We start from the raw sequence: 69,357 nt of genomic DNA, 5'->3' as shown, positions 1-69,357 counted from the left end.
GAGGTCGCCCTCGCCGCCGGTGGCGCCCGTCGCGGCGTTGCCGTCCGGGAGCACGCCGGCGCCCACGGAGACGGGCTCCACGGCGCGCAGCACCCGCCACTCGTCCGCGCCGCACTCCCGGCGCACGGCGTACCCGCACTTGCGGCCGTTGCAGTAGGCGCGCCACGTCGCCTCCTCCACCAGCGCCGGCGCCGGCGCCCGCCGCGGCCGCCTCTGGTGGTCACCTGAAATGTGATTATTACTACCTGGTGTCTGCTGGTGGTGCGGAGACGGCGGCGGCGGCTGCTTCTCGCACTCGAGCGCGAGGCGGACGAGGCCGGACTCCATCTCCCTGACGAGCGCGCCGGTGGAGTAGGCGGCGAGCTCGACGAGGAGCGCGGGCGGGGCGCGCGGGTCGGCCTGCAGCGCTAGGTGCACGCGCCCGCGGCGGCGGCCGAAGATGGTGCCGGTGACGGAGGAGCCCGCCATCGCCGCCCGCCGGCGCCCGCCGCGGCGCGCGCGCGCCAGCACGGCCAGGATCGCGGAGCGGAGCCGCGACAGCGCCTCGCCACCGCCGACGCGGCGCCTCGCCCCGCCCGGCGGCTCTGCGTGGTCCCCGCTGGCCGCGACGTACGGCGTGGCGCCGGCGAACATGGAGGCGCACTCGTCGTCGTCGTCCCGCTGCTGCTGCGTCTCGAAGGGCAGGCCGTGGCGCACCCGGTTGGCGCGCTTCCTGAGCAGCCACTGCAGGTTAGCGAGCCCGCCGCCCGTGGCGTTCTTACTGGACGGCAGCGGCGAGGCCGGCACGGAGGCCGGCGCCGGCGACGCGGCGTGGAAGGCCCCCCTTGCTGCCATGGCGCAGCACATGCGAGTGCAAGGTGCCCAGCGGAACGCTGGCAATATATGAAGTAGAGAAGCAGAGAGCTGGTGTGGCAGTGGCCTGCAGAGAGTGGCAGCTTTAGACGTGCAGCGTGACAGAAGAATCCGTTAGCTTTGGACAGAGCAGAAGAAGGGCACAGCCGGGCAGGGGTTGCAGGCTACCGCCGCGAGCGGAAGCCTTCATAAATACAACCGGACCACACGCGCAGGGGAGGGGGAGAGAGAGAGATGGTTAGGTAACAAATGACAAAGCGCCGGTATGGATTTAACTGTTTCGCTTTCGCTTTCATGGCGACGAGCGAGCTCGCGAGGGGAGGAAGGAGGCAGCGATCGAGACAGCAAGGCATCGTGAGGCGCAACGCAACGCAACGCAACGCAACGCAACCCAACGCAAGCGACACTGACACTGACACGCGACGATGGATGGATGCTGCTTACGTGTGCCCGGAATTCCCCTTCGTGTAGCTCTCTTTCCCCTCCACTACTATAAAACAGGCCTTTGATCCAGGCCATTTGTCCCGGCAGCCTTTGGGCCCGGGACAATAGGTGGCTTTTGTCCCGGGTCCAACGGCTAGCCGGGCCAGCGGGGGGACAGGGGCCATTTGTCCCGATTGGAGACACCAACCGGGACAAAATGGGGGCCTTTTGTCCCGGTTGGTGGTTCCAACCGGGACAAAAGGCCGGCGTAACCTTTTGTCCCGGTTGGAACCACCAACCGGGACAAAAGGTGCCTCCAACCGGGACAAAAGGCCTTGGGCCCCTTATCTCCTTCCCTCTCCCCCCGCCCGAGTCATTCAGCTCACTTGTTTTCTTGCTGTTCTTGGCTCGGGATAGAGGAGTTCTTGCTCATTTCTTCACCACAATGCTGACCGACGTTCGAAAGAATTCATTGATGGCCTGCATTATTTTTTGTCTGTGGCTGAGGCAAACAAGAAGAATGGTTTTATGTGCTGCCCGTGTGTTCATTGCAACAATAACAAGGATTACTCATCTTCAAGAATCATACACAGCCACATTTTCGCAAATGGTTTCATGGAGAAGTATGTTTGTTGGACGAAGCACGGAGAACAAGGAGTTATCATGGAAGACAATGAAGAAGAAGATTTTGACGACCACTTTCCCGGGAATGCTGGAATCGGTGCGGTGCATTCGAGGACGATATTCCCATGGAAGAGCCCGAAATAGATGTAGCAGAAAATGATCCCAGCGACGATCTGGGGCAGGCATTGCACAATGTGCAGGCAGACTGTGAGAGTGAAACGGAGAGGTTGAAGTTCCAGAAGTTGTTAGAGGACCACCATAAGTTGTTGTACCCAAATTGTCAAAATGAATTGAAGAAACTTGACACCACCTTGGAGTTGCTGCAATGGAAGGCGACAAATGGTGTATCCGACAAGGGATTTGGTGAATTACTCAAACTTGTTAAAAAAATGCTTCCTAAGGACAACGAATTGCCTGCCACAACGTATGAAGCTAAAAAACTTGTTTGCCCTTTAGGACTGGAAGTGCAAAAGATACATGCATGCCCCAACGACTGCATCCTCTACCGAGGCGAGTACGAGAATTTGGATGCATGTTCCGTATGCAGTGCATTGCGTTACCATGTTTGAAGCGTCTGTTTAGAAATAAAGATAATGCTAAGTTGATGCGATGGCACAAAGAGGAACGCAAGAAAGACTCGATGTTGAGACACCCCGCTGATGGGTCGCAGTTGAGAAAAATAGATAGAACGTAACATGAATTTGATTTGGATGCGAGAAACATAAGGTTCGGTTTGAGTACGGATGGCATGAATCCTTTTGGTGAGATGGGCAGTGGTCATAGCACTTGGCCTGTGACTCTTTGTCTGTACAATCTTCCATCATGGCTCTGCATGAAACGAAAGTTCATCATGATGCCAGTGCTTATCCAGGGTCCAAAGCAGCCCGGAAATAACATTAATGTGTACCTAAGACCATTGGTCGGAGAACTCTTATTGCTCTGGGGCGATGAAGGTGTACGGATGTGGGATGAATACAAATAGGAAAACTTCAACCTACGAGCATTGCTGTTCGTAACGATCAATGACTGGCCTGCTCTTAGTAACTTGTCAGGACATTCGAACAAGGGATATAAAGCATGCACACACTGTTTAGATGATACCGATAATATATGGTTGACTCACTGTAAGAAAGTTGTATACATGGGTCATCGTCGGTTTCTTCCCATCAGGCATGCGGTACGAAAGAAGGGCAAGCATTTCAAAGGCCAAGCGGACCACCGAACAAAACCGATGCACCGTAGTGGTAAAGACGTCTTCAACATGGTAAAAGATCTAGAAGTTATTTTTGGAAAGGGATCTGGTAGCCAACCTGTTCCGAACGAAAACGGAATGGCGCCCATGTGGAAGAAGAAATCTATATTTTGGGAGCTACCATATTGGGAAGTCTTAGATGTTCGTCATGCAATTGATGTGATGCACCTCACGAAGAATTTTTGCGTCAACCTGATAGCATTCTTGGGAGTGTACGGAAAGACAAAAGATACAATAGAAGCACATCAAGAATTGCAACGTATGGAAGAACGAGATGCCTTACATCCACAACAGCGAGATAATGGACGACAATACTTAAGTCCTGCCAGCTATACTCTTAGCAAGGAAGAGAAAGAAACCATGTTTGACTGCTTGAGCAGTATAAAGGTTCCATCTGGATACTCATCCAATATAAAAGGAATCTTAAATTTGGCAGAGAAGAAATTCACAAATCTCAAGTCCCATGACTGCCATGTGCTTATGACCGAACTTCTTCCGGTTGTGCTGCGGGGGATTCTGCCTGATAATGTCCGGTTAACCATCGTGAAGATATGTGCCTTCCTCAACGCAGTTTCTCAGAAGATAATTGACCCGGAGAATTTGATAAAGCTGCAAAACGATGTGGTGCAATGTCTTGTTGGCTTTGAGCTGATATTTCCACCATCTTTCTTCAACATCATGACACATCTTCTAGTGCACCTTGTAAAAGAGATTGATATCCTCGGACCAGTATTTCTACACAATATGTTCCCATTCGAAAGGTTCATGGGGGTACTCAAGAAATGTGTTCGTAATAGAGCTCGTCCAGAAGGAAGCATCGCCAGTGCCTACGGAACTGAGGAGGTCATTGACTTTTGTGTTGACTTTATTGATGACCTTAAACCGATTGGAGTCCCTGAATCGCGATATGAGGGGAGACTAACTGAAAAGGGTACATTAGGAAAGAAATCTTATGTCTGCACAGATGATTTCTCATTCAAGAAAACACATTATACGGTTCTTCAACAATCATCCTTGATTGACCCATATATCGAGGAACACAAGAAACTTTTGCTCTCCAATTTCCCGAAAAAGTCTGAGGCATGGATTACACGTGAGCACATGAACACTTTCTGCAGCTGGTTGCGGAAGCATCTAATGCATAACATGGATATAAGTGAACAACTGTTCTTATTGGCTAGGGGACCATCTTGGAATATCTTAACATACCAAGGGTATGAGATAAATGGAAACACATTTTATACGATAACCCAAGATAACAAGAGTATCAACCAAAACAGCGGTGTTCATATGGATGCCACGGACAATAATGGAAAAAAGACACATATTACGGCTACATTGAAGAGATATGGGAGCTGGATTACGGTCCCAATTTCAAGGTGCCTCTATTTCGTTGCCAATGGGTTAAGCTATCTGGAGGAGGGGTAACAAAAGATGAGTATGGGATGACAATAGTTGATCTCAACAATCTTGGGTATAGAGACGAGCCATTTTTCCTAGCCCAGGATGTCGCTCAGGTTTTCTACATTAAGGACATGTCCAGCAAGCCAAAGAAGGGGATAAACAAGCAAAAGGATGAGCCTAGGCGACACATAGTTCTATCAGGAAAGAGAAACATCGTTGGAGTGGAGGACAAGACAGACTTGTCAGAAGAATATAATAATTTTGTTGTCATTCCACCTTTCGAAGTAAATGCTGATCCATGCATCTTGCTAGCCAATGATGATGCTCCATACTTGCGCCGTGATCATAATCAAGGGACATTTGTGAAGAGAAAGTCTGTTACCGCTAATCCTTCATGTACTTGAATCATTTTATATTATTGTATAAAAACATAATCGTAATTCGAATATTTTTATTATATATGTACTGTACAATTATACTTTATGTGTTATATATATTATTTCATATATTTTTCACTTAATTACCAGACTCAATTATAATTTTCATTCAATAATGGATTACTCAACTAATTTTATTTATTTCATGAAATTACATTCACATTAACACACTATACTCTCTCACTAACACACACAATCTCACTAACACAAACTATCTCTCTAACTCACACACTACTCATTAATATCATGAAATTGCTTAATTTTATCTAAAATTCACTTTTTAAACGTTAATATCGTGATAGAATCCACTTTCTGTCGAAAAGTAACAGTTTGAAAAAATTTGTTCACCAAATATATTTTTGCATTGTCAAAATAACAAATATGATTTCAAAAAAGTTAGATATTTCATTGACCCAATCACTTGAATGAAAATGAATTATTTTTGTTGCGTGTATCAAGTTTATATAGAGATAAGAAATTTTGTTCCATAATTTTTGGAATCATAATTTTATCAACTGAATTAACAAATGAAAGCCAATTTTAAAAGAGAAGTAAAAAAGAAACAAAAACAAACATAAGATTAGGCGGGAATCGAGGGAAAACGGGCCCCTTTTGTCCCGGGTGGTAGATCCACCCGGGACTAAAGGTGGGACGCGGGCTGGGAATTTTCCCGGCCCGCCCAAAAACCCTTTTTTTTCCCGGGTGAAGCCACGACCCGGGACAAAAGGGCCTTTTGTCCAGGGTGGTGGCTTCACCCGTGACAAAAGGGGGGCCTCCTATATATTCGCTCAACCTCCCGCCTTCCTCCAACACGCATTTTCTTTATCTGCGCCGCGCCGCCGTCGTCTCACCCATCGCGCCTCCTGCTCCGCCGCCGTCCCTGAGCGCCGCCCGAGCTCCACCGCCTCCACGCCCCGGCCGCCTTGGACGACGACCCCGCCAGGCCACTCACCGGTGCGCCGCCGTCCCCAGCCCCGTGCCACCTCGTCTTCGCCGCCTCCGGCCATCCCCGCCCCCCCGCCGCACGAATTGACCGCCGCTCCATCTAAATTAGAGCACCGGTAAGCCGCCGCCGGCCGAGCTGTTCGCCGCCGCCGCACGCTGCGCGTCCTGCTCGCGCCTCCCCCCCCCCCCCCCCCCCGCCACGCTAGCGCGAGCACCGGAGCCGCACGCCCGTACTGTTGCTCGCACTGCTTCGCGCCGCCTGGCCCCACCGCAGCCGGGACAGCCGCGCCGCGCCTCCCTTGCTTTGCGCCGCCGCTAGGGCACGCCATCGCCGTCGACCCCGCCGCCTCGGCGCGCGCGGGCCGCGCGGACCGCCGCTGGCCAGCCGCCGCCGCGGGTCCCTTCTCCCCTGCGCCTGGCGCGCCACCGCCGCTGCGGTGTGCGTGGCTGGGCGGGGAAGACGCCCCTCCCACCGACCAGCAGGGCCCGCTGGTCAGTGGAGGGAGTAGGGGGGATTTTTCTTTATTTGTTGATTGATTTCGGCTGAAACTTGTAAAATCCGTATAAAATCAAAGGAAAATGGGAAAATATGAAATAAATTTTGTTAGAGTTGTTAGAGTAAGATCTATGGAGGAAAAATATCCATGATGGCGAAATGACCTCTTTACCCCTGCAAAAATTTAGATTGTGTTTAGTCTTGATCTATTAGTTTCTATAGATCTGTTAATCTAAAAATTATGAAATTTTTGCAGTAGCTTACTTTAAGTATGAGTGGTTCACTGTAAAATTTTCATGATCATAATACATAGTTTAGTACATGTTTATAAAATGTACCTAGCTAGTATATTGCATAGGGGTAAATAATATCTTTATATATAAGATTCTTTAGAAATCATGAGAAGTAATTTAATAAATGTCTTTGCAAGTCATGTTCTGTTGATATTAAGTGGTACTCTAGTTTGATACTTAGGTAGATTAGTTGTTTCTAGCACTAGGGTTTCGATCATAATTTCTGTGCTAGGAAAAATTCCTTATTTTTACCGGAGCCTATAAACAACTAGTTATGACACATAGAAAAATATGAACACTTGAAGTGCAGTATAGCTGTTTTTAAAAATCAGTTATGTTTTATGCCTTAATAACTTGTGTTATTTTTCATACCCTATAAAGTTACCCATTAAATCTGAAAAATTTGCAGAGAACTCCTAACGTCCGCCATCCCGGCCCGGACCCCGCCGCGCGAGCCCAACATCCTTATTTAGAGTGAAATCATAATTTGTTGTTTAGAGTGAAATCATAATTTGTTGTGTAAATAAAGGTATATTTACAAATTCTCGAAATGTATGTATGTATGTATGTATGTGTAAAGTGCGTTTAAATTTCTTTTAAATATTTCATGTATATTTCTTGAATTAGTTAGAGAATATTTCTTGACTTCATCCATCGATCGTTACTTAGTGAAAAAACCGTCTAGAATATTTCATATATAGATGATTTCAAGTTTATTTCTTGAATTACTTAGAGAATATTACTTGACCTCGTCCATCGATCGGTACTTAGTGAAAAAACCATCTAGAATATTTCACAGTCGATACTTAGTGAAATTATAGATAGAATATTTCGTGTATATTTTTTGAATTACTTAGAGAATATTTCTCGACCTCATCCATCGATCGGTACTTAGTGAAATTATCGATAGAATATTTCAAGTTTATTTCTTGAATTACTTAGAGAATATTACTCGACCTCATCCATCGATCGGTACTTAGTCAAATGCTCGCAAATATGTGGATTATTTAGAGAATTTTTTAAGGGTTTTATTTGTATTCATATTTTAGTTACGATGGACCCGCGACACACAGACGCGGAAGACGAACAGTTCCTGTTGAATATGATTGGCGAAGGTCAAGGAGATGTCCCTGAACAAGCTGATGATGGCAGCAATACCGACATATATTTGAATATGTCCGGTGATGGAATTGAGGCACCATCTATTCAGGATGACGCTGCTGCTGAACAAAGTGCTAATGTATATATCACAACTATACTTATTTGTAGTGACAATCATATTTTCATCTGAATCTATATGAATACTATGAATGTTTTTTTATAGCCGTCTGGATCATCGTCGCAGCAGAAAAAGACAAAGCGAGGCCCAACAAAAAACTAGAAGGGCGGTTCATTATAACGGAAGTTGGTCCAGATGGCGAACCGATCGCTCCAGAAGCTGCCGCCAAAAAATTCATAAGACAATCCGGATGTATTGTCAGGGACCACATCCCGATCAGCTTCAGACTCTGGAAAGCTTACAATCCAAGCGAGGAACGGGATGCGGTACCCGAAAGAGAAAAAGAATGGTGCTGGCGGGAGCTTAAGAAAAACTTCACGGTTCCAGCTGAATCCGAAGAGATATGCAAGCGCTGGACCCTGAGTAAGATGGCCGAACAGCTACAATCATTCAAGAAAATTTTGACGAAGAAATATATCAAGACCAGGACCACACCCGTATTTACCGGTGAGCTCGAAAAGCTCAGGGGTCACTGGGATGCATTTGTGGAATATAAGTCTTCAGAGCTTGGGCTTCAGAAGGTGCAGAAGGCCAAAGACAACGCCTAGAAGAAAGTGTACCATCACACTCTAGGCCAAGGAGGCTACAAGCTTGCAATACCCAAATGGGAGAAGATGGAGCAGGATCTACTTGACAGAGGCATCCAACCTGCGACCTTGAACTGGCCTGAAAGGTCAAGGACCTGGTTTTATGGTCACAGGGGAAGCTTGGACCCATTGACTGGTGACTGCATCTATGGGCCAAACATCCAGCGAGCAGCCCAGAGACTACAGGAGGCCATGCAAGCAGCGGCCGAGGGAACATTCCAGCCGGATAGAGAGAGGGATGAGCTGACTTACGCCCTTGGGAATCCAGAGCATCCGGGCCGCACAAGAGGCAAAGGCGTGGTTCCGTGGAAGTATGGGTTCAGGGATTACATTGAATCATATAGAAGCCGGCAAAGAAGAAAGAATGATGAGCGGGAGCACATGCGAAGGCTAGAGGAATGGCTCATGTCACACGATCAAAGACTGGAGGAAGAGGTTCAACGCCAAGTGGCCATAGCAATGAGCCAGCAACAACAAGCGCAAACGGTGCCTCCAGAGCCTAATGTCGCAGCCGATCACCTGTCTCAGCGGAAAAGCAGCTGCGCTTCCACAGACGTCGCCGTCGCCGAGCCAACGGGGATCCAGGCTGCAGTTGAAGCGTCGGCCCCGCAGCGATTTCCAGTGGATGAGATCACCCAGCGGACACCTTGTGACCTGCAGACTGCCGTTAAGAACTTAATGTTCACTGTTGCGTACGGTACCGCCATGCCAACCCAACCAGGCGACGTGTACCACGGGCAGCAAATTCCGCCTGGATACACACGAGTTGGCGTGGAGCAGGTGTGCCAGGGTTGGGAGACGCTCGAGCTTGATATTCCTGGAGGCGATAGGGAGAGGACACTAGTAGAAACCATTCATGGCTACATCTTATGGGATAAGCGCTACATTATCCTAAAGTCGGATGATCAAACACCAAGATCGGCATCTCAGCATGCCTCTCCAAGGCCGGCATCTCCGTAAAACTCCCCAAGGGCAGCACTGTCTCGGCAAGGATCACCGGCACATTCTCCATCACCATCATCTCATGCGCCGATGAACACTCAAGCGTCACCGTCACCTCCATGGTCACCCCCTTCGCCGCCAGCAAAGAAGCAGAAACGGCCGCCGGCAAAGAAGGTAGCTGTAAGGATCACCGGGGTGTCCGACCCTAGAGGGGGAGGGGGTGAATAGGGTCGCTAATCGCTTTTCTATCCTAGGGCTCAATCTAATTGCATAAGATAAACCTAACACGTCCTACACATGCTAGTTATGACTAAGGTTTATCTATGCTACCCTCTACTTACCCCAAAAGACTTGCAACCTATAGCCAATCCTAATCAAACTAACTAGGAAAGTAAAGGTAAGCAAGAAAGAGTAAATGCGGAAACGTAATGCGGTAAGTAAAGCGGTAAGGGAGAGGATATGCAAACTCCCGTGAAGACACCAAGACACACGATTTAACGAGGTTCGGTTAGGACACCAAAGTCCCTCCCTACGTCCACGGCCACTTGCTCACAAAGAACAAGTGGGATGCCGAGTCTCTTCGCTTGATCACCGTCTTGCCACGCCTCCAAGGCTCCCGACAAGCAAAGGCTAAGTGACGCCAAGTCACAAAGACGAGGTCACCGCCACCGTTTATCTCGAAGCGTCACCACGGCACCGTCTTCACTATCTTGGAGCTTTAACACCAAGTAGGGGCCTCCTTCCCCGCACAAAGTGTCGTTGCCACTCCACACCAAGTCGGAGGGTCACACGACGAGTACACAAGTTGCTTGCCGCAGCAAGACCTTCTCTCAAGCTAGTTCTCTCAAGAACTAAGCCTAAACAAGCACTAAGCACTCTCACAAGTGTGCTTAAGCCTATATGATGTACAATGAAGCTCTATGGTGGTTGGAGATGATCTTTGGGAAAATTCGATTCATGCCACCACAACTCCGTGAAATTGGGTGTCATGTTGAAAATCATGCCACTCAATGGCATGATTTTCAACATGAGATCCAATTTCAAGAAATTGGAGTGGCATGGATCCAACTGACCCAAATAATTTAGCTCTTGTATATTTCCTTGAACTCCAGCACTCTCAAATGACCCGGCCTTGGGGGTATATATAGGCAGCACAAGCAAATATAGCCGTTGGAGAAAAGCTGCCAGAAAACTGCGTAACGCCGGTTAATCCGACGTACCCCAAAAGCCATCATCGGTTTAACCGGTGTATGTAAACTGCTACGTGAAAAACTAGCCGTTAGCAATTAACCGGTGTATCGCCGGTTTAACCGATGCAATCAACCGGTGTATGTAAAATTAGCGTCGGTTTAACCGGTGATTGTAACTTCTTCACGTTCCTCCAAAAACCACCTCTCTGGACAACTGAACCGATGCAATTGACCGATGCATCGTCGGTTCAACCGGTGTATGTATTTTCATCGGTCTTCGTTTGGCAATGCACCGACGTATGCATTTTCTTCAACGTCGGTTAATCCGGTGAGTGTATCTTCAGTTTCCAGCTTCTGGACAATTACACCGGCGTGTGTCTTTTCCTTAACGTAGGGGTGGCCCTTCGGGCCTTGCTACGCCTCTCTTCTCTTTGTCATCACTTGAACCTAAAAGCCTGAGAATAGTCATCTTAACAATCACATTAGTCCAAGTGTTGTGTGTGTCATCAATCGCCAAAACATTATATTGAAATATGGCATGAGAGGCCATTTTCGCTACAGTAGCTGCACCGGCTAGGGAGCCTCCAAAGAAGAAGGAAAAGGAGAAGAAAACCAAGGAGGCTACTATTAAACCTTGGGACATGAGCCTCGAAGAATGCGATCGGATAACTCAAGAAAGAGTTAAAGAGCACTTCAAGCCGAAGCCGAAGCCGGAGCCCGAGAAAGTCATAAATCCGATAGATTTGAAATTTTTTAAGGGAATGTGCGAAGCAAATAAGAGAAAATTCATTCCGAAAGACCACCCTTCAGACTACGAACGCACAATTATCAAAACTACTGAGAAAAAGAAGAGACAATCAAAGTCATCGTCGTCCGACGTTCCACAGCTCGGAGCCCAAAAGAAACAATCAATAGAGCCTCTCGTAGTGGGACAGACGACGCAAGAACAAGACTTTGTTACATTTTTGAAAGAATCAAACCTGACGGCGGCTCAGATTGCAGGGGGAGAAGATATTCCAAAGGCCGATGTGGTCGTCAAATGGATGTTTGAGATCAGCAAAACTCTTGTACCCCCCGAAGTAGTGTATGTGCTTCTAACGCAAATGTATAAGCTGCACCAGCACTACATGCGTGCGATGGCCGATTGCATCTTCATGCAGGGCGCAAAGATTAAAGATGACGATTTCTTACGGGGGGAGGCCATTATATGGATAAACTGAGAAGAAATTTACCAACTATTCCATCAGGAGGCCCTCGACATCTCTATGGTCGGCTTGTGGGTTCTGTAAGTATTTTACTCTCCTTACGTATTGTTTTGCATGATCTCAACATACTGATCTCTTGATTTATTCGGTATCATGTAGAATGGAGATACATACTTGTAGAAGAAAGGGATACTCTCACCTCGGCTTCATCGACCCAATTACTTGTAATTGGAGGCTTCTACGTGACAATTCCGATGAGATATTCCAAAACTTGTTCAAGTACATAAGCGTTCATCACAACAAGCAAATGATATTGTTTCCTTACAACTTTGCGTGAGTGATTCCTTCCGTCTAACTCTTTCTATTCTGTAATCGAATTGTTTAAACCTTAACTACCAAGAACTGCATCCGTATAATCTTGCAGTGAACACTGGGTCCTAATTGTCATAATTCCCGAGAAGAGCCTACTTGTGGTTATGGACTCATTGAGGAGACCTCCAGAACAATACGAAAATCTTCTTAACATGATGAAAAAGTAATTCTACCACTACTCCGTCAATGACCGATAATTTGAATCACTTTGTTACTTGACTATAATTGTTCTAATCATGCACAGGATTTGGAAAGAATTCGCTAAAAATCATCCAGGCAAATTTGACAAGGAATTGAAGATCAAGACAGATTTTCCGGTACGCACTTGGATGATTCGTTGCACGATTCATTAGTTTTATTATATATTCATGTAAATATCTGATAATTTCTTCTCTCTTAAAGTGTATGAGGCAGAAACAAGGCACTGTATTGTGCGCATACTATGTATGCGAGAACATCCATGGTCTGGTAGGTCCTCCAAAGGGCTGGACAGATTGGGAGGAGGAAGTAAGTAAAAAACTTGTTAATATTTGAACTCGTATTTTAATTAGTCGAAATTAATTATCCCCTTTTTCCATAGGTCGGGGAGATGCGCGATAAACTAATACCGGAGGAAAAGATTATGGCGATTCAAGAACAATTCTCCGGATTTATTGTTGAGCAAGTCCTCGATCCAAAAGTCGAATTCTACTATGATGGAATATCTAATATTGACAATCACAGCAAATATGACAATATACGCATATATATGTAATTAAGAACGAATATACCTATGTAAATATATATGTGTGTCTATGTATTAAATTTCTATTTATGAGTATGTATGTATTAAATTTCCAAAAGGCGAATTCTACTATGTAATTAAGAACGAATATACCTATGTAATTAAGAACGAATATACCTATGCAAATATAATGGAGTATGTATGTATTATATATATAAGCACTCCAATAATATATATGTGTATATATATATTTATATAATATTGGTCCTAGACATTTTCATATGTAAAGAAATTCACATGTATAGATATGTGTATACATACATATATATAAGTGAATTAATTTATATATGAAAACTATCTAGGACAAATATTATATAAGTAACTATATATATGTGTATATTAGTGGAGATCATACACACTGAATTCCAATACATAAGTTTAATTGAAATGCAAAAGTATAATTGAAATAGAAAAAGAATTGAGAAAAGGAAAACATGAAAAAAAAAAGACATTTTGTCCCGGTTGCCAGACTCGGGACAAAAGGGCACCCCCTTTTGTCCCGGACTGGCGTTCCCGGTTGGGAAACCGGGACAATAGGGGTTTCCCAACCAAGACAAATCAACGTTTTTGTAGTAGTCTCCTTTCTGTAGCATGGGTAATTGCATGGGACGCTATACCTACAATACGAGATGAGAGCTTCGTCCTCCTCTCCGTCCAAACAAATCATCACTATCATTGTCCGAGTTACTACTACACCCACTCAAATGTTCCAAAACAAATTAATGTATCCAACATAATTTCAATTTCTCAGCTAATTTCTAGTGTTCTACTTACCACTCTCCAGGGCACAGCAGATGATGATTCAGATTCACATTCACGATCAGTTTACCCATGGCCTGCTGAAATCTGCATGATGCATATTGTACGCTGATGATCAAATTCACATCAGCAAATGTAACACAGATTATCGTGTCATCAGTGCTAGATGGAACCACGCATGTATATCTAATAAGTCAGATTTCGTCAATGCCCGAGTCGACGTACACACTCCTGGCGCAGAGAGTGACAAAAATTATTGTGTCATCGTCACGACGAAATTATTGGCTCTCCACGAACAAAGATCTCGTCAATGCCGTGTCGCCCATGGAGTTTTAATTCGGTTTAGTGGAACGATTTTCTTTGTGTTTGCGTATGCCGGCAGCGGATGATCTCATCATTGAGATCTCCATATGCCCAAAACACTAACAAAATCGAACAAGCAGAAAGCGGCAATGTGCATAAGCACGCGGCGAGATATCGGGATCGCTGAAACGGGGATTAAAGAGCACTAATAATCATGATTAGACGCCCCCTGGCGTGGTTTAATATATATTCAGCCACCAATCGGTCGAGCATATTTGCTTGTTTGTTCAATCAATTATTGGATCATCATGATCAACACAAGCTTTGTTTTTTTTAACAGTGTGACTTGCAGTGCGTTCACAAAAATAATGGAGAATGGTTTGATTTGGAGAGAGAGCCGGCCTGTGAAGCTGAATCTAGAAGCATCTAGAGAGACTGTTGTTACTCAAGAAAAAAAAATAGAAGAGCCACAACTCTATTTGTCTGTATCAAGAGTCATACCTCTTCATATGGCTTGGTCAAATCACAAAGACAATCTTAGGAGAAAGGAGAAGATGTGCTTTGTCGCCGTGGTACCATCACGCCAAGTACCTTTCGGTAGTTGAGACTAGCTAAGCCAGGCTCAACACCTGTGTGTTCCAGTGGCTCTCTACAGTACTACGCTCCTATTGTTGTGTATTTTAGCAAAGAAACTCACGATTCTCATCAGGTCAAGCAAGAGTAACCAAACTTATTCGGTACAATAATCATCCACACATAAACAACATTTCAGTTCGTGCAAAACGGCACAAAGCGGCTGCTGTAAGACCAACCAAAACCAGCTCATTACCTATCATATTGAATTTTTGGACATATGTATAGAACATTAAATACAGTTAAAAAATAACAAATTATATAGTTTAATTATAAACGATGAGACAAATCTTTTAAGTCTAATTAGACATTAATTATTAAATAACAACGAAAGTAAAATTTCGTGAACTAAACCAGCCCAAAATCTGCAACCAGATTACCTTTTCTTTTTTGGCAGCTTTGTCACTCGAGATAACACCCCAGTCTAGGCTTCACAGTCTGCAGGTCTGCACAGTTGCCAGCTGCATCACCATCATCATCACAGTCTGCAAAAGAAGACACAACAAAAGAGGAGAGCACAGCAGAGGTAACAAAAGGGGCGGGCTACCCTGTCACCATTGCCAACCTAGATGCACGGCATGAATAAATATGCCGGATCATCCCAGGAAAGCAAGCACAGACAGAAGTAAAAGGGAGGAAAAAACTCTTGGCATCCAAAGCTTTTTAGCCTCAGAGCCAAAGATAAAGAGCTCTGATACTGATAGTGAGCAGTAGCTATCATCCCTTCTGTCTCTCTAATAACCCATGCAGTCTTTAGTCTTTACCGAGCTAGAATCTCTTGCTGCTGCGCTTTTTAGTAGTCTTTAGCAGCGAAGCAAATTAACGAAAGAAATCTTCAAACTTCAGAAATTGTAACGACTGCTGCTATGTCAGATCGAGTTCGTCCGGTGCAGGAATCTTCAGCAATTGGCGTACGGTACAAATCAGCTTCATCTTTGGTTCCAGAAATGGCGCGAAGCCATCTCCGAATCCGAGCTGCAGCAGTAGTGGCCTGATCAGTACGCACGGAGATGGGCTTCTCCATTGTCACGACCTGGGCCGAGCCCATGTGTGTGATTGGTAATCGGGCCTGCGTGCCTGCGTTTTTTTATTTTTATATTTTTCAAAATCATTTTTTACACAAATATATTTTCGGTTTCATAATTTACAGATTTATACCCCTACCGCCCGGCTGCGGGGCGGCCGGCCCCCTGCCGACCTCCTGCCGGGCGGTAGGGACCTTAATGTAAATAAAATTTATTTTTAATCGCATTTTGGCCCCGATGACGGGGCGGTAGGCCTACCCGCCGCCCGGCAGGGGGCGGCAGGTCCCCCCGCAGATTAAATCTTGACCGTCAGTGCGGCATTAGATGTGGTTTTAAATATTTTGGATAGAAATAAAAACCGTTAGTAAAGTAGATGAATATGAAAAGTATAACTTAGCAATTCATACACATATGCAACTGAGAATGAAATAGGTGATGCATGAGAACGAAATAAGTATAACATAACGCCGGTGGAGCCCTTTAGCTATCGCAGAATCGTGACATCCATCCTGTCTGAATGATTACAAGGTTTAAGCTCAAAGACACATGATTGTAGGATCTCGTTTCGTTGTGATTAGCAACAGGACATATTCTTTCACATAGTAAGGGCAGATCCTTCTCCAGGCCCCCAAAATAAAGGACTAAGAGCAACTCCAGCCCAAGCCCTCATTTGGGCCCCTACTCCATTTTCGGGGAGTTTAAAAGGAATTTCAACTCCAGCAGGGTCTCTAAATGGGCTCTCATTTTACATGGGCTCTCAAACTAGAGAGAAAAAGGAGGGCTCGTTCCTCCCTCCCATCTCGCTCTACCCTCCCAGACGCCTCCCCGTGTCGCCCCGCAGGCGCGCCGGCCGCCACCGCGCCACCCTTGGACCGGCACTCCTCCACCCCACTGCCCTTGTCCCATCACCTCTCTGCCCTGCCCCGCCGGCGCGCCGGCCGCCACCCCGCCGGCCCGGCATGCCTCCACCCGGCCGCCGCCTCTCCCCACGGCCGCCGCAGCCGCATTGCCCGGCGCCGGCGACTTGGCGGACCCGGCCGACGAGGACGAGGACGACGGCGTGGCCACAGCCGGGCACAGGCGCAGTGGCGAGACCGGCGAGCCCAGATCCCCGAAGTTCCGCCTTCTGGTCCGGCGAGCCCAGATCCGCGGCGAGACCGGCTTGTCCCTGACGCCGGGCGGACGACGTCGGTGGCAGCAGCAAGATGATGCGCTTCTTCGAGGGCCTGATGCGCTAGGTCATGGAGCGGCAGAAGGAGATGTAGCAGCGCTTCATCGAGGCCATCGAGAAGCGGGAGCAGGACCGGATGATCTGCGAGGAGGCATGGCGGTGCCAGGAGGTGGCGCGCCTCGCCCGCAAGCAGGACGCGCTCGCCCAGGAGCACTCCATGGCCGCGTCCTGCGACGCCGTCGTCGTCTCCTTCATACAGCGGGTCACTGGGCAGACCATCCCGATGCCCTCCGTCGCGCCGCCGGCATTATTCATGACACATCCGCCGCCCTTGCAGCCAACACAGCATCATACGCCGCCGCCGGCATAGCCACAGAGCAAGGAGATGATCGTCCGTGTGCCGGCGGCGGAGTCGCAAGATACGACGCCGTCGCCGTCGCCATCACCGTCTCGGTGGCCCAAGGCGGAGGTGCACGCACTGATCCAGCTGCGCACGGAGCTGGAGGCGCGGTACCAGGACTCGGGGCCCAAGGGCCCGCTGTGGGAGGACATCTCGGCGGGGATGCGGCAGCTAGGGTACCGCCGGAGCGCCAAGCGCTGCAAGGAGAAGTGGGAGAACATCAACAAGTACTTCAAGAAGGTGAAGGAGAGCAACAAGAAGCGGCCCGAGGACTCCAAGACCTGCCCATACTACCACCAGCTCAACGCGCTCTATTGCAGCAAGGCGCTCGCCTCCTCGTCCGGCACCGGCGTTGCCGCCGCAGCGGCTCCTCCGCGCCCAGCTCATCATCAGGCAGCAGGTGGTGGTGTCACCGTCATGGCCGCGGTGCCGCTCTCCCAGGCGGCGCCCCACAGCCGCAGGAGCAAGCAGGACTGCAGCAACGGCAACGGCAATGGGTGCGCGGGCAGGGGCAGCAGTTCGGACAACGGCGGCAGCTCCGTCCAAGGTGCTGGCAGCGGCAATGGCGTCGCGTCGAACAACAAGCTGCTGGTATATATGAAATCAATCAATCAATCCGCGTCGGGGACGGCGGGCTTAGCGGTCGGGCGACGGCGTGATGGGCAAGGCGTTGGGGGCGCCGGGCTTGGTAGCCGGGGACGGCGCGACGGGAACACGTCGGGGCGGCGAGCTTGGCTGCGCTAAGCCGTCGGGGGAGGGGGAGAACGGATTATCAGGCTGCCAACGAGTCCCACAAGTTTGCAGGTCGAAATTTGAGAGGCCCACTGGAGTTGGGCTCTGATTTAGGCTCTCAATTTTTACAGATGGGCTCCTATTTGGAGAAATAGAGGGCTGATTTTGAAAGGCCCACCGGAGATGCTCTAATACTTCAAATAGTAAAAAAGCCCCAAGATAATGACACAGAAAATTGTGTCTACTCAGAGGACTGCCAGAAACATCAAGTGGAATAATAAGGCCTAACCTGCAGAGTTATTAGTAGCCAGTTGAGGTTTCTTACATCATTTGCTAATAGTAAAATGAGGAAAAGCTTATTGCAATTTTATTTGTACATCAGCAGCCCAATGAGCACATCAAGTGCACTATCAAATCTGTCAAAAATGATCGGTATATTAAATATGACAAAGGCACAACGATAATATTGTTCATCTTATGCTGGATGTAGGGCTGGAAACGAGCCGAGCCGAGCCAGGCTCGGCTCGGTCGTGCAGCGAGCCGAGCCTGGCTCGGCTCGGCAATTTCACGAGCCCATAGAAGAGGCTTGGCTCGGCTCGTTATCGGCTCGCGAGCTGGCTCGAGCCGGCTCGCGAGCCACAACAGCCCATTGCATTACAGAGCAGTTTTTTAGGAAAAATGCAAACGACAAAGGCTAGAATAAGACAAACAATAATGTTCTTTAAGTCTTAACAGCAAGGTTCTCTTAGCCCCACTAATTAAGTTCATGAATGTAACAGCAAGGAAAAAAACATAAAGTTCATAACAGAATGTAGCTTTGGTGGGCTGGCCGCTGGCAATTTGAGCTGGTTGCTTGGTTTGGCCTCAGCTCACGAGCCGGCTCGCGAGCCAGGGCGAGCCGGCTCGGCGTTTTAGCGAGCTGAGAAAAGAGGCTCGGCTCGGCTCGTTCCAAGCTCGCGAGCCGCTCCGAGCCCGAGCCGAGCTTCGAGCCACGAGCTTTTTTTCCAGCCCTAGCTGTATGTATCTGTTATATACAATCTACACTTCTTAAGTACAATCTACGCTTCATGATAGGACTAGTCCATTACATCTATCTATATTATAAAGATCGATAACAATTGAAAATCTTTCTCACCCAAATCGGCCCCATCCTACCCCTTACACTGGACCCGCGTGTCAGAACCGAGGGAGGTGGTGGAAACCCATAAAAATCTTAAGTTGGAGAGCGTTTTTGCCTAAAAGTTTTTTTTTTGTCACTAGATGTGTCCCTTGCCCGCCCACCCATACCCACACAATCCTCATCCTATCTCCTCGCCGTCCCTGCTCACCTCGTCATCCCCCTCCCTCTGCATCCACCCCGGCGCCCCACTCCGCCGCACCCGCCCCCGCCGCGGGAGGAAGCCATGGCGGACTCCCCAACTCCGTCATCGAGAATCACCGTGCCGTCGCGCACCACTCCGCCAAGCTCCTACTCTCCTCCCTCTCCGAAGACGATAGCGCTGGTGACGGTGGGGCTCAGGCGCAGCCGCCGCCAAAGCCCCGCCACCAGGGCGGGGGAGCGAGCCCCGGCCCCATGCTGCTTCCGGCTGGTCGAGCGGCTCCCTCTCCCCCGCGCACTGGAGGGAGGAAGGTCCTGCGGCTGCTACATATGTGGAGGAAGAACCAGGTCCAACTAGACGACATCGAGTATCAAATCAAAAAATAAAAGTAAAAACTCGGAGTCATCACGCAAGATCGGAGCTTCTTCTCCGTTTGTGTCAGTCACCAGTGAAAGCCAGGCCTGGTGATGCTCCTCGGCTTTCTCGCATGGAACGGAGCACTCACGCAGCAGCTACCTTTCAAGAAATCTGAAATTCTACTATGGAATTCAGTCATCTCCAATCACTCAATGCGAATTCTACGCCAAACAAAGATGGGTGCTACAGGAACCTCATGAATCACAACAACTGCACGCAACAAGGACACCGATCCGGGGGATCTTATTCGAAACCAGTTTAGCTTTCGATTTCAACTTTGCGATGGCTGACGGGTGACGGGGCGTCAGATCAGTTTACACATGCAGCTGCTACACCAATTGCATGGTACACGGAGTGATTGGTAGTTGGTACAGTCCGACGATAACTGAATTGATTGGGACTCGTGTTCATTTTTGTTAATCTTCATAATAGAAATAGAGGCACGTTTAAAGCTAATTAGATTTTTTTTCTAAATCATGCAGCGAAATCTTCATGTTAGAAATAGAGACACGTTTAAAGCTAATCAGATCACGTGCGTGCCGCACGTGCGTCTATGCTAGTTATTAGAAAACAATGGACTCACTTCCCATTTATGGATTCAATAAACCTTGAATGAATATCCTATAAGAGAAAAACTATAATGATCTGTTGCGGTGCAACATTTGGTGTAATTAAATGATACCATCTCTCGAATTCGAATGAGCAAGTTCCACCACAAGAAACCAAACTAAGTCTAAAATTTACATAGTTATCAAAGACACACATTCTTTGGATTTTTATTATATCAAGACACAGAATCTTGCATCGTTACCTAATACTATCTACAAATTCTCTATGACTATTAGTACTAGAATTCTTAGAATTAGGTAAAAGGTACTTGTTCAATTAGTAGCGGTAATATTTTCACTTTCGGAAGTTACATTGAGTAAAATTTCAGAACACACCGGCGGGATTCATGCAGAAGTAAGGATCACACGAATAAATCTCCATCGAAAAAAGGAAAAAATGCAATTGTACTGAATCAAACTCCGTTAAGTTTGACTGCATTTATATAAGATATCATTAACGACTCCAAATACATATTTTATAAAATCTATTTTATGGTAAATATAATTATTTGATATCACAAATAGTCAAAATTGAGATAGTTTGACTTGATAGAAACATTTCTTGATTACTTTCTCATTGTTTGCGCATGACGAAACTGCTTCGGAGTAGACAATGCAGTTAGCCAATTTTGTACACGAGACATAATTGAACTTGTTCTAGTCTAGCATGTTTATTTCGTCCCTTATTCTTTTGTTCTGGGTGCCAATGCTTGCGTCGACCCGGACATCAGACATCACACTGTGGTAGCTGCTTGTGTTGTGAGTCCATCTGTGGTTGCGTGCGGGTCCATCGACAAAAGCAACTGCCGAAACCTTCGTTCTCCTCGAGGACGAGGGTGATCGCGGCGCAATGAGCCGACGAAAGCGGCGGGTGCTCCATGGATCTCTTCCCGTCGACGTGCCACACAGGGGTGCAAATAAATAATCCTTAGGTGCACCTTCAATTTTTTTTAGTTCAAAATATTATATTAATTTTCTTAAATAGAATTTTATTTTGGAGAAGTAATACAAAATTTTAAACTTGGAGGTGCCCCCATTGGCACCCCCTAGTGCCACGTCACATGATCGGCTTGATCGATGCACCTCTAGCTCAAGGATGTAGGCCGGCTCGATCGATGAAACTGCTGAAGGAGAGATCGAGGCTTATCTCCAATTCTCCATCATCACCTCCAAGCGGAATAGGGGAGATCAACAGGTGGCGCGAATAGGGGAACTGAGTGCCAAGAAATTGCGAGGTTAGCATAGGGAAAGTGACGCACAGCGCCATCATCGAGTAGAGCTAGCTCGGCGGACAATCAGAGAGGGGGCGTGGATTTCAGTGATGCCGGACAACGACGATCCTGGGCCTATAAATACTTGCATCATCTCTCGCTTCAGAATCATCTATCCCTTCAGTTCTGCCGATTCGGATTCTCCTCGCGATGCAGCAACCAGCAGCAGGCGGGCTCGCTAATGGCGGCGGCCGGAATGCCACGGCGGCCGGCGGCGAGGTGGAGGCCGCCGCCGCCGCGCCCAAGCGTTCCCTCGCGGACAAGCCGCCGTTCACGCTCGCCGACATCAAGCGCGCCGTCCCGCCGCACTGCTTCCGGCGCTCCCTGGCCCGGTCCTCCTCGTACCTCCTCCGCGACCTCGCCGCCGTCGCCGCGCTCCTGTGGGTGGCGCTGCGCGCGATCCCCGCGCTCCCCGCCGGCGCCGCGCTTGCCGCGTGGCCGCTCTACTGGGCGGCGCAGGGCTGCGCGCTCAACAGCCTATGGGTGCTGGCGCACGAGTGCGGGCACCACGCCTTCTCGGAGCACGCGCTCCTGGACGACGCCCTCGGCTTCGCCCTCCACACGGCGCTCCTCGTGCCCTACTTCTCCTGGAAGCACAGCCACCGGCGCCACCACGCCAACTCGGCCTCCCTCGACTGCGACGAGGTGTTCGTGCCGTGGCGCCGCTCCGAGCTCCCCTGGTACGCGCGCCGCGTCCACGGCTGCGCCGCCGCCCGCCTCGCCGCGCTCGCCCTGGTGCTCGCGTTCGGGTTCCCGCTCTACCTCGCCTGCAACATCACCGGCCGGCCCTACCCGCGCCTCGCCAACCACTTCGACCCCTACTCGCCCATCTTCTCCACCGCCCGGGAGCGCGCCCAGGTCGTCGCCTCCGACGCCGGCGTCGTGGCCTTCGCGGTCGCCCTCTACCGCCTCGCCGTCGCCGGCGGGGCGGCCGGCGGGTTCTGGGCGGTGGCGCGCGTCTACGGCGCGCCCATGCTCGTCGTCAACGGCTGGCTGGTGCTCGTCACGTTCCTGCACCACACGGACGCGGAGGTGCCGCGCTACGACGCCGGCGAGTGGGACTGGCTCCGCGGCGCGCTCGCCACCGTGGACCGCGACTACGGCGCCTTCCTCAACGCCGCCTTCCACAACATCGCCGACACGCACGTCGTGCACCACCTCTTCCCGTCGATGCCGCACTACCACGCCAATGAGGCCACCATGGCGATCCGGCCGGTCCTCGGCGAGTACTACCAATTCGACTCCACTCCCATCCTGCGGGCGGCGTGGCGCTCGGCCAAGGAATGCTTGTACGTCGAGCCCGACCGCCGCCGCGACGGCGTCTACTGGTACGCCGGCAATAAGCTCAATGCCGAGCCTCAAGGCCGCCACGATGAATGATGCATTTGGAGTTCGTGCGGAAACTGCTCGATTTGAACCTCGCTTATTAACTAATGATGAGTCGCACTATGTAATGAGCTATTATTATTGTGTGTCTAATGTTAGGTCGAATGAGCAAATCCAGCAGTCCCTCGACATTCCACTCCTAGCTGGTGGTAATTGAGGAACTGCAAAAGTATCTCACCCGATATCTTTTTACACATGTACATATAAATACTATGAATACTCCATTTTCACATCCTAGTTATTCAAAACTTTACGTTTCTACCGCGCATAATTTGGTATACTTTTAAATCCATAACTTCCTATTCATTTTGAACACAACATATATATGAGAACATGACACAATTAAGTATCGAAATATGTATTACCGTTAGTTTTTTTTTCGCAAATACATTATTTTTTTTCCAAATAATGGTAAAAAACGCAAACACATTCATTATTATTTGAAGATGGATTAAGTGAAGTAGACCAGAGCAAATGAGGCCCTACCAGAGCCCGAGCCTGCGAGCTAAACCAGACTTTTTTTCATTTTTATATTTAAAAAAACAAAATTTCAAAAATATATGTCGAATAGGAAAATTTTCAAAAATGGGTGTCTGTCGCCCGTCCAGTTGGCGACAGGACCTAAATGTAAAAAAAAATATATTTAGGTTCTGGCGCCCAGGGCGCATTAAAAAGTGAACTTGTAAAATCGATATAAAATCGTAGAAAAATTAGAAAAATACAAACTGTTCTGAATTCTATGAAATAATATCTACGACTTTTGTTAGATAAAGATCTACTGGCCCGTACTTCTTATGGGGCTGGTAATTGCTGGGCCAATGGGCCCCATGGCCCATGCACGCCGTGGTTGCAGGAGCTGGGCCACATGGGGGCAAAGAGGCTCGATCTTGAGATTTTAATCCGTGGCAGCTCTAACTTCAAGCCCGTATTCGAACTATCAATTCGAATTATTTTTGCTCTCCCTCACACACGATCCCAACTATCCCTACCGATTTGAATCCAAATGTACATGGACTAATAGGTAATAATGTCCTATCTAATCAGTAGCATAGAGTGTTGGTTTCCACTGAACGAGCAGAAAGGCATGCTTTGTGTAATCCCCAATTCTGTTGACTGTCTCAAGTGGTATATTTTCTGAACTTGTTTGCTTTGACTACCACCAAATTTTCATGTTTCGAAATCTGCAGGAGAAGAAGAACCGTACACTCTGTCCTTCGCCTTCGTTGCCTGTGGATTCAAAGTTTGGAAGTGAGATCATGCATCTATAACGAAGAGTAAACAGTACAACAGGAGAAAATTTGGTGGTGAGATCATCCATAACAGATACTGGACCTGGCCGGCCTTTACAATGGTATAAACAGGTATAACTAGCCAAATTTGCAATAAGAGGCACCGAGTTGAGCTCTAAAATACTAACGTATGTGCGAAAAAGAGTGTGCAATTCTTCAGTTTTAGTAAAAAAAAAACGTATCGGTAGAAATGCGTAAACATAAAATCGATCTTTAATTCGCGTGCATACCTCATTGTCCCAGTTAGTGCACAGCGTGACGACCATTAGCAGCAGGAGTTGCACCAAGAGGCCACAGATGATGCCCAACCACAGGCCCTGTTCTCCATGCAATGCAATGCACGCGACGTCAGCCAAGAACTACCAAAACAGAGCTGATAATACTACGCTTACTGAAACTTTATCAGATTTTTTTTAATTTAGGAGATACGAGAGAAAAGAGATGGCCGCTCACCATCCCGCCAACGCGCAAGACGAAAGCTATGAGGTAGGCACAAGGAATGCCGGCGACGTAGTAGGCGCCAAGGTTAATGCAAGCACCAATCTTCTGCCATCCACAGCCTCTCGCCACACCTACAATCATCATAAGATCACATCACATCAGATCAGATCGAGGAGAACAATGCGCATTCGTTCGTATCGCCGATTTGGATTTTGGAGAAACATACATGTATAATCGGATTTGTCAGAAACTTTTCGTTCAGGATAGATGGATTCAGGAAAGAAAACTCTCGAACTCTGCACCTGAAAGGACACACTGGATCCCGTCGAAGAAGTTCGACACCGCGATGACGAGCATCATCTTGGCCACGTACGCCACCACCTCCGGGACGTTGCTGTAGGCGTGGCCCCAGACGTAGCGGACGCAGACCAGGATGAGCCCCATGGCGAGCCCCTCCGAGACGGCCAGGAACACCACCACGCGCACCGCCAGGCGCGCCGCCTGGGGCCGCCCCGCGCCCAGCTCGTTGGACACGCGAGTGCTGCTCGCAGGATTGCTCGTCAGACAAAACGCAAACGATTTAGCTAGTGTGAACTGCACAACTATTACTGACCTAATGGCGGAGCCAAGCCCGAAGGGGATCATCCACACGAAGGCAGCAGTGTTGAGACTGTCAAAGGCGCACATTTGATGAGAACATTGCAGAGAGTTCAGGCACTGCACAAACCTTTGATCGAGAACATCAGTAGCATCAAACTAAATTGCAACCTGATCGACAGCACGGACGTCTCCAGCTCGGGGTTGGGAAGAAGGCCTGACAGGAGCACGATGAGCTCAAACGACCACATCTCCAAGCTTAAACCAACCAGGTTACATGCGTCGTCATCAGTCAGTAAAGTCCATTTGCAATGCAACTAACTTCATCAATCAAAACTCACAAAATTAGAAGCACACATTCAACTTGACGCGTACCAGACCATGAGAGCAGATGGGATGGCGAGCCTGAAGAAGCCGAGCGCGTCGCGGAAGGCCTCCGCGGAGAAGCCGGTCCACGTCTCCCTGCACGCGCTCGACACCCCGACGTACGCGGCGAGCGCGGCCACGTTGATCCAGTAGGAGACGGCGTTGCTCAGCGCCGCGCCCCGGCTGCCCATGCCGAGGCCGAAGACCAGCGCCCAGCACACGACCAGGTGGCACGCCGCGGCGGCGCCGGCGGCCGCCATCACGGGCACCACGATGTTCTGCGTCTGCAGGAACCGGACGAGGCACTGCAGCAGGCCGTAGGCGAAGAGCGCCGGGATCATCCACCGGGCGTAGGCGCCGGCCTCCGCGGCGATGTCGGGGGCCTGGCCGAACAGGAGGAGGATCTCGCCGGTGTAGAACCAGACGGCGGCGAGCGGGACGCTAACGACGGTGAGGAGAAACATGGCGCGCTGCATGTAGATGCCCAGGAGGCGGTGCTGCCGGGCGCCGAACGCTTGGCCGCACAGGGTGTCCAGGGCGCTGGACATTCCAAGCTGCATCATGCTCAAGACACATGCAAATGAATGAGTTGATGTTTTTTTTTTCTTTTTTGAAAGAGAGTTCAAGTATTTTTCACTGCTAATCCTATTCCACTCAAATCAAACCACCGGAGCCACCATTGCCACCCATACACCTAGGCTTTGTATGGACCATAGTCGTAGCATAAAAAATCAGCTTCAACCGAATTTCGCTCCTCATCGAAGCAGGGGAACTTCACCGATATTCGATCATTTCAGACCGAATCCTAGAATTTTGTTTCACGGTACTTTCCTTGGACCCTAGCTAACTAAGGCCCTGTTTGTGACCGCTTTGTCTGCTTCAGCTTCGCCTACTGTAGCTTCTTCAACTTCACAACTGTGCTAGTTCATTTTTTCCCTCGGCTTCCGTTCAACAGTGTTGCAGAGTACCACTACATTGATAAACAGTATCCGCAGCAGGTGAGACCGGAGCTGGCCGAAGCAATACCAAACGGGCCCTATACTACAAGGGGAGATAGTCACGCTGATAAGAATAATGAACAATGGCGTTAGGCGTGAGAGTCGTCCGGATCGATTTTTCATATATAGGCCCGCCCCCTTTACGAAAAGTACAAGTTCCTCAGTAGAAGACAGCAGACGGCGCCTAGCTAAGAGTCAAAAAGCCTGCATGATTACTCCTACCTAGATGGTGATTTAATATTGCGGGATTACTTGTTGATCTTGCTCGTCACGAGGCCATCTTTAATTTCGCAGCGGAGGGTGTCTCTCATGACGCCGAAATGCCGGACAGCAACACTTGGTACAAAGGGAGCGAAATTACCCCTGACGAACCCAGGCGTCAGAACATCATCACTCGACAATATAATCTCACTCTCGCGAGTCGCCATCGCAAGCTAGCTGATTATCTATATACTCCCTCCATTCTAAAATATAAGTCATTTCGTTTGATTCTAAATCAACGAAGGCTACATTTGACCAACATTATAGAGAATTATATTAGTGTTTAACGCATCAAATAAGTAAATTACGAAAACCTATTTCATAATGGATCAAATTATTCTCATTTGATGTTCAAAATATTATTATTGTTTCCTATAAATTTGGTTCAACTTACACTACTTTGACTTGGGACAAAGTCTTATATTTTAAAAATGCTGAGAAGTATTTCGGGTAGAGAAAGATGTGCATGCGCCTGGGCACGGCCGCGTAGATCTTCAGCACGGCTTGCAGCGCCCCCGATCCCATGACGAGTAAAGAGAAGCCGTCTCTCGTCCGCTGCTAGCTCTGCATGCCCCTGCCCCGGCCTGCCCTGCCCGGCGTGGGGAATGGATGGCCCTCAAAGTCAAACGATGGGTGGGAGGGGCGAAGCCAGAACAAAATGCCACCGGGGTCAGCAGAATTTTTGTTAAAGTTTAACTGGGATCCAACACGGTGAAAATCAGTTGGGTATAAAGGATCTGCGGAAATCGTCGGGGTCGGCCGACCCCTACGCCACCACGTAGCTCCGCCGACGGGGGACACGGATTTTTCACGTGCCCTGGTGGCCGCCGGAACTATCCTGGCCTTCGGAACACTAGGCTTGATGCCTGGATCAGTGATGGTCTTAGGTGTGAGAAAAGCATCGGTGCATGCCTAGTGGAGAGAATAGTCGTATGGGCACTTTGAAAAGTATAAGTTCCTCCGATCGATCCTCACTAGAAGACAGAAGTACGGCGTCTAAGAGTCAAAAGGTGTGTATGATTTAGGATGGCAACTCGATGATTTTTATACTGCGGGATCGCTGATCTTCTTACTCCCCATTCCAGCGGAGGGTGTCGCGAGACGGTGAGATGTCGGACGGCAAGCTTGACCCACGGCAGCCGAGACGACGACACCGACACTTGACTACAGAGGTGGCACATACAGATCCTCTTGACCAATAAGAGCGTGATGCATCACCTAGACGATCGACCATACTAAAGCGAGGGGTGGTAACGGAGGATGACCCTATTGCTCTGTTAACAATTTAGCTATATATTTGTAGTTTAAAATTAAATAAGGTAAGAATCGATTTTTTTTTTAGAAATGGTCTGGTTCTTAAATTATCTAAGCTAAAATTATATACCCTTACCACCACTATGCGCAAGAGTTTACTAAAATGATCCATTATTTGCCATTATTGCAGGCTCTGTCAGCACAGCAAATCAAGGTCGGGGCAGGGCTGGGTGGGACCGGACGGCGGGAAGGAGCAGCTGAGAAGAAACAGTTACGTTGGTGCTCGTCGAGGACGTACCAGCAGGCTGAGGCCGGTGACGGTGGCGAAGGAGTTGGCCATGGAGGCGCCGGCGAGGGGCAGCTCGCCGAGGTGGCCGACGTACATGACGGAGATCATCTGGATGACGTTCTGCAGCAGCGCGCCGGCGACCATGGGCCCCGCCAGGCGCAGCTGCTTCGCCACCTCCTCGCGCGCGCTCAGGCCGCCGTCGGGCCGGCCCGCGGCGAGGAGCGCCTCCTCCACGCCGCTCGCCTTCGCCATGGCTGCGCCTATCGGGCTGTGGTTGTTGTGCTACGTATCTATGTCTTGGGAGCTGGTCAGACTGAAACGACAGACTCGCCGAGAGGAAGACAGAGGAGGATGGGAATGGGAATAAGGCCCTGTTCAGTTCCCAGCTCATAAACCTCGTAAACATAAAAAAAAATAGTTACATCGAATATTTCGACACATGTATGGAGTACTAAATGAAATTTATTTATAAAACTTTTTGCATAGATGGGCTGTAAATCGCGAGACAAATCTAATGAGCCTATTTAATCCATGGTTTTGCAATAGTGATGCTACAGTAACCATCTGCTAATTATTGATTAATCATGAATTAATTAGCATCATTAGATTCGTCTCGCGATTTACAATCCATATGTGTAAAAAAATTTATAAATAGACTTTATTTAGTATTTCAAATTAATAAAATTCCAATAAACAGGGTCTAAAGAAGAAGCCGTCTCGTCGGCGGCTGCTGGCTCTGCCCGGCGGGGAATGGCCGAATGGGTCGGGTCAACCGATGGCGTCAGATGGCCCAGCCCAGGTAGAGACCGCTGGACGCGATTAGCCATCACCAGAGGTGATGGTGATGGTTCCGCCACATCACACCGAAGGGATGTGATTTGGGCCGTTCATTACAGCAACTCCAACAAATTGATCTTCTCTTTTCCTCTTTCCTACTATATAGGAAAATTCACTTTTTTAATTTCAATATATATAGAAGAAGTGCTCCAGCAGATTGATTTTCCTCCCTTTCTATATGGAAAGGGAGATGTGATGTCTCCCCTTTCTATTGGAGATTGGAGAGAAATTATTGGGGATTGAGAAAAAAATAAAGGGAAAAGAGAGATGAAAAATCAATCTGCTGGAGTAGGTTTTTTCAACATCAATCCTCTATATTGAGAAAAAGTGGAAAGAAAAAAAGGGTAAGATCAATCTGTTGGAGTTGCTCTTAGGCCCATTAAGTACAAGTAGACAACACATGAAAATAAAAAAAATAAAAAATTATAACTATGAAACCAAGCATTTAAATTAAATCTTGATTGCACCATTATCTTTGTTATGAAAAAATCTTCAAAACAAGACCACACTTGTCTATGTTTGCATGATATTTTTTAAAAAATATTTTTTTAATATTAAATAATTAGTTTCGGACCCTAAGAACTACTTTAACAACTCAAACAAATAATAATTCTGACCAACAAAAAAATTAAACATAGCGAACACGCTTGAAGATTTTTATTACAAGATATGTGTATACAGAATAAAATATAAATACTCGCCGAACAAAATAGTTGTATTATCGAACAAACTATATAAACTCAAAGAACAAATATATATAAACCTGGAACAATTATACTAACTTAGAGAACATATTATTTTACGTATAGAACAAACTATTTGAACTCATCGAACAAAAAATTTATATCCCTAGAACAAATTATATGAACTGAAAGAATAAATAATGCAATTGGAATAAACACTTCTGCTTAACAAATAATTTATCATAAAAGATCATTTATTAGAAATATCAATATATTATATAAACTTCGTACAAGATAATTTACAAAACGATCAAAATAATACCTCCAATGATTGTCTAAAAGTATAAGAAAAGAAAAATAAAAATATTATAAAACATGCATACAAGATATGCACGTAGTAGAAGCTAGTATGAATTTAATAAATTAGTTTACATAAACAACTAATAGTTTGTAATGCAAATAAATCAATATACGTACACTGACTTTGAAACAAATAGGTTCACTTGAATTAGACAAGAAATAAGGATGTGTGAAATGAATTATTAAAAAATTAAAAATTACATCTTGAATAAGGAATATTACATGAGCTTTAGAATGAAAAAGAAGGAAAGAGAAAAGAGAATAAATAATATACATACAAAGGATTGCATGGGAGAAGGGAATGAAAATAAAAGGGCCCAAAATAAAAGTGTAAACATAAATTCACGAGAAGAGAAATAAACATAAAGACAAGCAGAAAAAAATACTTTGACGGACTTGCAGCATGGAGTCTCGGTAAGAAAAAAAAAGTCACGGGAAGAGAAAAATAATTGATAAATTGAAGCCCACGCTCTACCAGCTATAGGTCACGCACACGCCATGCAAGGTAACATCCACGAGATAGACCGACATGCATGACCTGACACGATATTTATTCAAAGGATTACTCCCGTAGCGCAAGTGCATATGACATGCATGTTAGGCCACAGTGACACATCGGAACATAATACTGGGCCAAATTTAGACCACTCGAGTACGGAGTTTTCTTGAGGCGATGGATATGGGATTTGCAGCCTAGGCGCCGCTGGGGGTCAGGCCACACGCTCGTCCCAACCAGCACTTGCAACGAAAAATCAGAGACGCCGTAAATGCAAATACTAAGTTCTTGCAAATACAGCTGCTCAGGATTCAGAGATGGACTTAATAAATGCTATTCTAAATTTCTAATCATATAATACTGAATTTAATTAGAGAGGAGTTGTGCAATCCGGAAAAAGGATTATTACTACATGTAAATCGAATCAGATAAAACGCCCATGGGGGATGTGGGTTGGCACTCACTCGATCACCATCGCTGTTCTTCGGCACCGTCGATCATCTTTCTCCTGTTAGAGGTTTGGAGGTTGTGGCTTACCGCTTACGCGTGATCTCATAATCTTATTGATGTTGGTCAAACCGAGAACAACTGCACACATGCAGTGAGAGAGAGGACCAAGTGCCTAGCGAGGAACGGCACCAGCGGCGAGAGTGAGCGAAGCGAGGACGGGAACAGGCGACCTGCACCACGGAGGATGGGAGGAGCAGCGCGCTGGCCTGGTATTTTCTTCCACGAGACGAAGGATGGCCGAGACACGGGCGACGCACATGACGGCCCAAGCCTAGCGATACAACCATCTGATGGGCCAACACAGGCTGCAATAGTAGAGAAGGCCAACACGTGTAGGTGAGTGATATGGTTAAAACAGTGAGTTACTCCCGTCGCACCTTTTTTTTTTCTTCCGGTATAAGAGTAGGCATATTTCTTTCAGCATAAGAGCAAGCATAATAATGAGCTTATAGCTAAACTGTTTATTATTTTTGCTGATGTAAAAGAGAGAAGGAAGGAGAGAGATGATAGCTTGAGTCTCCTGCAAGCAACAAGCTGAGCACAAGCTCCTAGGTAGAGGTGGGTCCAAGTATGAGTAGATGTGAGGGTGAGCAGAAAGAGAATGTCAGGTACTATATATGCATTAATTAATATCTTATAGACAAACAAAAAAACTACTTATTGTATACTAACTTGCCTCTTGTATCTTGACTTGTAGCAAAGTACTTGGCTCTATTATTAACCATGCTCTAAGAGTAGGCATACTCACCCTGTATCGTGAATAGAAGATGTTCTAGAGGCCAGGCCGGTTGCAGCAAAAGATGATGTTCTGAAGGCCGAGGGCAACTTTGGACGCGATTGCCCCTAGCCAGTCACGCGCGCCACCTGTTCGCATGGCCGCCCGTTCGCATGGTCTCCTCGTCATTAATCGTGGACTCCTCGATTGATGAGATCACACACGCCACATACGCCAATTATTAACTGTTTATTGTTCCTTTTCTAGTTTTTCTTCCTCCAATTTTTATTTTATATTATTTTCATTCTACATACGCCACGTACATATCTCTATTTGTGTTCATGGTTGTTTTTCTATTTTTCTTCTTCAAATTTTAATTTCTTATTATTTTTGAAATTTTTTAATTTTATACCTGGATAAATATTATTCCTTCAAGCCATAACTCATCTTTTTCTCATAATTTATTTATATTTTTTAAATAATTAGATTCAACATGCCTATATTATTTTACGGCTATGCATCGCGTGTGCTGTAAATTGCATATTGCCGTCTGAAGATCTTGTTTCTCGAATTTGGTCCAGTCAAACATCTCAGCTTTGGGCCCACTCTGAATATTTGGCTTGCCGCGACCTGCATATTTGCCCACCCAACCCAGGAGGTTATGGATTGTCATGCTCTTTTCGTTTCCTTTTCCTTCCATTTTTTTCTTTATTTGTCCCTTGTGTTCCATTAGTTGCTTGCTCTCCTTTTTTTTCATTTACCTTTTCCCTTCCATTCTTTCTCTCCTCTTAATGGTGTGATCTTCTTTCTTCCGTTTCTTTCTTTCTTGTTTCATTGTAATTTTCTTTTCTATTTTTTCCTTTCTTTTCTTTCCATGGAAGGTTAACTTGTATCCTAATTTGTTTCATGATTTTGTACAACTTATTCATGTATAAAATTCTTTATTTCATTTTTATTTACTTTATAATATAGATTTTGTGATTCAAATACTTGATGCTTCTTATTTTTCTATTTCCTTTTTGTTTAATCTTTTATTTATTTTGCTTTTACCTCATTCCCATCTAATAATTTTCATTTAACTCTTTTACCGCTTAATCCATTCCTTTTTATATACTTATTATGTTTCATAAGGAATGCAATTATTGATTCAAATTTTTTAAAGGGAATCCAATCCCAGCCCTAACCTCATATTAGCTATAGCTATTAGCCTTAACCTCGTACTCTCTCCGGTCTCTTTTGATAGCTATATTTTAAAAACTCAAATGTTCATAAATGATAGGTATATTTGCTGTTAGTACGGGTTTAGTAATGAGGGGTTCCCAGTTAAAACATTAGAGAACCAACAAAAAAAGTATGTGTTTCATTTATTATATATGATAAGTAAATATATTTTTCTTGATCATTGTGTCAACTATCAAAACAAAATAGAGGGAGTATTAGCTATTAGCCCTAACCTAATATTAGCAGTCGTTTCGAGACTACCAAATGAATCGTCACAATTTAGTCTACACGTAACCAAAATCTTAGTATTTGTAGCTTACCATTATGTACAAGTACTAATTAACTACTCCTAGCTAGCAGCTAGCTATGGATATAGCTAGGTCACCTCCAAATGCTGTCAGGTCCCTCAAAGGAAGTAGTAGGTCACCTCCACCTACTCGTGGGCATCGCTACGGCATTGATGATAGTTGACCTACAACGATGAAGTAGGCCATCAAGACTCTCATCAATAACCTATACTAAAGCGCCAGGATTCGGCGCGCTCTCGTCAGCCGTGGCCCCACGTGGGGCCGGAGGTACTGTTCATGCGGGCCCGGGAGCACTGTTCGTGTGGTCCCGGGATACTGTTCATAATAGAAAATAATAAAAGTTACTGTTTATGTGGGCCCAGGTACTGTTCATAATTAAAAAATAATTAAAAATAATTTATAATATAAAACTAAACCATGTGGGACCCACATGTTTAAATGTTTAGTTATTTTTTATACACAAAAATAATAAAAAAAATTATATACTATATTTATCCTCTATTATTTATTGGATTTTGTTTTCACTTCGTGAACTTGCAAAATATAATTGAGTCATCCATTCATTTCTAATCTTATCATTTTTTCTATCAAATAAAATTACTAAACTTATCTTTAACCCTACCAAAATCAATAATAAATGTAAATCACTCCACCAACCGTACCTACTAACATAAAACAAAATTATTAAAAATATATATATCCATACATTTAGCGTGCTCTCGGACTTTAAACTACTATACCTATATCCTGTAACTTTCAGACTTCATCCAATACATCAACACATTGTTAAAATATATCAACACGATATTACTTTAACTGTAGCACACGATACATCAACACGTTGTTAAAATACATCAATATGATATTGCTTTAACTGTAGCACATGATAATATATTTCTATTATTATTTTAGATCAAACATTTTGATACAGGCGCGCAAAGCGCGCCAACCTGCCTAGTTAAATTCACTGAGTTGCAGAGGAAATTCCATAGAGTAATATCCACTACTGACTAGGTGTAAGACTGACAAATATTCAGCAAGCCTTGTTCCCTCAAGGAAGATGGACTCCTAAAAATCATCGAAAACCTTTAGTGAATACAATATGAAACCTAGCTAGTAGTGATTTAAAATGCTTATGTTACAGTTACACCAATGATCCAAATAAATTGTAAAAAATTGAATAAATTATTACTGGCCTGCTTATTAATGTTGTAAGCTATAGCAACTATCCAATATGCACCCAAATAAACTTTGCCCCACCATGTACCACATTTCCTCGACGCAATACAAAATACTATGCAAGTGGAAGAAGGGAGATCTCAAATTTTGTCATCATCATTGCCCACGAAATGAAATAATGACATCAAAGATAAGTAGGCACCCATCGCCTTTTGAAACTTTGGCACCACTTAGGACGACCTAGTAAACGTTGGTCGGATGCAAAATAGTGATGCCGTGTGCCTAACTAAAGAAACATGTCGCAAGGCAAGACTTAATTAACCGTTCCAGTAAGTAGTGGTGGCGTGCTGGTTATTAGCTGATGCTGCTGTTAAAACTCAGATCACATTTCCCTAGTCCAACCAGCAATTAGCAATTCATAATCTTTCTGAGCCCAGCCTACGATAATGATGACCGATCGAGCTCGTTGGAAGAGAAGAGAGAATTCGAGAATATAATAATAACAGAATCGGTGCACAGGACTGATGACTAGTATTCAGCAAGCCCTGTTGTAGTATAAAATGTGGACCCAAATAAACTTTGCTCCACCACGTACCACGTTCCCTGATGCAGTATATATAAAATACTATGCAAGTGGAAGAAGGGTAGATCTCTCAAATGTGCCCTCATTAACGTTGCCCACAAAATTAAACTACTTCAAAGTAAGATGAAAATCTTGGCACCTTATATATAGGACACATGGTAAGATGAAAAATGGTGTGTTTGCCGTGGACACCTTATATATGTACGTCACAAACAAGACTAAGTATACTCGATCGGTCCAGTAAGTAGTGGTGGCGTGCTAGTAGTCTGGTACTGGTTGCTTGCTGCTGCTGGTATTGAAACCCACATCACATTTTTCTAGTTCAACCACTAATTAAACAATGCCTAATCTTTCTGAGCCTACGATGATGATGGCCGATCGGGCTTTGCCCAGGCCAGTAGCTTGGGTAATGAGAGGTGTTATTCTATTGAGCAGCGGAGGGAGAGGACGAGGCTGCTTGGTGGGATAAGTTTACTTAGCTTCATGCGTTGCGCATCGGCGCGTGGCTGATACTGATTTAGTGTGAGAGAAAAAATATTAATGGGTGATTAGTGGTTGATGCTGATTTGATGTAAGAAAAAAAAGTTGAGTGGGTGGATGACAAGCTCCATCGACCTCACTTCACGGTCGCTGGCTGCTGCTCCGATCCAATCAATTAATGCGCGCGTCGGTGGAATTGAACGCGGACCAGCCAGACCTGAACGGTGGACTGACTCGACGTCGGACAAGATCACCCGCCCCGAACGGAGAGACCGCGCCGCGGCGGCAATGGCAATGGCAATGACACATTGGCATGCATCCCCCAGTCCCTACCCTATCGTCTGTGGCTCTCAAACCAGGTTCTTTTCTTTGAAAGACCAACAAAACCATGTCCTTCCCGTGAGCTATACGCGTGCGGACCGGAAATCCACATATTTGCTTGGTGCACACACACCCCTTCATGTCAGCAGGGCACTATAAAAAATCGTTGTATTGGGTGTGGCTACCCGTGGGCTGTGGGCAGGGAGAAGAATTGAAGAAGAGATGACAGCAATGAGATTGCCATGGGAGGTTCAAATTGGTCTCGCTTGCATTCGGAGTTCAAGCACATCGATTAATTGTAAGGCTAGCTGGTGCCGCACGTCCATCCCACTGTGCTCGAGCTCAACTGCTCAAGCTTCAAATGAGACTAACAATCAAAGAGTGAGAAATGTACATGTAACAAATCAGAGGACGCGCCTTTGTTCGATATTTGCCCAATTCATATACACAGTACACTATTACAGAACACGCATCTCGTTTCGGTTGGAAACTAGCTTTATTCACGATTTCCCAACTGGGATCGCCAGCCTGAGACTAGAGGGTGGGGTGGGGTGGGGGGTCCTTTAGTCCCAGGTCTGGCAACCAGACCAACGACCACCTTTGGTCCGGGTTGGTGTTACCAGCCGGATCAAAGATCCCCTTTTTTTTCTTATTTTTCTTTCGATATATTTCTTTTCATTTTTATTTTTATATTGGAATTGAAGCGGAGTATGAACTCCAATAATATATATATATATATATATTTGTTTATATAATATTTATCTTTAATATTTACCGTATATATAGGAACACATATATATGCCGTCCGAAAAGATTCATGCCGTTTGTACTCAAACCAAATCTTATGTTTTTTCGCATCCGATGCAAAGTCGTATAGGTTCTATCTATTTTTCTCCACAGCGATCCATCAGCTAGGTGCCATGACATCGAGTTTTGCTTGTGTTCTTCTTTGTGCCATCTCAACAACTTAGCATTCTCTTTATTTCTGAACAGACGCTTAAACGTGGTATTGCGAGTACCACGTGATCTTGGTAGGAACTCTCTTCTTTGGACGCTCCCCTGGATATCCTCATGATCATCTTTTCTGATCTTGTAACGCAATGCACCGCATACGGGGCATGTATCCAAATTCTCGTACTCATCACATCGGTAGAGGAGCAGTCATTGGGGCATGCATGTATCTTCTGTACTGATAGTGCATCTAGGCCCCTAAATTGATTTTGGTGATTCTTGACAATCACAATTTGGGATATGATGCTTTCAATAAGATGTGTGCAGGAATAAATGAAATAATCAAGAAGAAGATGAAAGGAAGACCACCCAATCCAAATTTATTGTATGGTGGATTCTATCAGAGATTTAATTCTATTTTTCGGTTTGAAATTAAGTATAGGACCACCGTACTATCAAGGGGACGCATTTGACTAATCTAGGTTGTCAAAGTGCTTCATTTGAGATGACTTTGAGTTATGAGAGACACTTTTTCACTCACAAAACACTTGTGCCAAAACCCCTCTGCACTGGGTCGGTTGACCCGGCCCTAGGCCGGATGATCCGGCTTGCACAACCGGTTTGGCTCTGGACATGGTCGGATGATCCGGCCCTGGTGAGTTGTGAGCGCTCGAACCTCTCTGTCCAAGTCCGGATGATCCGGCCTTTGCCCGGATGATCCAGACCTGGAACTTTGTGAGCGCCTAGTAGTCTCTGGACAAATCTGGATGATCCGACCCCATGTCGGATGATTCGAATCTCAGAATTTTCGAGTGTGTTTTAGCCTATTCTGTTACTATCCTGGGATAAGATGTAACCCCGATAATCCGGGAACACCAGAAAACACACATAACGGTCACTTGTGGGGGGTGGGAGTATACATATCCCTTCACCCCCCTTCATTTACTCCTCTCTTCTCTCCACGACCAACCAAGCCTCCCAAGCATTCATTTCACCACTCTCCTCCATCCAAAAGCTTGATTCTTGTAAGGATTCACCTAGGGATTGAGAGAGAGTGAGATTTGAGGGTTGAGGTGTGAGCACTTTGTGAGTTTCACTCGTTCATCTCAAGAAGCACTTGAAGCAACCTTCGATTCGTCGATTCGCGTTTATTACTCTTGGAGCTTTGCTCCTAGACGGTTAGAGGTGCCGGTGAGCTCCCATTCCTGTGTGATTGAGTCTCCGGAAGTTTGTATTACCCTTCTGTTCGTGGCAACCCTGCTCTTTGTGAGCCCCTCAACAGAGACGTAGCTCCTTCGTGGAGTGAACTTTGGGATAAATCTTGTGTCTCCTTTACTTATTGTTCTTCTTATTGTTCTTGAGCTCGTTTTGATCCGATCTACTTTCTAGTAGCTTATCACTTGTGTAGAACTTGCTCACAGGCTTAGTTACTTCATTTATCAACTTTGTATTCAAAAGAATTTGTCAAAAGCTAAGTAGATTTCAAATCTCGTACAAGATTCTTTCCTCCTATCGGATCATCCGACCCTACGTAGGATCATCCGGACCTGGAAAGACCGGAAGATCCGACATAAGGCCGGATCATCTGACCCTGACGTTTTTCTGTCAAGTTTTTCAGGAAAATTTTTAACCAGGCCTATTCACCCCCTTGGCCTAGTGTCGATCCTTTCAGTTGGTATTAGAGTCTAATCTCTTGATTAAGGCTTAACCACTAAGGAAAAAGCACTATGGCCGGCACTAGGGATGAAAGTGCTAGTGGAACAAACTCCACCTACGAGATCAATGATAGTGACTTTGAAGTGAGTGAGGTTGAAGGGGAAATGGAAGAAGAAGAAAGGAGAGTCAAGTTAAGAGAGAAGATAAAGAGGAAGATGAACGAAAGACTTGAAAAGAAGGCTCAAATGCTTTTCAATGAAAAGATGAGATTGGAGAATGAGAAGAAGAATCAACAAGAATTTCACTCGGTGTCTCATGCATACGAGACTTCACAATTCTCTAACTCTTCCAAAATTTCTTTTTCTACCATTCCAATGGGCAAACCTCCTCCATTTGATGGAACCGACTATGCCCGTTGGAGCGAAGATATGCAAGTGCATCTATATGGACTTGACCCACATCTTTGGACTATTGTGTGTGTAGGTGTGCCTCAACTTGGAGAAGATGAAGGGGCTACTCCGGAACATGAACATGATATGTTTCGCAATGATCAAGTCATGAGAGTCATTAGAAGCTCTCTTTGCACAATGTAGTACAACAAAGTTAGAGGAATGATTAGTGCAAAGGAGGTTTGGGACACCCTCAAGATGTCACATGAAGAAAATGACGAAGTTAAGGAGGGAAAGATGGATCTTCTCCAAGGAGATTTGGAAGCAATTATCATGAAGAGGGATGAAACCGTTCAACAAATGCATGATAGGCTCACACTTCTCGTTACCGAGATTAAAACTCTTGATAGTAAAGATTGGGATGATTTGAATGTCAATAAGAAGATGCTTAGAGCTTATGCACCCAAGAACCCTATGTTGGCAACTATCATTAGAGGCAAAGAATCATATAAGAAGATGAAGCCAATCAACTTGTTGAATGAGTTGCAATTTCATGAGATGAATGCTCTAGATGTTGCCAAGTCAATTGCTAAAGAGGAAGTCAAGACTATTGCTCTCAAGGCCGAACCAAGCAAGACGGTTGAAACAAATGAGAAGCAATCAAAGCAAAAGAATAGGTGGCTCAAAATTCCGAAACACCAATGTTGAAGAATTTCTTGATGAAGAAGGGATCAAGCATGATTTTTCCGCTCCATATACCCCTCAACAAAATGGTATTGTGGAGAGAAAGAATAGGACATTGATTGAAGCCGCAAAGAACCATGCTTGATGAGTACAAGACTCCGGATATCTTTCGGTCCGAAGCAATCAACACGGCGTGTCATGCCATCAACCGTCTCTACATCTACAAGTATTTGGGCAAGACCCTACGAGATAATCACCGGTAATAAGTCTAAGGTGCACTACTTTAGTGTTTTTGGTTGCAAATGTTACATACTTAACAAGAAAGCTAAAAGCTCAAAGTTTGCACCAAAGGTTGATGGAAATTTTCTACTTGGTTATGGTACTAATGAACACGCCTATCGTGTTTTCAACAAAACCACCGGTGTTGTTGAGACCACGGTAGATATAAAGTTTGATGAATCAAACGGCTCTCAAGTAAAGGAAGTTGATATGAACCTTGTAGATGATGAAGAACCTCCAAGTGTCTCAATCATGAGAATGGGCTTAGCTGAAGTGAAGCCAAGAGAAGAAAGGAGTCATGCTACGGTTGAAGCAAGAAATGAGGATCCATCATCAAGTTCCTCAAGATCAAAGTCATGCTCATGGCGACGATCATGATCATGGCATGGATGAAGGGGGAGCATAAGGTGAAGAAACTCAAGAAGAAGCTACTCAAGCTCAAAATTATGATGTTGGTGAACCCATTCAATCTCGACACCAAGTTTCTCATCCAAGAGTGCATCAAAGTATACAACGGGATCATCCCGTTGACAATATCCTTGGGAGTATTCGAAGATGGGTAACTACCCATTCTTGTTTAGCAACCTTTTGTGAACATTACTCGTTTGTCTCCTCTTTAGAACCTCTTAAGGTAAATGAAGCACTTGGTGATCTGGATTGGTTGATGGCAATGTAAGAAGAGTTGAACAACTTCACAAGAAATGAAGTTTGGGAATTAGTGCCAAGACCCAAGCAGAATATGATCGGAATCAAGTGGGTTTTCCAGAACAAGCAAGATGAATATGGTGTTGTCACAGGAAACAAGGCAAGATTGGTTGCTCAAGGTTTCACTCAAATTGAAGGACTCGATTTTGTTGAAACATACGCTCCGATGGCTAGGCTTGAATCTATTAGAATATTGCTAGCCTGTGCCACTCATAATGATTTCAAGCTATATCAAATGGATGTGAAGAGTGCATTTTTGAATGGACCTCTATCCGAGCTAGCATATGTTGAGCAACCCCCGGGCTTTGAAGATCCCAAGCATCCCAACTACGTGTACAAGCTCCATAAGGCGCTCTATGGGTTTAAGCAAACTCCTAGAGAATGGTATGAATGCCTTAGGGAATTTCTTCTAAAAAACGGCTTTGCAATGGGCAAAGCCGATTCTACTCTTTTTACTCAAAAAGTAGAAAAAGATCTCTTTGTTTGTCAAATTTATATTGATGATATTATTTTTGGTTCTACTAAAGAAAAGTTTTATGAAGAGTTTAGTAGGATCATGACCAAGAGTTTTGAGATATCCATGATGGGTGAATTGAAGTTCTTCCTTGGTTTTCAAATCAAGCAATTAAAGGAAGGGACTTTCATATGTCAAACAAAATATACAAGTGATATGCTCACAAAGTTTGACATGACCGATGCTAAACCTATCAAGACTCCTATGGTCGTGAATGGACATCTTGATCTTAATGAAGATGGGAAATCCGTGGATCAAAAGGTATATCGCTCCATGATTGATTCTTTACTTTACCTTTGTGCATCTAGGCCGGATATTATGCTTAGTGTGTGTATGTGTGCAAAATTTCAAGCTAATCCTAAGGAATGCCATTTGGTAGCTGTTAAAAGAATCTTGAGATATTTAGTCCACACTCCAAACCTTGGCTTGTGGTATCCCAAGGGCTCCACTTTTGATCTACTTGGCTTTTCCGATTCGGATTATGCTGGTTGCAAGGTAGATCGAAAGAGTACAACGGGGACTTGTCAATTTCTTGGCCGATCCTTGGTGTCTTAGAGCTCTAAGAAACAAAATTCTGTTGCGCTATCCACCGCCGAGACCGAGTATGTTGTAGCCGGTGCTTGTTGTGCTCAACTACTTTGGATGAGGCAAACCTTGAGTGACTTTGGCTGTGAGTACAAAAAGATCCCTCTCTTGTGTAACAATGAGAGTGCCATTAAACTAGCCAACAATCCCGTCCAACACTCAAGAACCAAGCACATTGACATAAGACATCACTTCCTAAGAGATCACAAAGCCAAAGGAGATATCGCACTAAGTCATGTGAGTACCGATAAACAACTAGCTGATATCTTCACAAAGCCTCTCGATGAGCAAAGGTTTTGCTTTCTTAGGAGTGAGCTAAATATCTTGGATTCTCGTAACTTGGCTTGTTTTGTTGCATACACTTTGTATTGATGCCTAGACTAGGAAAAATCTTATTTGTGTGAATTTTTCAAACTTATCGCTGTTGTGATCTTTGGATCACTCCTTGCCTCAAATGATCATAGTTATGTGTTGTTGAATGTGGCTGATCATTTTGAGTCAAGGGTCTTATATGTCCATACACTATCACCATTCTCCTTGGATCAAATATCACACATCAAGCCAATCTGAAAAATCTCTCTGGAAGAACTCGGATCATCTGGCCCTACTCCGGATGATCCGGCCCCATCTGTCATTTCCTTTCTAGAACTATTCGGATGATCCGGCCCTACCCCGGATCATCCGACCGCCCTACCCGAATCGGCTCTGGAAGGTTCCGGATGATCTGGCCCACCTTCAGATCATCCGGCTCTAGCAGTCTGACTATAAATAGGCCCAAGCCCGTGGGTGCCCTAACTTCCTCTCATTCTTTTCTTGTGCCTCCGTCCCTCTCTTCTCCTATACTCCGCGCGGTGACTTGGAGATTCGACCAAGGATTCGTGAAGCTCTCTAGCCCTTTGATTTCCCACACCTTGGAAGACCCAGAATCCCTCCGGAACTTCTTGGATTTGCGTGGGAAACTCAAAGGTATTTCATTCAAAATCTTCTTGCCCCGATCTCTCAATGTAGGAAGTTCTAGGCGATTTCCTCCGGTGAATCATGTTCTTTATCTATCCAGAGATAATGCCTAGAGTTTCATAAGATTTTGTGGGTCGAATCTTCGGATTCTTGAGTTTGGGGTTCATCCCGACCTTGGGCGGATGATCCGACCCATGTCCGGATGATCCGACCAAGGTTAGGAACAACTACATGCTCATGAGTTCACATCCTTTCTCAGTCATATCCAAAATCATGTTTCCACATTTTTTGGACTAGATGGTGAAATTGAAGGTGTCAAAGAAGAAGGGTCGCTCCACCGACTCCGATTCAGATGAGTATTCACCTGGCTCTGATGTGGAAGCCCGTGGCAAGCCCAAGACTAGCACAAAGAAGGGTGTGACCAAGGGGAATGTCAGAGGCCGAAAAGCTGCACATCCTCCAGGGCAAGACAGAGGTACTGGTAGTAGTACTCGTGGACAGTCTAGCTCTAGCACTACTTTTGCCAATCCTAGAGATGCAATAGATGAGCCTGGTGATGATATTAATCTTTCATATCTTGAGACTGCCATGGCTTCTATCACTCGTCCCACTCGTGATCGTCATGATCCTCTTATGGTCAATTACAAGAGGGGTGGAAATTCTATTGAACATCTGAGATATAGTGAAGACCCTAGAGAGGCTGAGAGGAGTTTCTTTGGTGATGCTCGGTTTTGGTTTCCACATCATGCTGACTAGTATGAGCCAGTTATCATGACTAAGAAGAATGTCACCACATAAATGAAGTGGATTGATTGGGATTATCTAAAGAGGTTAGCTGCTCCTATCAAAGAAGTGGTTGATGCAGTGTATGCTCGTTGCCAAGAGATGGATTTAGTTGATATCATGAGCTTCCAATGTCATTGGAATGAGGAAGTCATGGCACAGTTCTATGCCACACTTTTTATTGAGGAGGTTGATAGAACTATTCATTGGACTATTGGGGAAAAAAGGTTCACATACAATACTGGAAATTCTGTCTTTTATGGTTGTGGCTATATTGTGAACCGAGACGACTCCAAGGTGGATTTGCATGCAGGTAACGAGCTTGAGCCCTCCAAAATGCACTACATGTATGATAGGGCCTATGGAGATATTGTTTATGGGCAAGACAAGGGACTCACTCCATACTATAGACTAATCAACACTTTGTTTCGCTTTACTCTCACTCATAGAGGGGGTGATTCAGATAACATATCTCATAGGGCCAAGAACTTGCTTGCTCAAATGGCTCCAGGAAAGCCCAAGTTTGCTGTCATGGAATTCATTTGGAATGAAATCATTACCTGCTCATCAGATTCTTCGAGTGCTTCTCACTATGCTCCGTACATTTTTCATATGATCAAGACAGTGACACAGCTCAACATCTTGCATAGTAACATTCATGCATCATATCGTACAAGCAAGGGCAAGATCGAGCAAGCACTTCATATTGGCACTCACAGCGCTGGGATTGATCCTAAGGGACCCCTTCCTGGTGCCTATCCATCTAACATTACTCCTGGTGCATCATCTTCTGGAGCTGCTCCCTCGTCTCCTCCTGCGGGACCTTCTACTTCTAGGGGACACAAGGCCTCCAAAGCCAAGAAAAGCAAGCTGACTATGATTGCTCAAGGAGTATTTGCTTGCTTCAACATGTGCCGACAAAATGCGCAAGAGATGCGCGAACACAGGAGGTACATGGATGAAGAACTCCTCAAGTTGGAGAGGAGGCAAAAAGAAATCATGGCCAAGGTTGACCTTCCTCATTCTCCGGTTCATGAGCCTAGGGATTTTCCTACACCTCCTAGAGTCTACAATCCATGGGATGATTTTGTACCCCAACAAAACCCTCTTGGTGATGATGATATTGAGCTTGACTATGGAGGTCAAGAGATTCCGGGTGGAGATGATGATGATGATGATGATGATGAAGAAGAAGAAGAAGAAGAAGAAGAAGAAGAAGAAGAAGAAGAAGAAGAAGAAGAAGAAGAAGAAGAAGAAGAAGAAGAAGAGGGAGGTGATGATGAGGAGACCGAGTCTGAAGGTGATGGCGATGATGATGGTGATGATGATGAGTAGCTTCTTTTTGACGCTTGATGCTAAAGGGGCAGTGAATTTGGTGGTTGGAGACCCCCCATTTATCTTTTATCATTTATCATTTTCATTCTTGTATGGACATGTAAGAACTATGTGATGGTGTTACGTATGGTGTGTGCCACGTGAACTATTTTTGTTTGTAAGAACTTATTTGCCAGTGTGTGGTTGAACTTGATATTTATCTATCATGTGATGCTTATGGATGATGTAATGTTATTTATTACTTTATTGTTGTGTTGACCTTGTCATATGCATCACGGTTATTTTATCACACTAAAGCACTTGTATGCAATGCTTTAGGAGGAGTTCACTTAAATATGTGCATTGGCATTTGAGACCACTTTGAGATATTCATGCACATATTTAGAGGAAGCTCTCCTATCTCTTGATTTACCATTCACGCATTTTATTCCTCCCTTTATGAGCCCAAATTGGTATTGTCATCAATCACCAAAAAGGGGGAGATTGAAAGTGCATCTAGGCCCCTAAATTAATTTTGGTGATTCTTGACAATCACAATTTGGGATATGATGCTTTTAATAAGATGTGTGCAGGAATAAATGAAATAATCAAGAAGAAGATTAAAGAAAGACCCCCCCAATTCAAATTCATTGTATGGTGGATTCTATCAGAGATTTAATTCTAGTTTTCGGTTTGAAATTGAGTATAGGACCACCGTACTATCAAGGGGGACACATTTGATTAATCTAGGTTATCAAAGTGTTTCATTTGAGATGACTTTGAGTTATGAGAGACACTTTTTCACTCACAAAACACTTGTGCCAAAACCCCTCTACACTGGGTCGGATGACCCGGCCCTAGGCCGGATGATCCGGCCTGCACAGCTGGTTCGGCTCTGGACACGACCGGATGATCCGGCCCTAGTGAGTTGTGAGCGCCCGAACCTCTCTGTCCAAGTCCGGATGATCCGGCCTTTGCCCGGATGATTCGGACCTGGAACTTTGTGAGTGCCTGGTAGTCTCTGGACAAATCCAGATGATCCAAACCTGGGAGTTTTTTAGTGTGTTTTAGCCTACTCTGTTACTACCCAGGATGATCCGATGTAACTCCGGATGATCTGGGAACACCAGAATAAACACATAACGGTCACTTGTGGGGGTAGGAGTATATATACCCCTTCACCCTCTTCATTTACTCCTCTCTTCTCTCCACGACCAACCAAGCCTCCCAAGCATTCATTTCACCACTCTCCTCCATCCAAAAACTTGATTCTTGCAAGGATTCACCAAGGGATTGAGAGAGAGAGTGAGATTTGAGGGTTGGGGTGTGAGCACTTTGTGAGTTTCACTCATTCATCTCAAGAAGCACTTGAAGCAACCTTTGATTCGTCGATTCGTGTTTGTTACTCTTGGAGCTTTGCTCCTAGACGGTTAGAGGTGCCGGTGAGCTCCCATTCCTATGTGGTTGAGTGTCCGGAAGTTTGTATTACCCCTTCTCTTCGTGAGAACAAATAGTAAGTGACTCAATCCTCCTTCGTGGTTGATTGGGCAAAGAAAAGGGTTACAGAGCAACCCTACTCTTTGTGAGCCCCTCAACAGAGACGTAGCTCCTTTGTGGAGTGAACTTTGGGATAAATCTTGTGTCTCCTTTACTTATTGTTCTTCATATTATTCTTGAGCTCGTTTTGACCCGATCTACTTTTTAGTAGCTTATCTCTTGTGTAGAACTTGCTCACAGGCTTAGTTACTTCATTTATCAACTTTGTATTCAAAGGGATTCGTCAAAAGCTAAGTAGATTTCAAATCTCGTACAAAATTCTTTCCTCCTGTCGGATCATCCGACCCTACGTAGGATCATTCGGGCCTGGGAAGGCCGGAAGATCCGACATAAGGCCGGGTCATCCGACCTTGATGTTTTTCTGTCAAGTTTTTCAAGAAATTTTTTAACCAGGCCTATTCACCCCCCCGGCTCTAGACCTAGTGTCGATCCTTTCATGTACCTCCAATCCTAAAGAGCAGACAAGCTGTTTGACTTAGTAATTCACCAAATTCCTTGTCAAACACACCATGTGTTGCCTTCCATTGGAGCAACTCCAGGGTGATGCCAAAATTCTTGATCAATCCATCTTCAAAGCCTCGGTACAATAACTTGCGATGGTCCTCTAACATCTGCTGGAATTTCATCCTCTCCTTTTTACTCTCACAATCTTCCCATGCACCGTGCAATGCCTGCCCACGATCGTCGGTGGGATCATTTTCTGCCGCCTCCAGTTCAGGCTCTTCCATGGCAGCATCGTCGTCAAAGGCATCGAATCCAGCATAGTTAGGAAAGTGGTCATCAAAATATTCTTCTTCATTGTCTGCCATTATAACCCTCTTTTCTCCAACAAATATATTTGGGCATGAAACCATAAGCTAAAATGTGGCAGTGAAGGATTCTTTAAGAGGAGTAATCCTTCTTATTTTGGCAATTTACACACAGGCAACAAATGAAACCATTTCGCTTGTTTGCTTTGTCAACATCTAAGGAAAAATGCATGCCATCAATGAATTCTTTGGAACGTCGATCAGCATTGTACATCAATTGCCGGTCCATCTATTTTTTTTAAAAAAATAAAACTAATTTCAGGACTAAAATTCTCATACAGAAACATCAATATATATATATTTTGTTACATGTATCGTAAAAATGTAACCAAATGAATAAATTCTCATATTGCAATAACATGAATAATTGAAAGGTCTGAACATCCATCACACAATTTGAATAATCACGAAGTCTCGACACGTTACGCTCAAATTCTACCAGCCCCAATGCTTCACGCTTTGCATTATATCGAGCCATCAACTTACAATCATCATCCGTACCATGCAACTCGATATTAAATTTATGATAAAATTTGCGATTTGCTTTTGCAAGTTTGATGAAGTGAAATGCTTTCTTAATCCAATGATGAATACGACCGCTAGCAAGTCCGAGCGGACGCACGATGCTCCAATGCATCATGTTGCAAAATCATACTCGCTACACTTATCAAATACTAGTAAAAAACTGAATAAATTCTTACAAACTCATATTTGACATTCAAAAATAAAATTAATTTCACTACACCTATCAAATAAATGTAAAAAAACTGAATAAATTCTTATAATTACAATGAAAATATACTCATACTCGTATTGAAGTTGACATTTCACCATCACTATTTCTAATCCCTAATTATCTGACACTCTTTAGTTTGAGGCGAACACTCTTTGTCCCAGGCCGGCGCCATATGGGATGCAATCACGGTTCACACACTTTGTTTTAGGCTCAATAACCAAAAATCATGTAGAAGTAAAAAAAACTTTATTTAGGAACATGTATATGTTGTTAATCTTGACCCTGCGGTGATGACATTACTATTTGGGACCGACATTGATATTTGTGACATGGTGCGGAATAATAATGTGATGAAGGGGTGCGGCTTTGGTCCCAATGGTGGCATTCTCACCTTTGTGTAAAGGTGCAGATTTCTTCGTTAGGACCAATACCGCACCCTTTCGTCACATCCTTATACCGCACTGTATCGCAGATATTATGTAGGCACCAAATGGTAGTGCCATCACCACTGGGTCAAGGTTAGCGACGTATACTTTTCTGAAATAAAGATTTTTTAACTTCTAGATGATTTCAATGTGAACCTGAATAAATACATCACTAAAGGGTCAAAATAATTCATTTGTTATACCAAATAAATATCTTTTGTAACTTTCAATAATTATTCAATTTAACATTTCAATGCACATATGGTCATATATGCATACTCTTATTCTAAAAAATTCTACTATACTCGTTGTCATATCCATATTTGATCAACTAATACAAAATAATTCATTCGTAGGACAAAATAAATACAAAGTATACATCTTTTTTCACATTCAATAATTACTCAATTAAACATTTCACATTTAAATCTATATATACTAGTAAATCACATCTACTATATATACTCATTTAGATCAACTAACACAAAATAATTCATTCGTAATACAAAATAAATATCAGGTACAAATCTTTTTCCACAATCAATAGTTATTCAATTAAACATTTCACATTTAAATCCATACATACAAGTAAATCACATCTACTCTATATACTCATTTAGATCAACTAATACAAGTAAATCAACTACATTGCAAACCTTAAGTACCATATTTGAGCTCAAATGGTGTATAAATAAAAAAAATCCAATATTTCCCATTATAAAAAATATCACATTCTTCTATTTCTAAAATGAGCTACAAAAGCAATGAAAAATGAGACGAACAAGCTCCTAACCTTTAGAGCTGTTGGATGGATGGGAGAATCAAGAGCCTTCACAAAATCGTGGAGGAAATGGGCAAGAACTTCCCCCGAACAACAAGAATAATTGAGCTGAATAGCTTGAGCAGGAGGAGAAGAAAGGAAATAAGGGGGGTAAAAAACTTTGATCCCGGTTGGAGCCAAAGACAGAGACCAAAGACCCCCTATTTATCCCTGTTGGTGGCTATAATCGAGACTAACAGGTCGAGGGGACTTTTGTTCCTGTTGGAGTCACCAATCGTGACAAAATGAGTGGCTTTTGGTCACAGTTGGTGGCTCCAACCGGAACAAAAGGCACGTGCACTCCACCTGTCCGGTTAGTCCGTTTGACCCGAGACTAAAGCACTCCTTAGTTCCGGACCCAACTGCGGCCGAGACAAATGAGCCGGACCAAATGATACCCTTCTTTCTTTCTTTCTTTCATGTAGGCGACCCATGTATACTAATCACCACTTTTATATGTAGTGCAAATATTTTCATGTGTAACCACCACCGGACGTGTACCCGTCTAAACAAGATCCAATTATTAATTATGTACTCCTACCTATGTATAACAACAAGAATGATAGAGAGAAACCTATAATTATACAAATAAAAAATAGGCAGAGAATCACACTGTATAAGGTAGTGTTGCGAGTTGCACGTGGCCAACCAAATAACCAACTAGCAGATCCTTAGATGAAGATCCAGCGACTTGATGCGCAGACGATACACTGGTAATAATCTGCTATTATTTCCTAGAGAGAGAGGATTCAATTCAATCATGCACTGGCGACTACTCTATCTCGTCTGCCACAGACGTGGTGGTGTGTGTGGGTATGGCTTTGTTTAGATCCAAACTTCAAAATTCCAAAAAAATTTAAAACATTCGCATGGTGTATCAAATATAGTTGAAAAAAATCGTATTATACAAACGAATCTAATAAACCTAATTAGGTCGTGATTAGACACTAAATTGTTACAGTAAAACTACAATAAACATACTTTAATGATGGATTAATTAAACTTATTAGATTTGTCTCGTAGTTTACAGACGAGTTCTGTAATTAATTTTGTAATTAGTTTATATTTACTACTTCAAATATGAAAAAATTACTTTTTAAAATTCAAAAAAAGAGAACTAAACACGGCCTATAGCGATTTTGCAGCTAAACAAATCAGAACCATCTTCCCGCAGGCCCAGGCTACGGCGATAGCGACTTTATTATATATATATAGTATATATATTATATATGTTAAACTAAGCGGGCCATCGTCACCACTTGCGGGGCGCCCCATCCGTCGGCATCCGCCGCTCGTTAATGCCCCCCCGCCGCCTGCTGCTGCTGCTTCCAACATCCCACCACCCACCAACTACCCGCCCCGCCCGCCTCGCTCCATCACGCCATCACCGTCCTCGTCTCCATTCCACCCCACCGCGCGCGCTCTCGCTCTCCCCAACCGGTTGCGGCTGCAGCGAATCTTCTCCGCCCGCGGAGGCCGTCGCCTCGCCGCTTCACCGTTCTCCTTCCGGCTCAGAGGTGACGTGACGGACCCACTCCTCTCCGCTCCGCTCCTCTGCTTCCTTCCTTCCCCTCTTGTGCGGTTGTGCTCGCCACCACTTACCGGGTGTTCCTTTGTTTTCTTCTCCGCCGTGTTTGTTTCCGGTCTGCTAGAAATCAGCGCGCTTCGTTTCCTGCGGTTTGGATGCACGGAGGTCATTTTTCGGGGTTTTTACATTTTTACCATTATAATGAATGGCACTCATCAGATTATCACTCTTAGAATGACACCTACAACTATACCAACGGAGAGAAGTTTGAGTTTCATTTTTACCACATTTGCTGATGTGGCACGCCACGCCAGCCGCACGCGCTGGCACCCGGTCAGTAGGCTCAAGTGAAATGTCCTTCCTGCCCCTGATCTGCCTCTCTCCCCTCTCTCCGACAGCTGGGTCCCGCAGCTCATCTCACTTCCATGTGGGCCCCGCACGACAGCTCTGTCCCCTACCTCCAGCACCAAAGCCACTCAGCACCAAAGACGCGCCAACAATGGCCATGGCGGCAGGTGCGGAGGCCGAGAGCGCCCCCGGCACCGGATCCAAGGGCGAGGGCGCAGGGCAGCACGCGGGATGGCCTCTCCCTCCTCACGTCCTTCCTCCCTCCCTCCCTCCCCCGAGCTCGCAGCGCCCCTCCTCCCTCCCTCCCTCCGCTCGCGCCGGCCATGGCGAGCTGGGACGGGCGGCCGCGGCGGCGTGGCGAGCTAGGGCGGCCGCGAGCTCCTTGTCCTACCCGTTCTGCAGGGGCCCCTCTTCGCCGGCCTCGCCCACCTCTGCTTGCGGCGGCGGCGTGGGACAAGCCCGACGGCGGCGGCAGGGGACGAGCCCGACGGCGCGCGCGTCCTCCATCCTCCTCCCTCACCGGCGCCTCCCCACCCACGAGATGACACGCCACCGCCCACGCTCTCTCCCTCCCCTACGGCGGCGAATCGGCCTCCCCTGCGCACCTCCACCTCGTCGTGGCTCCTCCTCGCGTGCGTGGTGGCGTCCATGGCGCGCGCGCAGGCCGGTGCCTGCCCCTGCCTCTCGGAGCTGCCGTGGCGGAGACTCGGCGGGGAGGACGTGGAGAGGAGCGGAGCGGGACGCGGCGTGGCGGGGCGGGGTGGGGTGGAGCCGCCGCGGCGGAGGCTCGGCGGGGAGGACGTGCGGCGGAAGGGCTCGGCTCGGCTCCGGCCATGGCCACGGTGGTCCTCCTCTCCCTCCCGGCCACGGCCGTCCTCCACTCCCTCCCGGCCACGGCCGTCCTCCACTCCCTCACCAGCGTGTTGCCGGCCTGCGCGAGCTCCCTCCCTCCCCATGGCCAGGCAGAGGCGCTCACGGTGGCGGAGGCGGCGTGGGTGGGTCACGGTGGCGGCGACGCCGCGGAGCAGGGCGAGGGGAGGACAGAGCAGTGGCTTTGGTGCTGGAGGTAGGGGACAGAGCTTATGTGCGGAGCCCACATGGAAGTGAGATGAGCTGCGGAACCCAGCTGTCGGAGAGAGGAGCAGATCAGGGCAGGAAGGACATTTCACTTGAGCCTGCTGACCGGGTGCCAGCGCGTGCGGCTGGCGTGGCGTGCCACATCAGCAAATGTGGTAAAAATGAAACTCAAACTTCTCTCCGCTGGTATAGTTGTAGGTGTCATTCTAAGAGTGATAATCTGATGAGTATCATTCGTTATAATGGTAAAAATGTAAAAACCCCGTCATTTTTCTCGCTTCATGTCTAGTACGTCCGAGTGGAATTGAGTGCGCTTTCTAGGCCATGGGGACCAGACAGGGACAAACCCCAAGATTTCATTGTGTTTCCCAAGGAGGGTGACATGGATTCTGTGGCTGGGATTTTACCCCCATTTCTGGAAGGTTGGGCGGGGTGGGATTCTTGCAGTTACTCATGGTTGTAGCATCAGAAAATTCGAAATTCGGTGCAGTGGATACGCGAAATTGCGTATGTCCATGTGACCTGAATTCGTTTCTTCTTTTTTTGAGATTTGAGGAAAAAAAACATTTTGGGTGGGAGAAAGGAGAATTCCACATCGTGCTTTGCTTTAGGACTGATTTGTGGATTAGGGTACAAGAAAAGAAAAAAATGATTGGGGAGTCAAGAAAGCAGTTGGAATACCGAAAGCTCGGAAAGAGCAATTGGGAGGAGATAAACCTTGGTGGAATGTTAGGTGTTACTGCACATAATATGATATTATATAAACGGGGCTTCTTCATTCGGCCCCTGCTAGTAGTGCTCTGATGGTCGCGACAGTCAATGGTTACCAGGGGGATACCTTTGCTCTGCAGGTCGCCCTCGCTTTGAGGTTTGACAAAAGCAGCTGATGCCAATTCTCGGTAGTCCAGATGCTTTTTGGTGGGTATTTGTTTGCAGATGGGGGCTGCCCAACACCTTTTGCTCTGATTGTTTCTTCATTTACGTTGTTAAAGAGATTTTTGTGTGTTACCAATTTGCCATGACTCACTCTTTGTATTTTTTTTTCTGAAAGGTAGCTTATCTGGGACTCCACTGAGCTACCAGATGTTCCTAACTCGTAAGGAGGTCGAGAAGCCAATAGAAAGCTTGATCAGGAACCACTCCCACTTAAGGTACCATACAGAGACTGAGCTCTCCTTCCAGCCTTTCATGTGGACAAATGCTATGATGATGTGCCTTTTCTGTTCTCTTTTAAGACATTTGATCAAAAGTCAAAAGTGTCTCATTCTGAATGTCATGTTTGTGTGCTTACATCTTTTTCTGCTAGCAAATTACAGTGCTTATGAGTTGACTTGTTTGATACTGAACGTCTTAAGGAAAATATAAATAACTAACTAACTAAATAAATAAACACCTTATGCTTCAACAAAATAATTGACTAGTTCTGGTGCTCTCATTGTCAAGTTGTAATCAGCCTGGGTCTATTATGCCACTTGAACCTCCCAATAGCAATTGAGCAGATAGTGCCCTGCATAAGCAAAGCAAAGCAAACCAAAGCATATACCTAGCAAAACATCCTGATTACCCCATACACACAGCTACTGCGAGCAAGCTGTCTGAGTTCCTGTTACTACTTTGCATCTTTGCTTCTGAATTTGCATGCTGGTGTGATGACCGTTGAAATAAAGGGCACACCATGTATCCTGCAATGCTGCATCATTCACTCTAGTAGTTTTAGACAACATTTTGGTTACCGACTGTGACCCTAATTGTGCGCATTCTGAACACTTCAGATGACGGGTGATGAGTGGAGTGTCACAAAAGGCTGCTAACCGGAAAAGCTTGTCTTTTCTAATCATGGAAGCTTGCATCGGTCATTGTGGCCATTCAAAATGCAGCATTATGCTGTGGATGCTTATGCTAGCCAACCTCTGGATAATGTGCAGCAGTAGTACCCAAAAGCAAGTCCTCCCACCTGGTTTTAGTGGCTCAGAAATGGACTACATTGATAATAATGGAATATTTCTTCTCTCCAATAGTTCTGTCTTTGGCTTTGGCTTTGTCACCAAGAATGTCTCAGACAGCGCGTCCTACCTCCTTGCAGTGGTCCATTTGGCCACCACTTCTATTGTCTGGTCTGCTAATGCTAACTCTCCAGTTTCCCATTCAGACAACTTTGTGTTTGACAAGGATGGCAATGCGTACCTGCAGTCTGGAGGCTCCATTGTCTGGACCGCCAATATCTCGGGCAAAGGGGCCACCTCTATGCAGCTCCTGGACTCAGGCAATCTCATAGTGTTTGGCAAGGACAGCTCTTCTCCTCTCTGGCAGAGTTTCAGCCATCCAACGGACACACTTCTGTCAGGCCAGAGCTTCACTGAGGGGATGACTCTGGTGAGCCGTTCCAATACACAGAACATGACCTATACACTTCAGATCAAATCTGGGGACATGATGTTGTACGCGGGCTTACAGACGCCCCAACCGTACTGGTCCGCGCTTCAGGATAACAGGATGATTGTTGACAAGAATGGCAACAACATATACTCTGCAAACCTGAGTTCACGTTCCTGGTCGTTCTATGATCAATCAGGGCTTCTTCAATCACAGCTTGTCATCGTGCAGCAGGGAGATGCTAACACCACACTGGCTGCTGTCCTCGGTAATGATGGTTTGATTACCTTCTATATACTCCAGACTCTGAATGGCAGGAGTACTCTGCCTATCACAGTTCCGCAGGACTCATGTGACATGCCTGCCCACTGCAAGCCGTACTCCATTTGCAATAGTGGTACAGGGTGCCAGTGCCCTTCAGCCCTCAGCTCTTATGCAAACTGCAACCCTGGCATCATATCACCATGCAACTCAAAGGACAAGTTTCAGCTGACTCAACTGGACACTGGTGTTGGGTATGTTGGCACTAGCTTCAAATCGCCTGTACCCAAGACAAACCTCACAGGATGCAAGAATTCTTGCATGGTTAACTGCTCATGCATCGCTGTATTCTTTGACCAAACATCAGGCAATTGCTTCCTTTTTGACCAGATAGGTAGCTTGCAACAGAAAGATGGAGGTAAGAGTAGCTTTGCTTCTTTCATCAAGGTGTCAAGCAGTAACCGTGGCTCAGAGCAAGGTGGAAGTGACAGTGGTAGGCTAACCATCATTATTGTTGTCATTATAGTTGGAACTTTGGTTGTCATAGGGGTCCTTGTGTATGTTGGTTTCCGCATTTACCGAAGGAGACATCAGCCACCCTCGCAAGATGATGCTGGTTCATCGGAAGACGATGGTTTCCTGCAAACTATATCTGGAGCACCGACACGCTATACTTACAAGGAGCTCCAGGATGCAACAAACAACTTCTCAGACAAGCTTGGTCAAGGAGGGTTTGGATCTGTGTATCTTGGTACCCTGCCTGATGGCAGTCACATCGCTGTAAAGAAGCTAGAGAGCATAGGCCAAGGGAAGAAAGAATTCCGCTCTGAGGTGACCATTATTGGCAGCATCCACCATATCCATCTTGTCAAACTCCGAGGTTTCTGTGTTGAGGGCGCACACAAGCTTCTTGCATATGAATATATGGCAAAGGGGTCACTGGATAGGTGGATTTTCCAAAGTAATGAGGATTCCTCCCTGCTAGACTGGGATACAAGGTTTAACATTGCACTTGGAACAGCAAAGGGATTGGCATACCTCCATCAGGACTGTGAGTCAAAGATCATTCACTGTGACATCAAGCCTGAGAATGTTCTACTTGATGACAACTTCCTTGCGAAGGTGTCTGACTTTGGCCTTGCCAAGTTGATGACCAGGGAGCAGAGCCATGTCTTTACAACGCTCAGAGGCACCCGGGGCTACCTTGCACCTGAATGGATCACGAACTATGCCATCTCAGAGAAGAGTGATGTGTACAGCTACGGGATGGTCCTGCTAGAGATAATCAGTGGGAGGAAGAGCTTTGACCCCGTGGAAAGCTCAGAGAAAGCTCACTTCCCATCCTATGCCTTTAAGAAGCTGGAAGAAGGTGACCTTCGCGATATCTTTGATGCCAAGCTAAAATACAACGACAAGGATGAGCGAGTTCATGTGGCAATCAAGGTCGCCCTGTGGTGCATTCAGGAGGACTTCTATCAGAGACCATCCATGTCGAAGGTCGTACAAATGCTGGAAGGCGTCTGCGATGTGCCCCAGCCACCAATATCTTCGCAGGTTGGATACCGGCTCTATGCAAACGCCTTCAAATCGAGCAGTGAAGAGGGAACGTCATCTGGGATGTCAGACAACAACAGTGATGCTCTGCTTTCTGCTGTACGGCTCTCTGGGCCCAGATGAAATGAATCATATGTACATTGCTGTGCCTAGCTAGCATTATGTTCAATTTTGGGGAAGGTCCATGGTTTGGTGTTCATTTGTTCATAGTCATGTACATATATGTTGTAGATAGAAACTCCGACTGCAATTTTGCATCTATCCATAAAGATTTCAGATTCCGTATTGAAGCTGTGATCAGGGATATATGCCAAGATGTTCTGTTAGCCGCGAGGACAACCTGAAGAACTTCATCCGACCACATAAACAACATAGAAGGTGGCTTCACTGCAATTTCTCCCAACTCATTTGCCGGGTTTAAATCTGAGACTTTCAAAGAGTGGTCAAACTGTTTGTTTTTTTTTCAACGCAATACTATATAAATCAAAGCATCAGTCAAGTTTTCACCAAAATGATGTCAGTCGGTGTCACTAGTCATGTCCCATATTTCTCATATCTCTTGTTTCACGTTGATCCCTTTGGCCAAATCATTACATCACTTTCGTGGATTTCTTTGTGCACAATTGAAGTTCGTATTGGACGATCAAATGACCTCTGTTTAGGCTTCGCTCCCAGTCTGCCGCATTCCTGAACTTTGTGTTGGTGTATATTGAGCCCATGTGTATAGAGGCTCATCTAGAGGCCCATGTATAGGAATTATATATACCCACCCTTCTAGGATTGGAGGAATACATCTATTATTCCCTCCTACATGGTATCATTAGCCTAGGGTTAGCCTCTTCTCTCCTCTCTCCCCTCCCAGCCGCCGCCGCCGCCGGCAGCCATGGCCGGCCGCCGGCGCCTCCCCTCCCCTCCTCCTTCCCTCCCCTCCCTTCCTCCTCTGCTGCCGCCACCGGGCCTGCGCCGGGCGCCTGGCCCCGCTCCGCGTGGCCCCGATCCGATGCCGCCCTCCCTGGGCCGGGCGCGGGCGCGGCGGGATCCGCCCGGGATGCCGCCCTCCCTGGATCCGCCGCCGCCGGCCCTGCGGTGGCACTTGCCGCTGTTCTCGGGCAGGACGCGGACGCAGCCGCCGCCGCAGGGGCCCTGGACGCCGCCCTCCCTGCTCCAGGAGCGGGCCAAGGCGCGGGACCTGCCCCTGGCGGCCCCCTGCAGCTGGCCCTGCCTATGAAGCAAGCCCTGGACGCTGCCCTCCCTGCTCCGGGCACGGGCCCAAGCGCGGGACGCCCCGACGGCCTCCTGCAGCCGGCCCTGCCTGCTGCGGCCGCCGCAGCCCACAGCGCCGCCGTCACCGCCATCGATCCGGCCGTCCTGCGGGCCGCGGCGCAGCTGCTGCAAGCCAAGGCGCAGCTGCTGCAAGCCGCGGCGCAGCTGCTGTAGGATCCCGCCGCCGCCGCCGCGGGCAAGCAGCCCGCCGCCGACGCCGCTCTCGCTGCGGCCCTCCTCACCGCCAAGTCGGAGGCTTCGGTGGCCCAGGAGCGGCTCCGCGCGGCTGCTCTCGCCTGGGAGCGCGCAGCGGCCGACGCCTCCGCTCTCCGGGTCGCCGAGGCGGAGCACTTCTTCCGCATGTCCTCCGACCAGCCCGTCGTCCCCGAGCCCGGCGCCTCTTCCTCCTGCCAGGTCCCGCCCGCTGGATCTGGAGCCCGGTACGATCCGACCGACCCCATTGTCGCCCAGCACCACCTCCAGGCCGCCGGCGTCCAGAACATCAGGGCCCTGGTCACCGTCCTCCTCGACCCGACGTCCTCCTACGGACGCTGGCGGGACCAGGTCCTGCTCGCCCTCCGCCGCTACGCCCTCGACGACCATGTCCTCCTCGACACGCCGATCGAGGCGCAGGACGTAGCGTGGCTGCGCCTCGACAGCGTCGCCATGTCCTAGATCTTCCGGGACCATCTCCCTAGATCTTCAGGACCCACGGCGGCACCGCGCGGCAGGCCTGGGTGGCGCTCGAGGGGCAGTTCCTCGGCAACACCGAGTACCGCGCCCTCCAGCTCGACGCCACCTTCCGCACCTTCGTGCAGGGGGACCTCTCCGTTGGCGAGTACTGCCGGCGGATGAAGGGCATGGCCGATGCTCTTCACGACCTCGGGAATCCGGTGTCCGATCGGGTCCTGGTGCTCAATGTCCTGCGGGGCTTGAGCAGCACCTACGACCACCTGAAGAGCTGGATCGCCCGCCAGAGGCCCTTCCCCACCTTCCTGCAGGTCCGGGACGACCTCACCCTCGAGATCACCAGGGGTCTCGCGCCCGGATCGCCCTCGTCCACCTCCACCGCGCTCGTCGCTGCTCCACCGGCTTCCTCCGCCGCCTCTGCCACCTCTCATTGGTGCTGCTCCCGCGGGGCAGACCGGAGGTGGGGGGCCGTGGGCGTCGTCGGCGTGGGGGACGTGGTGGTGGTGGCCCTGCTTCTAGGGGTACCGGTACCGGTGGGGGCCGTAAGGGCGCGCCGACTCTGCCGGCTCCGGCTCCCGCTCCCGCTTCTGCCCCTGCCCCAGGAGGTACGCCATGGCCATCCTTCAGCAACCCATGGTCAGGGCGCATCTCGATGTGGCCATTCCAGGGTCCAGGAGGGGGGCTTCGTCCTCAGCTCCAGCCGGTAGCCATGTTCACCGGTGCTGCTCCCCTCTCCACGCCGTACTGGACCCCGCCCGCTCAGCCCAGTCAGCAGCCGACCTAGCTTGGGGGTGGGACCAGGCTGCTCTGGCGCAGTCCTTCAGCACCATGGGACTGACGCCGCCGGTCAGCACCGAGTGGATCGCCGACTCGGGTGCCTCGTTCCACACCACTCCTGATGCCGGTATCCTCTCTTCTGTCCGACCCCCACACCCCTCTTGTCCTTCTTCTATCATGGTTAGTGATGGGTCTTGCCTTCCTGTCACCGCCGTGGGTTCTGCTCCTCGTCTTCCTAATGTTCTTGTTGCTCCTCAAATAGTTAACAACATTCTTTCCATTCGCCAGTTTACTACTGACAACTCCTGTTATATCAAATTTGACTCTTCTGGTCTTACTGTGAAGGATTCGGCTTCCCGGCGTCCGCTCCTCAGATGTGACAGCCCGGGGCCCCTTTACACTCTTCGGCTTCCTGCTTCCGCTGCCCAGCCTTTGACTTCTTCGTCTACTGCTTTTGCCGTGACGCCTTCTTCCACCACCTGGCACCGCCGGCTTGGTCACCACGGCCGCGACGTTTTGGCTCAGCTCAACCGTAGTACCGATGTTCCATGTACTAGGGCTCCTGCTGAGCACCTCTGTCATGCGTGCCAGTTAGGTCGTCATGTTAGACTTCTGTTTTCTTCTTCTTCTTCGCATGCTGCGCATGCTTTTGATCTTATTCACTGTGACCTGTGGACATCTCCTGTACTCAGCATGTCTGGCTATAAATATTATCTGTTCATTGTTGATGATTTTTCTCATTACTCTTGGACTTTTCCTTTGCGCGCCAAGTCTGAGACCTTCCCCACTCTCCTCCACTTCTTTGCCTGGGTGTCCACTCAGTTCGGCCTCACCGTTAAGGCCGTCCAGTGACAACGGGCGGGAGTTCGATAACTCCACCTCCCGTTCCTTCTTCCTCTCTCGTGGTGTTCAGCTGCGTATGTCTTGTCCGTATACCTCTCCTCAGAACAGCAAGGCTGAGCGAATGATTCGCACGACGAACGACGTCGTGCGCACCCTTCTGATCCAGGTCTCTTTGCCCCCACGCTTCTGGGCTGAGAGCCTCCACACCGCCACCTACCTGCTCAACCGGCTTCCGTCCACTGCTTCTCCTGCTCCCACTCCACACCACGCACTCTTCGGTACCCCTCCTGGGCGGCAACCTGGTCTTCTGGTCGTCCAAGCGGCAGCCTGGTTGTCTCCCGCTCCAGTGCTGAGGCGGAGTACCGGGCTGTCGCTAACGGCGTGGCAGAGGCGTCCTGGCTACGACAGCTCTTGGCGGAGCTCCACAGCCCGCTCGCCAAGAGCACGCTCGTCTACTGCGACAACGTCAGCGCCGTGTATCTCTCCACCAACCCCGTCCAGCATCAGCGAACGAAGCATGTGGAGATTGACCTGCACTTCGTGCGCGACAGAGTCGCCATCGGCGATGTTCGGGTACTCCATGTCCCGACTACCTCCCAGTTTGCTGACATCTTCACCAAGGGACTGCCCTCCTCGATCTTCTCAGAGTTTCACTCCAGCCTCAACGTAGCCGGTGACTAGTTGTGGCTACAGGGGGTATTAGCCCTTTGTACTCTCTTTGTACTCTCTTCTTGTTCAATCTTGAACACCGCTGCGCCGGTTGTTCAGACTGCGGGGGGTGTTGGCTTTTTTTGTTGTCCAGTCTTGAACACCGCTGTGCCGGTAGTTCAGACTACGGGGGGGTGTTGGTGTATATTGAGCCCATGTGTATAGAGGCCCATCTATAAGAATTATATATACACACCCTTCTAGGATTGGAGGAATACATCTATTATTTCCTCCTACACTTTGATCACACTGTATATTATTGCCGTGCATGAGAATACAAGGGCATCATAAAGATTGCAGGACGCAATCCATTTACATATATGTACACTTGGTCACTAGTACCACATTAGAGATGCAAGTGGGTACCCATCGATGTTTTTGGGTTTCTCATTTTAGTTTATTTTTTCTCTCAAACTAATTACATAGCATGCCATTCTAATTCATTTTATCCAGTTTTGGGTCGACCCAATGACCCAAAAAAATGATGAGACTTGCGTCACGATGCAGCCTTTCAGCTTGCCGCAGGCTACTGGACCAGAAAGCACTTCAATGGCTTCTCAAAGGCGAGGACAAGGCTCAGGAGCAGAAAGGGCATGAGGAATATGATCATCCAGATCGAACCGTGAGTATATATGTTGTTCGGACATGGGAGGGGCCTGAACTTTGACAGCTCTGCTAGCAGATCTTCATGATGCCGGAAGAGAAGTGAAAGCTGCATTTCAAAGGTGATGGGACAAAGTTACCATGAATCAATATGCCACGGAATTGCTCTTTGACAGGAGTAAAAAAGGGTCACAGTTATGCTACCTCGCTGTAAGCTTCGAGAGGGATTTGATCGTTCCGGTTGAGCACATCAAGCAGTGATAGGTATAGCATATAGTCACGTGCCTGTAAAAACAAAGCTCCATAGGAAATTATTGCAATATTACTTGAAGCAGATGAATTAGGAAACAGGATAATTCGAAAAACTGGTTTCATATATCAGAAGCCTTCTACTACAAGGCTTGATAGCTCGTAGATGGCATATCTTTGTTGACTGAAACCTGGTCGCAGTAGCGAGTAGGGATTCAGCCACGTCAACAAAAAATCATTCACCGTCAGATTAAAATCTCATGGTAAAATACATTCTGCCCATTTACTGTTCTAGACTCTTCTCCTATCTGCTGATGGCATCCAGCCTCGTGGCATCCGAAGTACGGTTGGCAATAACTGATAAGATGCTTGTCAGAGAAAAGCTAGAAAAAGAGTGTGTTCATCTGAAAATGCACAAAGATGCAATACGCAAACGTGCAATATTCCACCTCTCTTTCTCTATTGGATTTGAGTACTTAAAATTATTTTGGAATTCGACAAACTTGTGCTAAAAAAAGATAGATCATGGGCAACCTCTTTTAGTTGGGTTCAGCTCAAAACCTGAGCTAAATTTGAATTAAAAATCTCTAAAAATAAGATGCTTTTCCATACACTAACGGGGATTCATTTATATCTTCACTTCAATAAAATAGTCTTCCGGCTGCCGAATCATCTACACGGCCTAAAAGAAGATGAATTCACTATAAAAGATTTGTCCAAGCTTATTTCTGCGCCTAAACTACTTGCAGCAACGACCAACACCACCGGAAGGAGTGACAATCACCAACCCAACTGATAAGAATGGTTAGTGTAAAGAAAAAGAATTTCTCATGCATCTTATATTCAACCTATATCCACGTATCAAACCTTCAAAGTGCAGCTAGAAATCAGTTTGAAATCGATTTGCAAGGTAATATTTTTTTTACACCTTTTCAATACATCTCATCAACGCTCTCCAACCTGGTTCATACAGGTCTTCATACTCAACAGTCAACATTTCGAAGTCTCGCAGAAGGGCTATTTAGCGCGGCAATGCCGCGCGTGATTCTAGTTATACACAATATTCATGTAAAACTCATTATCTTGTGAAGCTAAAAGCTACACATATATAGTTGAGCTGAACAGAGAGAGCAATGAACTATTGTTGCAAACTTGCCTCACATTGTTCCCGTCAAACCCTATGTTAAAAATATATACTAGAAGTTTGGTCATTATTTCATAGATAGGAAGCAGCTGCCCTGGTTCTGGTTTAACCTCGAGATAGAAAATCACAAAATAATCACGACAAGTTCTTAAAGTAACTTCCAAAAATAGGGAGTGACATAGAGACAATTTTTTTTCTAACATTATGTTTGATGTCATATATCACAGGACTAACTCAATAGCTGGGCATAGTAAAATGGACTTTATCTCCGCATAAGTAATGGAACATAAGTCTATCCTCAAAAAAAGAAAAAAAAAGTAATGGAACATAAGTCCTCATGTTTCATATTATTTTACTGCACGCAAAATTCAATCAAGTTAGATAACAGTTTCATATTGCACCATAAAACACTAATATTCCATGTATAGCTAAATGTAAGGAAATGGATGCTTTTCAAAACAAATACACCAAATACCCTACAGCTCAAGCCTACTCAAAGCTATAAGGTATATCCCAGAAAATAGATAGTAACATGTGATAATTAAGGCATAAGATCTAATAGCTTCACATGAACTAAAGAACAACCATACATCACAAGGAGTAAAATGCACAATACCAGAAAACAAGCCAGACGTCCACCCCAAAAGTACCGGTTCATCTACATACCGGTACCTTTGGGATGGATGGAATCTATGGATGAGCCTTAGGCACGGTTGGTGTTCGGTTGGTAACACCAACCGGTGCCTAAGGTTCTCCATAGGTACCGGGTGGTAACTTTTACATTAGTACCGGGTGGTACCACCAACCGGTGCCTGTGGATGAGCCTAAGGTACCGGTTGGTATCCATAGGTTACTTCAAAAGAAAAATATATCTCTTCTCATCAAAGTGATGTGTAGGTGAGATGATAAGAAAGGTACACGTGAGGCAAGAGATCCCGAGTTCGAATCCCGGCCAACCATTTTTGACAAAAATACAACCAAAGAGAGCCTTAGGCACCCGATTTTTTTTACACGGTACTGATGACCATGGCCAAAGGTCCCGGTTTCGGGGTACCGGTTCAAAAACCGGTACCTTAGCCCCTCTACAACCGGTGCCTATAGCCTCTTTTCTAGTAGTGGCACCACAGGTCCCCGAACTTGCCCTGCTATATCAACCAGGTCCCTAAACTCCTAAAATGAGTCCCTAAACCGCATAAAGGGGTTCACCCCAAGTCCCAAATGCACCACACAAGTTTTTGACACCGATATGGCATGCCACGTGCACGAACATATGCAAGAAACCCCTCAAATTTCTATCATCCTTCAATCTATGTCCCCTCTTTTATTTCCTCCCCTCGCATCTCATGCCTGCTTGCGTCATCGTCGTCGTTGCCAGTGTGCCATGCAATGCTGGTGACAAGCTCCAGCGCTGTTGGGGTAATGAGGATGGTGACAAGCCCCAGTACAACCATCCATGCGGCCTTGCAATCAGGGCGCCGTGCCGCAGCTGCTGTTCGAGCTCGGCAAGGTGACGATTCTCAGCATGGCAGACGGCTGCCTCGACGCACTTCTCGATGTCCCCATCTCTCTCCTCCCTCCCTCTCACCTTCCTCGCTCGATTTCTCGTCAACCGTTCCATTCACCACCAGTTGGACCATTAAATTCATCGGCACCAGCTTGTGCTTGCACGAATCCATAGCAGGTTAGGCGCACATAGAGGCTCGCTAAGGCTATATACACATCCCCTACTCTGCTCAAAGGTGAAGCATGGGGAGAAGCCGAGGCGTGGGCTAGCGTGGGGAGAAGCCGACGAGCAAGCGGCAGCCATGGCCTGAGGAACCTGGTGGGAAAAGGACCGATGAGGATGAGGGGAGTATGGGGAAGCTCACCGTGCTCTTGATTCGGGCTGAGAGGGGCTAGAGAAGGTGATAGATGGAGAGGGGAGGAGCGCGAGCAGGTACAATGGTGACCTGTGGTGGCGCGCCGATTCCCGACCGTGGAGTGAGCGGAATGAGTCAGGAAAGGGTCCGGCGGTGGAGGAGCAAGTAGGGAGGGTGCTTGGTGGGTGAATCGGGCAAGGAAGGCCGATGGCCGGCGGATTTGGCCGATGAGCTGGCCGCGGCTCCGGCGGTGTGCCCATGAACTTGTGCGACGACTGGTGGACGATGTGGGTGAGTGGCCCATTGTGCAGTAGGTGCGGGGTAGGCACGGGTGCCGGCACGGCGGCATCAGCAACATTAATGCTCCCTCACCTTGTTGCTTTGAGTGAGGCAGAACCAACTCCACCCACCGCGGTGACGCACACCAGTGCTGCCTGACTCCCTCCCTCTCTCTTCTTTTCCACTTGTCGTGCGCATCTGAATGCGAGCGCTCCTGTGAGCCTCGCGGTGAGACCACCGTCATTAGCAAGCTAAGGAAGGGCGAAGGAAGGAGGAGATGCATACTATGGAGGAGCTTTTTTGCATATTTTCACCAGCATGGTGCCACGTGGCATGCCATGTCGGCATCAAAAGCTCACATGGGGTGTTTGGGATCTGGGATGAACCCTTTTACGCAGTTTGAGGTTCAAAAAATGCATTTTGAGAGTTTGGAGACCTCTTTGGTGCATTTTACTCTATCACAAATATAAAATCTGATGAAGTAATGTAATGCATAGGGTAAATATATTAGTTCAACCGAAATATCTGCTTTTTCCCAAATCAAAAGGTAAACGCAAGTCAAGTGATGCAAAGAGAAATAAGTCATTTTCTTATTTTGTCCTTTTGGAAAATCTACATATCTGAAACATCATGTTGGCCATCACTATTTTTTTATCACGGTCGCTATTACTAATACCTTCTTTTTACTTTTTTAATCCACTTTATTGGTGGCTCTTGTTGGGTTTCATCTATAGCAGTCTAGCTCACTCAACTTGCTTGGTACTATAAGGCTTTGTTGTTGATCTTGTACAGGCTGGGTTCAACCTTTGTACAGCAAGTATTTCTGAGATCTGCACCAAATGATGCTGACAGCCTTTTATATCAAGAAAAGGAAACATAACCTTATTCACTTAATTGCAGACAACTTGCTACCTAATGATTGAAAAGGACTATGCACTTCTTGCCATGCACCCCAGATATCTTTGCGACTGGGTAGACCATGGTACATGTATCTTTCCAGAACTCTTAAGGATAAATTATCGTAATTCATATAACCATAATTCAATCTTAAGAACATCTAGGGCTTGCAAAATACATCAAAGATCGCTAACCATCAATAACACAAAGATTCTAACAGCAGACTGAGAGTTCCTTTGAGCAAATTTCTCACCTTTACTTTCTTGACAAAGCTAAGAGATTCCTCAAATGTGACTGGCTCCCACTTAGACATGGAGCCCAGACAGGTACGGGCAAGGCCCTCGATTCCCCTCAAAGAGACATAATTTCCAAAGTTCCTGCAAGGAATAAGTTGACAAAGTGAATATCATATCCCACTACAAAAGGTAGAAAAAGAAAATTTACACGCCAAACTTACTGGTTCACAAAAATGCAAAGACCATAAGTAGTTTGTTCAAATCAACATAATGAAAACAACAGACCATTTTGGTAGAGCTTGTTAAAGAGAATTAAACTCAAAGGTTCCATGGAAGCTGAGAAGACAATAATTTCTAATGGGAAAAAAAGAGACCACCAGTGAACTACAATGAGATGCCAATTTGGCAAAAGAAGAGGAAGAGAGAGATTCTTAATTTATTCCTAGCAAGAAATTAACCGGAAGCGCACGAAATCAACCAAGAGATGCGCTATTTGTACTGTGAGGATCAGGATAGTGTAAGCACCGAATTAAGAAAGATGTGAGGATCATGAACATGAACCTTAAATCCTTTTTTCCCTATTTTCTTGCTACAGTATGGAGAAATTATTACAACAAATGGATTCCCCAAACAAAGCTCCCATCGAAAGGTCTTTATATTGCAGCGATACCACGGCACAATCAAGAACAGTTCAGACTTCAGACTTCAGAAGTGTGATTCAGGCTAGCTAACAAACAGGTCCAGTAGCATGGATAACCATTTCCGGCGAGCACCGCCACCACAATCCACAGCCACGTAACTAAATCATACTGCAAAGCAAGAATCACACCTTAAGAGGGTACGCTACGCTCCATCAGTCTGAATCGGACAAGCGCATCCGCGAAGGACAGGACTAGCAACCAACAAGAATTGAAAAAGAAAAAAAGAAAAGGATCCCAGCGCACCAAAGCGGATCTCCATACAACGCCAAGGGTCCTAGAAACAGGGGAGAAGAAAGGGTTCTTGCTCACCTGGAGCGGTGAGGCGACGGAGGAGAGGCTGGGCGGCAAGAACGAGAAGCTTCAATTCCGTCCTCGAGGAATGAATCGCTGGGGAATGAGGAGACGGGGAGGATTGGATGCCGACGGGAGAGGGGCGGAGGGCCGGCTGCCGGTGGCTGCTGTGGCCGTGCGGGTGGGGCTGGCTGGCTGGCTGGGGAGGGAGGGAGGTGGACTCTAGCAGTAGCAGAGCGGCCGAGCGGGTGCGGAAATAGCGGCGGAGACCCAGCAGATGCGGGGGAGAAGTAAACAGGTGGCGGTCAGTTTTTTTCCCATTCACGAAAACAACGTTTTTTTTCCTCAAATTTCAAATAACCTAACTGGTATTTTAAAATGTGGCTCTTATTACGGGCACCCATTCGCACCTAGCAAAACAAAGTGAAAAAGGGATTCAGTTTTTTGGGCAAAGAAAAAGGATTCTGTTTTCTGTAGTACGTATATTCCTACTATACGCCTAATAAAACAAAGGAACACTTTGTTGGCTGGTGGAGGTATTTCAAACCAAAATTCATTATTCGAAGCAGAGCAACTGAGTTTGGAAAGTCCTTTCTTAAAATAAATTAAAGGCAGTCCTTTTCATCTTGGTGTGCAAAGAACTCCCACACAATAGCATTTACATTTTTCTATTTCGCCAGCCGTATATGGAGGATATCAGTACTAATTTCTTTGGCTCCTTTAGATTTTGTTCCACTCGTGTAATAAACTCTTCTTTCTTCTCTAATAAAGTATAAATAATTCCGCTTTGTTCATTTTTTAGCGCTGATAGTTTATATTCCCAAGTGTGAAAAACAGTATGTTAGAGCATCTCCAAGAGTTTCTAATATTTTCTCCCCAAAAATTATTGTTTGCCAACTCTCTAAATAGGTATGTGAAGGCAAAAAAGAGTCAATCTCCAATAGTTCCCTATTTTTCTCCAAAAAATGAGAAGTTGTGGCCCCACAAGGACAATTCCACGAGAAACCTCCATGGTTGGCGGACATGGTTGGCAAACAGAACCTTCTTGCAAGTCAGATTGCCGGTGATTTAGGGCATGAGAGGACTTGAAATTTGGGGGAAAAGAAAGAAAACGATGAGAGGGTTCCGTTTTACCTCTTACTGGTGCCGGTGATGCACCGTGGCGGATGCAATCGGTGTAGGAAGAAGTGGCGGCGGACACAATCCATGGCGGGTAGGCCAACGGCGGCGGCTACAAAAACTAAACCCTAGTCATAAAATGTAGAAAAACCAAAAGAATAGACTGGATCCATGACGCGAAGGAAGGATGGCGCGGGGAAGAAGAAGGCGCCAGAAAAAAAAGTCGTGATGGAGGGGCGATGGGGAGCGATGGAGGCGTGCGTATTTTTACGCACAAGAGAACCCAATTTGTTAATTGTTAGAAGATAGGGAATTAGGACGGGGAACTATTGGAGAGTGTTTTTTTTTACTTTTTTCAAAAAACTAAGGATGGGAAAGAGAAATAGGGTACTCTTGGAGATGCTCAGCGTGTGTTTTATTTGGAATTAGGTTGGATCCATGCCTATTATTTTTCTAGGATGGATTCAACTCATGTAGTGTTTGGTTAGAGGGATGATCTAATGTAGTTTTTTGTTTGGTTGTAGGGGTTGAATGAGGTGAGATGGATGAGAATTTAACACTGTTAGCAACAATTATAGGTGGAGCCCACATGTCATGCTTGGATCCCACATGTCAACCTCATTGAATTTTCACCCTTTTTTCCTTCACTTATCTTCTTCCTTCTTCATCATTCAACCTCCTCCTACTGCCCCTTCCCCCGGCGGCCCTCGCACCATGCTCGTCGGCGGCGCCGGCTCCCTCTCCTGCTATCGCGGTGCTCCCTCACCGTGCCCGCTCGCTACTCGCTCGTGCCGGAGTGGCACCATGCGTCATGCCTCCCCCCTCCTCCCCTCGCCCAGCTCTTCCGATGAGCCGTTACACCGCATGGCACCACTCCTTCGCCTCACATCGCATTGCTCCTCCATCTCGCCCCCGCATCGCTGCTCTGCTGTGCTCGCCGCGCCGCCCCGCATCACCAAAGCTATCTTCATAGTCTCTCAGTTATTTTTAAGAGAACCCAGTAGGTTAAACTGGATATCCTGAACCCACTAGGTTAAACTAGATATCCTGACACCTAAGACGCTGCCATCAACTGGTAGGGGTGAGCAGAATTTCT

At 46.6% G+C, this 69,357-nt stretch overlaps 6 protein-coding genes across 10 annotated transcripts in view; 3 read left to right on the top strand and 3 right to left on the bottom strand.

Moving 5' to 3' along the window:
* The window catches only part of LOC120703221 (protein MIZU-KUSSEI 1-like), a 21,070-nt gene extending 19,943 nt beyond the window's left edge, over positions 1 to 1,127 (bottom strand). Inside the window, exon 1 of the mRNA XM_039987242.1 lies at positions 1 to 1,127. Coding sequence (XP_039843176.1) covers positions 1 to 846 — 846 coding nt within the window. The 5' untranslated portion in view covers positions 847 to 1,127.
* A 15,883-nt stretch (positions 1,128 to 17,010) lies between these two features.
* LOC120701920 (trihelix transcription factor DF1-like) lies at positions 17,011 to 18,263 on the top strand. Its single transcript, XM_039985717.1, is given in 3 exon segments — positions 17,011 to 17,340; positions 17,389 to 17,967; positions 18,240 to 18,263. Coding segments are annotated over 3 exon segments (933 nt in total).
* Positions 18,264 to 21,873: 3,610 nt separating this feature from the next.
* Positions 21,874 to 23,103, top strand: LOC120701919 (fatty acid desaturase DES2-like). Its single transcript, XM_039985716.1, has one exon. It carries the CDS (start codon positions 21,874 to 21,876, stop codon positions 23,101 to 23,103), a length of 1,230 nt encoding a protein of 409 aa, XP_039841650.1.
* Positions 23,104 to 23,800: 697 nt separating this feature from the next.
* Positions 23,801 to 28,960, bottom strand: LOC120703218 (protein DETOXIFICATION 16-like). The gene is made up of 8 exons (XM_039987238.1): positions 28,614 to 28,960; positions 25,812 to 26,356; positions 25,608 to 25,694; positions 25,453 to 25,509; positions 25,142 to 25,380; positions 24,852 to 24,970; positions 24,629 to 24,715; positions 23,801 to 24,336 (listed from the first exon to the last, which is right to left on the bottom strand). Exons 1-8 carry the CDS (start codon positions 28,854 to 28,856, stop codon positions 24,277 to 24,279), a joined length of 1,437 nt encoding a protein of 478 aa, XP_039843172.1. The 5' UTR covers positions 28,857 to 28,960; the 3' UTR covers positions 23,801 to 24,276.
* Positions 28,961 to 50,752: 21,792 nt separating this feature from the next.
* LOC120703216 (G-type lectin S-receptor-like serine/threonine-protein kinase SD2-5) lies at positions 50,753 to 56,887 on the top strand. 5 transcript variants are annotated; one of them, XM_039987233.1, is made up of 3 exons: positions 50,753 to 50,978; positions 53,470 to 53,565; positions 54,187 to 56,887. In XM_039987233.1, exon 3 carries the CDS (start codon positions 54,197 to 54,199, stop codon positions 56,723 to 56,725), a length of 2,529 nt encoding a protein of 842 aa, XP_039843167.1. In that variant the 5' UTR covers positions 50,753 to 50,978; positions 53,470 to 53,565; positions 54,187 to 54,196; the 3' UTR covers positions 56,726 to 56,887. The 5 variants fall into 5 exon arrangements, with proteins under 5 accessions (XP_039843167.1, XP_039843166.1, XP_039843168.1 ...); XM_039987232.1 differs by having other exon boundaries at positions 53,466 to 53,565; XM_039987234.1 differs by having other exon boundaries at positions 50,753 to 50,983; positions 53,466 to 53,565.
* Positions 56,888 to 61,122: 4,235 nt separating this feature from the next.
* LOC120703217 (paired amphipathic helix protein Sin3-like 4) lies at positions 61,123 to 67,401 on the bottom strand. Its single transcript, XM_039987237.1, has 4 exons — positions 67,161 to 67,401; positions 66,168 to 66,291; positions 61,691 to 61,771; positions 61,123 to 61,595 (listed from the first exon to the last, which is right to left on the bottom strand). Exons 2-4 carry the CDS (start codon positions 66,225 to 66,227, stop codon positions 61,410 to 61,412), a joined length of 327 nt encoding a protein of 108 aa, XP_039843171.1. The 5' UTR covers positions 66,228 to 66,291; positions 67,161 to 67,401; the 3' UTR covers positions 61,123 to 61,409.
* Positions 67,402 to 69,357: the final 1,956 nt, after the last annotated feature.

Source organism: Panicum virgatum, chromosome 4K, assembly GCF_016808335.1.
Source record: "Panicum virgatum strain AP13 chromosome 4K, P.virgatum_v5, whole genome shotgun sequence".
In the NCBI taxonomy this organism is placed as follows: Eukaryota; Viridiplantae; Streptophyta; class Magnoliopsida; order Poales; family Poaceae; genus Panicum; species Panicum virgatum.
This window is presented reverse-complemented; position numbering and strand designations above follow the sequence as displayed.

Excerpts from the sequence above, each read along its gene's own strand:
- LOC120703218 (XM_039987238.1), bottom strand. The coding sequence starts at position 28,856 with ATGGCGAAGGCGAGCGGCGTGGAGGAGGCGCTCCTCGCCGCGGGCCGG. Across the intron at positions 25,695-25,811 it reads CCATCTGCTCTCATGGTCTG|CTTGGAGATGTGGTCGTTTG; the intron begins GTACGCGTCAAG and ends GGTTGGTTTAAG. Across the intron at positions 24,337-24,628 it reads GCACTAACTGGGACAATGAG|GCAACGAAGGCGAAGGACAG; the intron begins GTATGCACGCGA and ends TTGAATCCACAG.
- LOC120703216 (XM_039987233.1), top strand. The coding sequence starts at position 54,197 with ATGAGTGGAGTGTCACAAAAGGCTGCTAACCGGAAAAGCTTGTCTTTT.
- LOC120701919 (XM_039985716.1), top strand. The coding sequence starts at position 21,874 with ATGCAGCAACCAGCAGCAGGCGGGCTCGCTAATGGCGGCGGCCGGAAT.
- LOC120703217 (XM_039987237.1), bottom strand. The coding sequence starts at position 66,227 with ATGTCTAAGTGGGAGCCAGTCACATTTGAGGAATCTCTTAGCTTTGTC. Across the intron at positions 61,772-66,167 it reads GCTTTGTCAAGAAAGTAAAG|GCACGTGACTATATGCTATA; the intron begins GTGAGAAATTTG and ends TTGTTTTTACAG. Across the intron at positions 61,596-61,690 it reads CTCTCGAAGCTTACAGCGAG|CTTTCACTTCTCTTCCGGCA; the intron begins GTAGCATAACTG and ends TTTGAAATGCAG.